The sequence below is a fragment of the Callionymus lyra genome, chromosome 2, assembly GCF_982586985.1.
Source record: "Callionymus lyra chromosome 2, fCalLyr1.hap1.1, whole genome shotgun sequence".
NCBI lineage: Eukaryota > Metazoa > Chordata > Actinopteri > Syngnathiformes > Callionymidae > Callionymus > Callionymus lyra.
In genome coordinates, this window is record NC_141819.1 from 26,699,399 (window position 1) to 26,771,487 (window position 72,089).

Sequence of the window (72,089 nt, forward strand, 5' to 3'; positions counted from 1 at the left end):
GTTATGTTGTCTAAAAAAAAAAGATTATTTTAATGATGACATGAACTAATACGTTCTTAATGACTTCAGTGAAAAATACATTGGCTCGTTCGGCTCGGCTAATGAAAAGGTGATTAGATAAGAAGAGGGAGACGAGTGTTCCCAACGAGTCATTAGAGAGAGAAGGTGGAGACACGCCGAGGACGCCTTCTTCTCAATTACGGAGAGTAGGAGGAGACACCTGCCAGATGATCCCCCTCCCCGTGAGGACCTCCTTCTTTACATGCAGAAAAAAAAACCACAACCATTGCTGGAAACATCCATTTAAAAATAATACAAGGCCAAATCTCCACTGCCACCCCGGGCGGACGCCGCTCAATGAATAATGCAGCAGGGAGGCAACTGGGTGTGAGTGCAGAGGAGGAGAGGAAAAAGAAAAAAGAGGTGCTGTACCTCCTCCCTCACCACCCCCTCTCCTTTCCATTCTCCTCCCCTCCACCCATCTCCCAACCCCCTAAGCTGCCGGCCGCACTGCAGAAGGTCAGAGAGAGAAGAGGAGGCAGAGGGAGAGGCAGGGCTGTGGATGTTCATGGACATGTTGAGAGGACAGCGTGTGAATAAGCGATGACAACCATGCTGAGTCCAAAGATCAGGCAGACCCGGCGAGGTAAGGTTCCTCATCTTCGCATCATCACCGATTCCACGGTTAAAAATAAATGCTTGTTAAACTCCACTTAACAATAACGTCTTCACCAGAGTCTTCTACAAAGTGAAATGTTTCTTTGAATGAAGCGGCTCCAGCTGTGTGTTTCCACGAGCTGCGTCGCTACCATCATCCCAGCAGCACTAACAGCTGCTGGTGTGTGTGTGTGTGTGTGTGTGTGTGTGTGTGTGTGTGTGTGTGTGTGTGTGTGTGTGTGTGTGTGTGTACTCTGCATATCTGAATGGATTTATTAATGTGTGTGCTTCCTGTGTTGGCACTAATCTCTCATTATTCTGCAGGACCTTATTAGTGGAATGAATCAGTTTCGGGAACAGAATGTTGATGTGTAAATCTATCGCCTTTGGGGCATGAAATTGGCATAATAGTGGTTTAAATTAGCATTTATAAATATTGTAATCCAGGATACATTAGCTTTTCACCCACAGCACGATGCTTGATTCGATTTCATCAACCATCAGAAACAAAACTGACAATAATGAGACAAACTTAACTGACAACAAGGATGAATATGATGAATTTTGATGGTGGTTAAAGAAAATAACTGAAAATAGAGCTCTTTAAAAACAACTTCTACTGTTTTTACTGATGAATGTTGTACTTATTGTGGCTCCATTTGTTTGTGTGTCATATTAGTGATCGAATGTCTGTTGCTTCACTTTAAAATTCAAGTCAGGTTTTCTTGTTTTCTCATGTTTCATTTGGTTAAGATGAAAGGACTTTATAGTGAGAAGTGACACTTTTGGCCACACTGTTCCTTGAACTGACAATGGTACAATTATTTTGTTATAGAAATAGTTTACCCCAATTTTATTTTCTATTCCCCCCTCATGTCCAAAAAGAAAAAGCAAAAAAACATCCAAATAAGTCTCAACATGATACATTTTTAAAAATAAGATTTAATAAATATGCACTACAAACTAGCTGAAGATATATAATCATTTCATTAATTTCAGTACAACTGTCGGGGCGTCAATAAAACAGAAGTATGGAGATATTTGGATGTTTTTTAACATTTCTTTTTGAGGTACATTTCTGCCTGTAACTCCAAATAAACACAGATTACTCTGAAGAAGAAGTAGAAAGTTTGTAAAAATTTAATTTTAGGTGAACTATACGTTTAACAACGTTGAGTTATATATTTTAAAGTGAATATCTTGCTACTGTAGGATGTTCAACATTCAACCGGTTGCCTCAGAGAAGGATGATCTTCAGGTCTACCTGACATGTGTTGCGTTCACCTGCAGACCTGTGGCCTTGTACGACAGGTGTAATGAGGCAGGACCTCGGTGACCTCCTTTGACCCCTGCCATATCAAACCCACCGCTGACATTTTGGTGAATGATGAAACAGGAAGGTGGTTATTGATCGCTCGTGGCATTAATCACCCTGCATAGGGCCGCAGCAAGATCTATAGTTGAGGAGGATGTTTCTCTTTTGAGATTCATCTTCGAGTCACCGGATCATGATTCGCTTGAGCTTCACTAGATTCTCGGGGTTGGCATCGGAATCTGGCAGCAGCTTTAATTGCCCACACGTCAGCTGCTTCTCGCGCCTGCTGCATCTTCTTGATCTTGCGTTTCCATGGTGTTACGATCAAAGTCAGGCAGTGCAGCGCAACCACTGAGACGCGTGCATGGACGGATGATGGATTCACTCTGATGTAGAGTGTAGTAAAAACCTGAGCCGCTCACGTGCCCGGCTCTTCTGCTTCACACAGCGCAGGAAGCCACGCCTCCACGCATCCATCATTCATCAGCGGTGGGCTAACTAGCCGTCACGCACCGATGAACCTGTAACTCTCCACCAGCGATAAATCAACTTGGACAACGAAATTAAATCTCAGCACCTGTGTGCATGTTAGGAATATGCTATTAGAATATGTGTCCATCACCCCTAACCTAACACACGTCACAAGCGTGTTCGACTTCATGTCCTTTCTTGTCCAAAAAAAGCTTCTATTGTTTTCTCTCTCTATCCAAAAATGCTGTGTTAGCATATTTCTGAAAACACACACAGACACAAGAGATTGAATTTAACTGGTTCATCATTCCGTTCCAGAAGTTCTTAATATCAGAAGGATCAAATGAAATGTTCCCTTTCTCGAGCGTTCTCATGAGACAAAAACACAGCCACGTTGTTTAAAAAACATCCGCACCAATGTTTCTCTTCCACGGTCGTGTAATTCAAAACATCAGCAGTGGGTTACAACAGATCTAAAGAAAATGATCATTCTAAGTAAGCATTAAGAAAGTAAATCCTAGGAATTACTTTTTAAATGAACTTTCTTTGCCTTGAATATGGAACGTTTTTATCTTGTTGCAGGTACGAACAGTAAATCAGCAGAAGGGGTTTGAAAATGATCCAACATTATTTTCTGTTAACATCCTTCTCACAATCATCATATTATAACAAACATGGAACATACCTGGGAAACATGGAGTAGAATGAGAGAAGGAAGCAAATGACAATCAGTTGTGTTTTTATTTAGTACAAAGAGTTTGATAGAAGGTGCATCATCTTCGAGTGTGCCAGAAGCTTTGCAGGGTGACTGGCTTTGAGAGGTACATCCATGTCGGGGACAGGTGGACGGTCAGCGTTCCAGGAACACAAGTTGAAAATGGTCCAGAAACTCACAGAAAACCGACTCCAGGACAGCAGACGAGGCCGGTTGCCAGGATCAGAGAAGGACGAGGATAGATCTTGGATTCAGTCCCGGGGACGAGAGAGGCAGATAATCCTGTGACACCTACATGTCTGCAATGAACGATGTTTCTCAGTATTAAAAAAAACAAAACTTGTTTCAAATAAACAACACAATCTGGTATACAAAGAGCAGCCAGGGCCAGTATTTTGATCCAATGCAAGAATGAGACCCAGTTTGAAGATATTGAAGAACCGAAAATGTAGGTGCTTAAAGCTTACCTTTAAGAAAAGACGTTATAAACATCTGCTTTGAAACAATATAATCACGATCACTTTGTTTGTATATTTGTCAATCTGGGAGTAGAAAAGTGAGTCAAAAACCAAATAAAACAAAGGATAACTACAACTGTGTTTTAACTGCTCTCTCTTCTTTCTTATCTAAAAGTAATCTTCAGAATCTAAATGAGCCACAATTGCCATCTTGATTTGAGTGAATTGCAGAGAACATTGTACTGGATTTAGACGCGACCACAGAGCAGCTCCACCCAGGCTGGGGAAAGCCTGAATCACCCAGAGCTAAACACTGGGCCACACTGCTTGCCATAGACACACACAGATGCACACACACACACAGAAGTATCAACTATTGTGACTCAAAGTGAATCATCAGTCGCTCCACTCTTTCCATGATGCAGACAGTAGATGTAGTTTGGATCAGTTGAAAAGGCCTGAATGTACTTTTAGATGTGATGGTCGTGGAAAGAGGAAGAAACTTGGAAGTGGATCTTTTTCGGTGATGCTGCTGCTTTTTCTTCCAGCTTATCTTAGCAAAGCTTTTCACAATGGTTCCAGAAAATAGTTTAAAATAATGAAGATGTATTTATGCATTTATAAATTATATTTTTCTTTACTAGTTCCTGGTGCAGGTGGTGGAGCCTTTCGCTTATCCTAGTGTTTGAATCTGTAGTTCCCCAGAAAAAAAGTTCTCCTTAAGGCACCTATACCTATTTATTACTCTGTGTTTGTTGGTCTTTTCTATTTATCACAATTAAAAAGAATACAACAATAAACATAATAGAAACAATGCAGAGAAAGTAAAAAAAAAAACAAGATACCAACTTTCAATAATATTGATAATAGCATCCAATAAACAAAAGCACAAGATTAGATGAAAGATGAATATGAATAATGGTAAATGTACAGCAAAAATGAATATAAAAGAAATAACAAAAAAAAAAGGAAAATAGTGACTCTCTTGGGCAATAAGAAAAATAATAAGAATGAAAAGCATGTGCTTACACAGACAGTTCACTACAAAACAGCAGTTAAATTATCTTTTAAGCATTTTTTTTTAACTTTTGGAAGAAGAAAAAGCTTTTGCTAAACGTAAGAAACTGTTTCATTACTTGGTTCCTCTAGGTCTTTATAAGAATTGACCTCTGGTGGTGAGAAGTTTAGGGGGATGAAGATTTGCAGATCGTTGTGCTGAATAAGAATGAACCATTAGATTCCTTTGAAATTAGTTGTGAGGAGTTTTGTAATTTCCTTCATCATATTCAAGAGTATATTTTAAAGAAAAGTATTCATCTTATAAATACTAAGCACCTGAAGTCTAAATAAAGGATCAGACGAAGTGTGTGAACCTGATCGTGCATCAATCCTGACAAAGCATTTCTGGAGGAACAAATGTTTTTGTTGTTCGAAAGAAAAACCAGAGTTGGTGGCACCAACTCAACTTTAACAAGCTCTCGAAATACTACATTCATTTTTGCATTTCACATTTTTTTATTTTTTTTTTAGAAAAGGGAGGTAGGCTTCTATGTTTTCAAAAATTATAATTTTAAAATATTTCAGAAAATGCTTAAATAAAAAAATCAGAACGATGTTTCTGATGTTGGAAGGTGTTACAGAAAGTATAAAAAGATAAATGCAGGTACTAAAGGAGAAAAGAGGAGGTTCAGAATATCATTGAGAAGCTGTTTCAAGAATCTAGTCTTGTCATTCTATACGCCGTTTTTCTTGTGATAATTAAAAAAGAATGGTAATCAATAGATTAGTTTGGATTGTTTTTTAGTCCCTAAAATGGCTAATTATTGAGAGAAATAATTACATATCTTGATTTTTCCATGTATGTCTGAAGCACTAAAGAGCAAGAATTTCAGATTTTGGCTTTATATTTACACATACTGTCATTATTGATCATCATTTTGTTTCCAATTCATGCTACTTCTGGCGAGAAGTTTGTGATTACATTTGAGAAAGAAGACTTTTTTTTTTCTTCATCGCCTGTTTAATTTTTCATGGTTCCAACAGCGGTGTGGTTTTATGAGCGCTGCACTGCAGATATATTACCGTGTCAGTCGAACAGAAATGATTGTAAAACATACGGCACCTTGAAAACAAGGTCACAGAATGATGGGTGTTTTTTTCAGGACTATCTGAAGAATCAACACTCTAACAGGTACGACAACTAAACAGTCATGGTGTCAGGCGGCGAGTCAGAAACGAAGGGGAGAATGAGGAAACGTAACTGGATAAAGATGGATTATCTTTGCCTCGCGCAGTTTATCCATCCACATCTTCCCTCTGTGCGGCGTTAGCATCGATTTTCTGTGTGTGTGTGTGTGTGTGTGTGTGTGTGTGTGTGTGTGTGTGTGTGTGTGTGTGTGTGTGTGTGTGTGTGTGTGTGTGTGTGTGTGTGTGTGTGTGTGTGTGTGTGTGTGTGTGTGTGTGTGTGTGTGTGTGTGTGTGTGTGTGTGTGTGTAAGCAGGATGTCTGTTCAATTGACGTCTATAAATTATACATGAACATCAAACAGCATTTCCCCTTTTTGTGTTTGACAAAAATACAAGTTTAACATTATGAGGTATTGTCCCTTTGTTATCTTCTTCACCTTCTTATTCTTATTCTTATTATTTTAACTCATTCTAAATTATCCATAGAGATACAGGAAGTATATTTTGTACACTTCAAGTTCTAAAGGACATACTACTTTAATATCCAATCAACTTTCATCTCTTTGTGGTATTTTTTTTTAGAATATACCATAGAATAGCATTAAATTATTGTCTCAGTGCATCATAACTCTCATGAATTATTATTTCATATTATCTTTTAATCTGCTTTGAAACTTGAAGCTACTTTCAAAATGAACTGAAACCACAAAGACCTTCTTGAATACGAACAGATTTTTAAAATAAATTGGGAACAAAACCGTTCACATCTGCACGGATCTGTTTGACACCTCTTACATAGACTAAACCTGAAGCCGGCTCCCTTGCTCCCAAAACCCTGCTTTGATTGTGTCACTGTCGGAGCTCAGGTTACCAACGTTTGCGGGGAGTGACTCAGTCTGCCAGCCTGTCAGTCTGTCCCTGGTGGTCTTATTATCCCAGTCTCTACTATTCTGCTTGGATTTGAACACACATTAAGTCTTCCAGAAGACCTTGAAAAATGGATGCCGAGAAGCCTCTCACCCAAGGCAAAGTGTGCGATTGTGTGTGCCTTCACTTCACTCTCAATTTTATCAGCTGTCTGCCTCCTATTTGGTCTTGCTGCCTCTGTTTCCCAATTCCCTCTACATCTGGAGCCCGGGGCAGAAGGTCTTGTGTTTTCATGGCTGTGGAGATCACGCTCAGCATACACAATGAGAGATAACCACAGGCCTCTATTAGAGTGCAAATGGAAGGGCTGGGCTGAGAGAATTGAGGGAATTTCATCAAGTCTTTTAGATTCCCTGCTTGACCTTTCAATCTGAAGCCTTTCCACTGTGTTCACACATAAATGACTTTTTTTTTTTGCTTTTCTGTATTTCCCTGCAGCCCGGTCTAAAAGCATGGTGATGGGCGAGGTGTCACGGGGTTCAAGCCACCCAGCTTCCCCCAGTCTACAGGAGGGGGCGCTGAAGGCCGGTTGGTTAAAGAAGCAGAGGAGCATCATGAAGAACTGGCAACTACGATGGTTCGTACTGCGCTCGGATCAGCTCGACTTTTACAAAGACGAGGAGGAAACCAAACCACAGGTAGCATCTATGACTAACAGTGACCTCATGGTTGAAATGTTCGTTTCAGAGAAGCCGTGAAAAAATCAATGACCTGATCTAATAAAATCAGGATTTTAACTAGTGATGGTCTGATGAAGCTTCATGAAGCAGTGTCATTATTTTCAGAGTCCACTAGATGGCGGTCTCTGCACTATTTTCCTTTGTTTTGAACAACTGTTCTAATGAAACATCACATTATTTTTAAACTGATGGCGGCACCTACTGACCTCTAAACAACATGACACTGTTTCATGAAGCTTCATCGGCACGTCACTAATTTCAACCAATAAGAATCATCTGTCTCTATAAAGTCCGGTCAGGACTTGATGAATCCGTGGTGAAGTCAAAACTATGATATTTTATTGGTTTGGCTGACAATGGGTGAGCCAAAAACAACAAAGCTCACAGCCTTTTTCTCCAGTCTTACCGACGTCATCTTATTGGTGGTTAGAGGGGGAGTTTTAAATGGCAGAGAACAGGAGTTACATTGTGGCTAGCTTGGTGGCATCGACTTTCACCAGAAAAATAAAAATAATGGGGGGGAGGACAGAAAAAACAAACAGAATATCATATAAAATAATAAGATGTTTTTGGTGATGATGGCTGAGGGTCACTTGAAAAACTATTGAAGGTGAAAATGCTGATCAGACCGACTATGGATTTATTGATTGATAAACCATAAACCAGGTCAATCTTTGATGAACCTGGTTCATCCAAGTTAAATATGTAGGCTGAGGTAAGGATCTAAACAAAATGGCCGTTAAGATATTTAAGATATTACGTGGAGTAAATTGTTTTGAGGATATAATTTTACTAACAAATTCAGCTGCAACGATTTCATCTCTACTGGCCCTGATCGTCCATATAATTACAGGACATTGAAACGTTTTTTTTTGTTAGCACTGCCTATAATAACGTGTGATGTATAGATCGATGAGGATCCGACCTCTCAGCAACATGTGAAATGACACAAAAGAGACCGTTTATGGCTCCAGGGCTCCACAGTGACAGCTGACAAATGAACATGTTCTCGCCAACCCGAAGGAACCTTGGCTTTAACAACCAGGTGTCAGCAACACATGATGCTGTAGATTAACTACAGGTTTCTGTGAAGCCGAATATAAAGTAAATATATATATAGATCACAGTTATTTTGTAAAACTCACAGTCATCTATCATCTTTCGTACGACAGCAGTCATGATTGATTTAGAATGTGATGAGAAGCATTTGTCACCAACCAGTGGAACCTGTTACTAGACCATGATATATTAGTTTCCTAGTCAAAGAAAGGAAAAAGCTGACTGTTCGTTTACTCGAAAAGTAAGTCTGTTAAGTAGCAAAAGTGAATTAAACACAAACTGTTGAGAAAATAAGCTCATGCTGATTCAGCATTATAGTCAGAAGCACTTTTCAAGCACAGGGTTTTTTTTCCCAGTCTTGCTATTTTAATTTTGTCAGTCTTTATTTGACGATGAGTTCCTGGAAATCTTGCCTATATAAAACTGGTCCTTGTAAACAGAAAATGTTGGGACTCGAGCCAAAGCCACAAAAATTCAGCCCTATAGTTGCTTCTTTCACAATAATGTTGCCTTGACTTTTTTAATTGAATGCCTCTTTTAGTGTTTGAAATATCCCTGATAGCAATGATACCAGGTGGCAGTTTGAAAAGCACCAACGTTATCTACATTTTCTAAAATATTTAATTAAAATAAGTTTGTTTTTGACAGTTTTTCTAAGCGAGGGGAAAATAATTATCAACTTAAACCTTGGCAGGTTTAGTAGAAGTAGAAGTAACGAAAGAGATTTCCAAAAACATCCAAGAACATCAGCAGTTTACCTCAGCTGTTTATAAATGGATCAAAGGAGGACCAGGAAGGACCAGTAAAGAACATCTGTTGCCTGTTAACCCCTCGACAAAAACATGAAAATTCTTAAAGCGAGCTTCTCAGCGGCGTCGTAAATCATCTCCTGTACATGTGAAAGAACCTCTGGAGGGAAACTACTAAAAGAATTAACTGGTAAATATGGAGTCGCCGCAGTCGTGTGATCTAAGTGGATTATAAATTGGCCTTTTACGAGAGATGAATTTTACGACTTGCCTTTCATTTAATATTTGCTACTGAAACTCTCATAAGTGCTTGAGTGGATGGATTGACCTCACGCGTGTCGGGAAGGAGCTCTTACAGGAGGAGGTGACGTGATCCAGAAAATACCTTCTTCACATAAAGGTTTTTAAACAATGATGATCGAAGTATAACGCTGTCGGAATCTTGACATCGATCCCTCCGTCCTGTCCTCTTGGGAGGTAGCTGTCTGCCATCTCTTCTTTTCTCTCACCCGAACAGACGAGAGAAGACAAAGACAGACTGTCTTTAATCAGTGTTCGCCATTATTCAAGTATTGATCCAAAGAAAAAAAGCCAAAAGGGAACTAGTCACGCTGAATGAACAAATAGGTCGACCCCCTACTGGACACAGGAAGTGGGAAAAGACGTCATTCTGGCCTACATTCTCCCTCACATCTTCCTATCGATTGGATATTTGAAGAGGTTTGAGAGAAGGAGTGGAAACAAGACACCGAGATAAAAGACAGAAAACACTGACACGCCTTTCATGATTGACGGCGGCAAAGAGCGACCCGAGGGCCACACGCTGCCTTTTAACTGGATCAATGTGGCCCTCATGAAGTCATAGTAAAACAATGAAACTTCTCATGCACAAACTGTATTAAAAAAATGCTTAATAATTCATTCAAATACTAAAATAGTAGAGGTTATGTCTTTAAATCTGTTTTTACTCAATTTATTTGAATCTATTTGAGATTTTTCTACACCTTATAATATATTGAAAGATAACTGTGCTTTTATATCATATTTCCTTGAGATTTATACTTTTGCTGTTTATCCAGCATTGTCAGTTATGTTGGGTACATAGGTTTGCTGTTGTAAGGTAAGAAAGGAAAATATATAATTTACTAAAATAGAAACAAGTACATTTAAAAAAAAAAATGAAGAGAGAGGGAGGGGAAAATAAGTTAATAAGGATTATGGGCCTTTCAATAACAGCAAGAGCTGAAAGTCTGGAAACTCACTTATTTAGTAAGTAATAATCGTAGTTCAAATGTAATTAAAAATGTTTCACTTTTCATGGGGTCATCTGCCCCCCTTCACCCCTTAACCTGATCCTAGCACTTACCCTAGACCCTAATTGTAACTATAACTATAACAATAACTATAACTATAACTATAACTATAACTATAACTCTAACTCTAACCCTTACTCTAACTATAACCTTTACCCTAACCCTAAACCTAACTCTAACCCTTACCCTAACCCTAACCCTAACCCTAACCCTAACCCTAACCGTAACTCTAACCATAAACCATAACCATAACCATAACCATAACCATAACCATGACCATAACCATAACCAAAACCATAACCATAACCATAACCATAACCATAACCAAAACCATAACCATAACCATAACCAAAACCAAAACCCTAAACCTAACCTTTACCCTAACCCTAACCCTTAACCTAACTCTAACCCTAACTCTAACCCTTACGCTTATATTACCGAGTAAATAGGAATAGATAATAGATAGTATATGAAATGGCTCCTTAGGAAATTGAATTGACATCCTCTGTTTAAAGGTCATCTGTCACCAAAGCTCTTTTCTAAGGATATCAGAAGCTCAAGGAATTAAACAATAAACCAGTTTGTGTTGTCTCTACTATCTGGAAAAAAAGGCCAATCCAAAAATAAGTTTTAAAAAAGTGAATATAAGATATTTTTGACTTATAATATGTGAAAAAATCAGCAGAATATTGAAGATATTGAAGATCCACTGAAAACAATTACCTATTTCTCACTAGGTTTTTGTTTTATTTAAAATATGAGCATTTGACAAGAAAATAAAATATACATTTGGGGAGATTTTGTGTTTCTGCAGTATATGCTCGTTCGCCCGCTTCTTTATGAGCACCTCATGTAGAGAGAATTATTGGCATAAGTTTCTTGATTCATTGGTGAGTAACTTTCTTGGCATGTCCACGTCCAGATTTCTTTCATAGAAAATATTGATTCATGTCAGACAATGATCCACCGGGGAAAGATGTTGTCGGCTGCCATGGCAACAACGACCTGCTGACACAGCAGGGGACAGGATCTATTAAGGTGTCACACTGAGGAGACAAAGGCCTCATTAAGGAGCTTCCTTTTTCTGAGTTGTGATCATTGCTACACATGACCTCGAACAAATCCGTTCATCATAAAAAAAGATGTCTGTTTCTAGCTTGTTTTCTTTGAACAACTGCGTGAGATGTTGTGACCGCCCACATCTGGACAGCGTAGGATGTAACAGGGACTGGTGAGGATTAGGAATTTGGTCCAAACCGTGCAGGGAAGGGCGTGTTCACATCTGCTCACGCAAGCGTGGGCTGAAGTTTTCGGCTGCAGCATCCTGACTAAAGCAGCAACTGTGTGTCGTGCGTTATGATTGGTCTTCTCAGGTTACACACAATTCATTCATCCCCCGCCAAGCGAACCCGTGTTATTCCCAGCACACGGCCCTCCTGGGAGTTCTTCCCCCCCTTGGTTCCTGCCCCCCGTGCTCAATCCATCCATGGCTTCCACCCCTTCCATTTGTCGTCATGGCGACTAATGCTGGCGACAGCCCAGCCCTCCAGATCAGACCTCTTGGCAGACGCGTCCGTTTGATGGAGTCTGCCAGCGTGCGGATTTACCGGCCCGACCCAAAACACGACCGGCATCCCGTCACGGTTCACTCGGCCTTCGGTGGATAAATGGTTATCGATCAGGACAATGTATTCCGATCATCTCCGAGGATCCATGTTCAACCAGACGAGTAAAGTGGTGTCGAGGATGAGCTTGAGAAGTCAAGGAGAAGCAAGGATGGAAAATAGTGACTTGATTTAATAAATCATATAATCTAGTTTTTCAAATAGTGATTATTAATTCATTTTGTTTTGTTATTCATATATTCATTGTGTGTTTAATTAAATAATTCTTCTTCTTTTTTGTCTTCAGTTATCTCATGTCACCATAACACCATTAAATCTTTTTTAAAAACACACTTTTACATACTGGCCTTTTAACCCTTAACTGGGTTCATTGATGGGCTTTTACTCTCCTTTATTTTCAGTGTTTTATCATTTTATTTAATAATATTATTGGAACGTGTGTCGTTTTATTACTGTGCTGTTTTAATGGATTGTGTCGTTTTTAACTGTAGTTCTTTGCTTTTATGTAAAGCACTTTGTAACTATGGTTTAAAAAGTGCTTCAAAAATAAAATTGTTATTATTATTATTATAATGTCTTCTACGCTTTAAGTTGATTTATTTGATGATAATTTGACCTTTTTTTCTGGTAAATCAAATGCACGTGTCAAGTCATTTTATATGGCCTTCAAGACAGTTCAATGTTTATTCTAGTTTTTAAATAAGATCATAAAGATATAATCCTATTGATGACATACAGAAACTTCCCACAACAGAAAAATAATTACACCTCAATAAGCCTCCATGAATTCAAATACAACTGATATTGTGAAATAAGTTTTTAAAATAAATGCTCCGCCCATGACTTGATCTATGTTCCAGGATTGTGGCCCCAGTTCTGATGAAGTTTCCACTCCAGCTTTCTATACATTATATATCAATGGTCATCATGAGTTGTGGTGTTGATTCAAACGCTCATGTGTTCCAGGGCTGCATCCCTCTCCAAGGATGCCAGGTGAACGAAATCACAGCAAACCCAGATGAAGCAGGAAGACATCTGTTTGAAATCGTCCCAGGTATGTCTCACCTGTACATGCACTAGTTATAATGATTGATAACATACTTTACATGGTGGGAAAACATAAAAATAAAGAAAAAATATAGATCTGTATCTGTATAGATGAGAACTGTTATTTTAATTTTCAATTGATTGATTTTAAACGTAATTATGTACGAAACTACTAGTAGTATTATATAATAGAATAAAGGGTAAATTAATATCAGTTATGTGTAACATAAATAGGTTGTCATTTTTATACCTCCACATTGACCTCCTTGTATTGCCGTTGACAGATCTAAACAGATCGATATCTCAGGATCATTCTCAACAATCTATGAAATGAAGAAAACCAAATTATTTATTTCAAAATGTCGATTGTTTGCCACATATCACACGATATCACAGCAAATCCAGATGAAATAGTAAAACAGATGTTTTAAATAGTGTTTTTAAAGGTACCATTTACCTGTACATGCACTGACACAGTATAGTTAATGATGTAGAAAATGCTTTTTATGGTGTTAAAATATAAATATGATAATTATGATAGTATATTGATATTCTAATAGCGGAGAAACGTCAAAGGAGAATAAATTAATAGTTACGAATACACATATTATTCAAAATAAACCCAATAATGAGCAAAAAATAAAAAGCTAACACTACGAAACATTACAAATAAAATGTTTCAAATGTTGGAGGCGCTGTCATGGTGTAATTACACACCACCGCCACTGGGGAGCGCTTTAAGCCAGTGTTGTTTTGTGTGTTGACCTTTTCTGACCGAAGTAATGACTCAAGCATCTGTGACGTCAGCAGAACTTTTTGAAAAAGAACTTAGAAATATCTGAGAGAGATGTAATTCATACATACATGCTCATGCACACACACACACACACACACACATATGATTCTTGGTACTGAACATACTAAATATAAATATTCATGCTCAGTTCTACAGTGTGTGTGACGCCTCTGGGCAATACAGAGGCTGAAATAATGCTCTGTAATCACCCCCTGGTCTGAACATGAGGGTTCCAGCTGACTGTTGTATTAGCAGAAAACCCTCCTGAGGCAGTCGGTCTTTCACGCGGTGTTTGCTCGCTGGTCTCTACTTGTGTTTAGAGTGGCGGGCAGGCTTGTGTGTTTTGTTTATGGCCAGTCAACATCACAGAGGGCTGTGAACTCGGAGCTTCTGCTGCCGCTGAAGAAAGTCATCAGCCTGAGAAGTGCAGTCGGGTGTTCAGTCAAGGAGCCTCCTCGAATATGAGGGTTTGGATCTTGAACCAATGATGACTATATATATCTATATATCTATATATCTATATATCTATATATCTATATATCTATACATCTATATATCTATATATCTATATATCTATATATCTATAGATATATCTATAGAAATAGATATAGATATAGATATAGATATAGATATAGATATAGATATAGATATAGATATAGATATATATGATACATGTTTTGTGAACACACAACTGTTTCTCAAGTGAGGATCAGAGGGTGACGAGATATTTTAAGTCTTGCTACTTAGACACGGTTTTAAACTCGAGAAAAACAACTTCAGTAAATCCAAACTCAGCTAAATGAACACAGATGCATATCTGTGTTGGTGTATATTTTAGTATTATTGTTGCTCTTTTTACTTACACAAGATTAAATATTTTATGAGCAAACTGCATGACTTTTCTGGACAAGAAATACATCAGAGCTTCAAGATTCATGGGTTTGTGTCACTGAAATTGTGTCTGGAAAATGTAATATTGCTGAGTTCTTTTGATTAAATAATGAGAAAATAAATAAATAAGTCTGTTAGTAACACATCAACTGACTTGACCAAATGCCGACTTGCAAAGGAGAAACAGTAAAGTTTAGAAGAAGAAGAGAAGTGTAAGTTAAATAGATACTATAATATATACTATAACTATAACTAATATTTGTTTGCATGGATTGACTCCGGGTACTTGAGTTTTATCAAACTCCAAACATACAGAGGTTGATTGAATACTGCAATACTGTCTGTAGGTGTGAGTGTGTGTGTCACTAGTTGTGTGTTTCTGTGAACTCTGCGACAGGGAATCAGTGGTAGATAATAAAGGACTGTAATCAATGAATAGAAATTATAACATAGTTTGACACCCCTTATATTGCTCTCTCTTTTCCTGAATAACGTCTCAACGTTGTAATTACTGAGATAATTGTTAAGGTCAGGAATTAATAAAACAATGATTATTAACTGGAGTAGTAACTCATGCGTGTATCATGTGACTAACAGACAGAATATAAAACATGCCTAAAATAACTGTTTTTGTCAATATAATGTCATAACTATTGATGCGAGTGTTATAATTTAAAAAAAACATGGAAAATGACTAGATATCAGTTCTTAAATTAGGCTATTTAACTTAAACAATTATCTATTGTTATCATTATATTTGTGAAAGCAAATATTCCTTGAAAAATAATTATTTATATCTCTATTTTTTTGAGTTTGAGTTTGATAAACGAGCAAATGTAACGTGTGGTTGTAAAAAGAAAACGAAGGTGCTATCCATCAGGACGCGGGATCAGAGGCGGCCATCCTATGAGCTCAGGAACAAGCATGGATTTTTACTTTCAGTTCTGATGAATGGTCTGCTGACTCTGTCTCACTTTCATCACGGGCCTGTCCACTGTAACAGTATACTTGTCGTCCAGAGCAGCCCGAGGAGGTTTGTGCCTCAGCCTGGTCTCGCCACTGACTGATGGGCTGTTGAGCTAGAGAACAGAGAGAGCAGGAGGAGAAGAAGTGAAGGATGATGGATGCGTTCAGCCCTCTGGCTGTTACAGACAGAAGAAAATCCACCAGTGAATGTGTTTATTTTCATAAAACCGAACTCTATATTATTCTATCATCAGTAAGTCCCTAATGATGACCTTATTTTGAATTTATTACTTTATAAAGTTAAACCCTGTCTGTAATCTCGGCGAATGAGAGGTTCCAAGAGCAGAGCCCATTATGACGTAATAATGGCTTTACTCCTCCTCTAGCCAGCTGTAATCACGGCCCGCTTTGTTTATACAATGAGTCCCTAGGAGGTGGAGACTTCCATGATTGATGACGTGCAGTGACAAACCTTTGATTTCTGACCAATCACAGCAGAGTGGGCGTGTTTATGGAAAAAAGATTTCACCTCCAGAAATATATAGATATAATGATACATTTAGAGCCAATTTAATATAATAATAATAATAAATGTTGTATTTTTGCAGCATAAACAAAGATTATAAAGATATTAAATAAAATACTAGAATAAATCCCCTAGTGTGAATAAGTGAACCATAGAACTGTATTATTAATTTATAATTAAATACAAATTATATCAAGTAAGTGCCTCAAGTATCTTTCATTCCCATGTGAAGTTATTTTTAATTATGTTTTCAATACAGAGACATGAATTTGTGTAGATGTTTAGTCAGTCATACAAACAGTGTGAGCAGGGAACACAAACAAAGCCAGGGTCATGTGCTGCAGTTTAAACCAGAGGGAAACGCTCTGATAATTGGATTTCTGGAATATTCTTTGTGTTTAATGAGTGACTTAGCGCTGTAAGCCCTCTGTTGTGGCGCTGCGAGGCATTTAAGTCAAGTGGGGAAAAGCAGCCAACGTGCCGAACACACTTGTGCTGCAGAGCGGCTTCTTGCAAACTCATTGTTGTGGATGAATTCCTAAACACACAATCCCACGCATGAACACACACACAGGGTTATTAGTGTGAGTGTGTGTGTGTGTGTGTGTGTGACGAAACCCACATTACAGTCCATCATTATGACAGCCAGCATCACAAAGAGGTTAGTGACCCATTAATGCAACTTCTATCCCACGATACACGTTAACCTTTGACCTCAGTCAACAAATTAAAAATAAGTTATGTTGATGGACTTTTTATAAAAGAATTAGCAAACAAATTGGAGCAAAGGTGAGAAGCTCAAATCACACGAGGCGTCAAAATATAAAAGAGGGTCGAAAGTGTGTCAAACCCATGGCCTCTAGTCCGAATCTTAGAGGTGACTTATGCCAGTCTGTCAAACTGAGCCTGAGAAACCTGGGTGTAGTATTTGATAAAGACATGTCTTTTGTTCGACACTGCAGAAAACTGACCAAAAACTGTTTCCTTTAATGAGAAAAATCTCTGAACTGAAAATGATGTCACAACACGATCTGGAGTTTATAATCCATGCCTTTGTTTCTTCTCGCCTGTACTATTGCAACAGTCCGTTTCGTGTCTTAACAAGAAGGATCTGTCTCGCCTGCAGTTAATACAAAACCCTGCAGCGAGAATTCTGACCTGCTCTAGTAGGAGAACTCACATTACTCCGATCCTTAAAACTCTTCACTGGTTGCCAGTTTCTTTCAGGATCAATTTTAAAATTCTGGTTCTTACTTATTCATGGTCAGGCTCCTCCTTACATCAGTGATCTGATCCAGCCTTACACCCCAGCTCGGGCTCTGAGGTCTGTGGATCAGAATCTACTGATGGTTCCTGAACACGGTTCAGGACCAGAGAAGAGAAACCCTTCCAGGCTGTTGCTCCTAAGCTTTGGAACAATCATCCTCTCCCTCTGTGTTTGATGATCTACTGACTCCTTCAAGAAACATCTTAAGACCTTTTTATTTGTGTAGGCTTTTTCTTTACTTTCTTGGGGCTTTTCTGTCTGTCTCTATGTTGTCTTAGCCTTTTAAAGTATATATTTTAACTGTTAATTGTTCAAGCGCTTTGTGACCCTGGTCTGGGAAAGGGTTATGAGCTATAACGACGTCAGGCTTTAAGATAAGATAAAGACATGATCTAAGAGTGAAGCTGGTGTTGAAGGAATGTTTGGTACAGAGACTAGAAACAAGAAGATTACTGAGACGGATCAAGCCTCCAAGATAAAGACAATATAATATGATGTTCATACTTCCTGTTTAGTAAATACATGTTTCAGCATCAGAACTACAGTTTCAACTGGAGCAACCCATGAAAAACCTCAATGTCCTCAACAGTTTTCAGACACTGAATGAGTTTCATTTTCGCTCAATAAGTAACCAAGCGTCGTCTCCTGAAGGTTCACGAGATATAAAACAATAAACGCGTATCACATGATGTCATAAATGTTGGAATAAAAACTCTCTGGAGGTGGAGGAGAAGCCGGGGGTTGACTTCCGAAATATTCCGAAAGCCGTTACACTAAGACAGATTGATTCGCATTGTCTGTTGCTGTTGTGCGTTTTGTGTGTGTCGGTGTGTGTACAAGTTTGTTTGGCAAAGATTTGGAGGACGGCCCATCTCCCAGTTACACACAGACACACACAGAGAAAGAGAAGGAGAGAGAGAGAGCCTTGTTCAGCCCTCCTGAGGGATTTACTTCTCACCAGGGGTCTGAGGGAAAAGACCTGCTGCAGAAAAGGGGACAGACAGGAAGAGAAGGGCTGAATAAAAGGACGGTTTACATGCGTGAAGAGCTAAAAGTGGGACTTGTTTCGCCGGCATTGTCAGGGCTGGCACCGAGCATGCCTCACTGGCAGCTTCTGGATCTCGGTGCTACCTGTGAACTGTGCCGCCGCCGCCGCTTCCAGTCGGAGGCTCACGCCGCAGCAGCTCGAGGTCCCGGGACCGGGTCCCAGCTCCAGCCCGAGTCGCCCCGTCAGACATGGGGCCGGTCTGCTGCAAGCCGGACAGACTGAAGAAACAACATCTCCAAGGTAACGGGAAACAGATGGGGGAGAGTTTTTACTAGTGTAGTAAAAAGTGTCTAGAGTAGCTCGGGATGGAGGCTGAGATTTGCAGGAGTGCCGGGATCAATGAGCGCCGTCTCCCGCTCGGGGTACTGTTGGTGGACACTTTTACAATGGAAGACGGTTCTCACGGTTTTCCCTGAAAAGACTTTTCGCCAAATCAGCGGCTGACGGTTTAAGTCGTTGTCTGACAGACAGATAGTCGAGGAACAGACTTGGACCCGTTGACCTCGTCGTGTTTCTTGAGTTCAGCGCCGACATCGGGAGGGCTTGCTGTGACACAGGAAGTTTTGCGCAGAGGAAAATCTTATACTTATTTATTCAAAATATATAAATCAAAATTATAAACATTTTTTATGTATTTTTGGTGGTTTTTGTTTTTTGTAATTTAATGAAAAAAGTTTTATCAGATAAATGCTATCATGATTTAGGTAAATTCTTGTCGAGACCGGATTTATAAATTAGAAATTGTTGAAGAAAAAGTTTAATTTGACAAAAACCATTCCATTGTTTTCCTTTGTGTTCATCTATGATAAAAAAAAATTGATTGATATATTTTAATTTAATGTGGTGTGTGACATCTTAATCGTCATACTTTTGGAATTATTATTGATGCTTTGATGAGGCTTCATGAAACAGCTGATGAGGTATCATGATACAGCAGATGAAGTGTCATGATACAGTGTCTGAAGGCCACTAGATGGCACTACAAGTTTGAAAATGATGCCAGGTTTCATTGAATTAGTAAATCAGAGCCGAAGATTATATAGCAAAGAGTGACAGCAAGTGATCTTTCAAAATAAAGACACTGTATCATGATACCTCATCAACTGTTTCATGAAGCCTCGTCGACACATTTTATAGTAATTATTGACTTCATCACTTCTGTGATGCTCTGCCATCACTTTTGTTTCAGTTCATGTATAAATTAAACAAAATATATTGTTATTGTACTAGATCTATTTTATCAATACAATCTTTTCATCTTTTGAAAGCTATAATGTTAGTTATAAGGTTATAAGGTTTTGGTACGAGTCTATACAACCCACAGAGTTATTCACAACCCAAAATATATTTTCCTTGTTCCTTGACCAGTGTTGACAAAATTGCAGTGTCAAATTGTTACTTTTTTTTTATTGTGTTCATATACATACTTATTGTCTAATTTAAACGTTTCTGGATCAAAGTTGCCATTTCATGTTATCTCTTTGTTTATATGTGTTAGTCCGCCCCACTCTTAAGTGGACATTGATTGGTCTTTTGAATGAAATAATAGTTTCTGATGAGTTAACATACAGCACTTAATATAGAATGTATGTTGTATTTTTATTTTCTAATGATTTTGACGAATTAACACAGCAATATTCAGCCCTGCTGGTGAAACTAATGGTTGCAGGTAAAACAGTCTCCAATACAGCAACATTTAGATTCATAAAACGGAATCTGATCATTTTAAAACAATACATTATATATTTTTGCATTTAAATGTATCTTTTCATCTGAGACAATAATGATGATGAATGATAGTTTTGAGGACTTTTCTCAATTCTTCTGGCGAGACTTTGTTTTTAAAGCAATACATTTCATTGTTTATATTCCGATCATTAATAATTTATCCATTTCTTTTTAATCTCTAGACAGAACATTCTGAACATTCCATACGTTGAGAATGTTGAGTTATTTCCCAACAGTCCCACAGAAACACACACACACACACTGAGACACTTATGTGATAGCAGACAAATGCAGCAGATGTCCACAGCGTGTGGTCATAAACACATTCATGGCCGGTGTCGTGAAGTTAAAATGATGATATAGTCGAGGAGAAAAACTGAAGGACGTCTCACTGTGGAGGGATCATGGCAACCAGCAAGTATAGGAGAAGAAGTGGAAAGTGTCGTCTGATGCTGGCTTTGGTTTTCATTACGGTTGGCATGATTTAGTGGAGGCAAATGAGGGACACTGTAGCCTGGATACATCCGAGAATGTGTCGGTGACTAAATGTATATGGATGGAACACCCTGCAGTGACTTCAGACAGTCTATTCAAAGTATTAATAAAACATATTTTCATGTCGGTGTCAGAGAAAAATAATGTTGTGTAGCTGTTTGACTTCAGGTAACCCCTAAACCAAGCATTATTAAATACATTAAAGATGAATTTCCCGACTAGTGTAGAGAGGAAATATTGGTTTAATCCTCTGGTCTAAAACTATGAGCTGAAAAGATTCAAAGATAAAAAATGAAGTATACGACTTTCCAGGTGAGTTCATCAGCAGCTCAGTGGACAAATGTATCTTATTAATCACGTCCCAAGAATCTAATAATGTTCCAGAAATAACCTGTGAACGGTGAGTTCATTTTTGTTTCATGCAAAATTAACGCTTCATTACTGGTACGTTGATCCACCAGGAAAAAAAAAGTTTTCTGAGCGGAAAGAACAACCAGAATTAATCAATAGGATCATCAAAAAGTATTTAAAAAAATGTAAAATAATTTTACAATATTTCATACTTGTGTCTAAAATGTCTATCTTATTATAATGTTTAAATTCAAACCCTCTATAAGCCTTAAGAAGTATGTTTTTTACCATGTTAAAAAAAAAAGATTTTGAAAACAGTAAAACAAAAATTCGTATTCCTTTTTTTCTTTTTTCTTCTCTCTTGTTCACATGAAGATCTGTTCTTTTAAGCAATTCTTCTTTGCAATTAAGTTAAAAGAAGAATAAAATTTGAACTAAAACTATCTATTTTGTCGTATTTCTGGTGTTACTTTATATACATATATATATATATATATATATATGACTAGATGTGACGTTGATTTTTATTGATTGATTGATTCATACACCTTTATCTGTCCGAAATTGGAATTCACAAGTCATTCACAAAACAAATATTAAACATACATACACATCATATTAAAACATAAAAACAACAATGAAAACACTTGAAATAATAAAATAAATATAGGAAAACGTGAAAAGTGACCTTAAATCAAATTATAATAAATTCTAATGATAATAAATTAATTTAAACGTGAAAATGGGGGGATTGCTAATTTAAAAAAAATGTAATAATATAATATAATAAATATATTTCTTATCAAATAGTATATTAATATTTCATTTTTAAATGTGTGTATTTCCTGGATGTGTTCGTATATCTCTATTCTCTTTATTCTACTTCATTGATTCATTCAAATTGTCTAAAAGAAACCAGTCTCTCGATCCAAGTCCACATGTTGCACGGCTGCAGTGTGTGTTGTTTGCCACGACAGTGTGAGTTTGCAGAGCTGGGTGACAATGGCTCTCAGCTTTATGGACCCACTGTTTAAATTTGGATTTTCTCCTGACAGTCAAATGACTGTGAGACTAATGGCTCACACAGCAGACACACAACCGAGTGTGGTGTTATTGACACAAACCATTACAGCAATGATGGAGACACAAGGATTGATTTGTGTCACTTTGTTGTCTCTCGAGAAATAAGTGCAAGAATCAAAACCAACACTTATTTTCTTGTTGGGATGAGATTCGTGTGGTTAAAGATTAAATTGTGTTTGACAAAGAGGATGAATTATAATCCAAAACTTGCGTCTTCAACAGAGTAACATCAGTCGATAGAAACGATTTAGGATGAACATGAAGAACTCTGGTGGTGAGGTGAAGAAAAAATTAAAAACTTAAAAGACTTAAAATATACTATTAAATTAAACCTGCAATACAAAAATATGCAAAAATAGATACAACATATATAAATAAAAATAATTACCGTTAAGCTTTAAGAAAGTTTAAATTAAACGCATCAAAACTGTACAATTAGTTATAACGATCTCACTCAAAATTAAATATTTCATACTTCGTAGTCTAGTGTGTATTTATTTACGTTTAGAACGTTCATGTCTCGCTACAGTAGGAGGGTTTGCATCTGGTTCCATCTAGCGGCCACTTTGTTTACTACACAAACAACTGCACTGCACTTATCTATATTCATTTAGAATCAAAATAAGACAGCTTTTACTTTTAAACATTAAAAGCCAGTGTTGTAAACACAACATGTGTAAAAAAAAAAAGAAAAAGAAGATAAAAATCAATTGAATTAAATCCCATTTATGATTCATTCTGAAGTACGCTTTCCTAACCATGTATCCTGGTCCACTTGAAGTGTTGCTCTCATTGGCAAGATGATAACTACCTGTGCCGACCATCTGCCTTCTCCCTCTCAGGTGGAAGCGGTGATAAAGACCGAGCTCCCATCAGCCATGAGTCCTTCCTGCTCATGGCCAACTCCCAGACGGACATGGACGACTGGGTCAAGGCCATACGGCGGGTCATCTGGGCGCCATTTGGTGGAGGTAAACACATAATAAATTACACTTAAATAAAATATGAATAAAAAGAATGCTTTAATACTAAACCTCTTTTTTTAATTCATGATTAAATTGACCATTCATTAAAAATAAGCTTCAAAATAAAACAGTGTCACAAAGAATTATGGGTCTTTCAAAGTATTTTCCTGCTCTGGTGTGAATTCCCACGCTGTCCACTCTTTAGCTGCCGTACTTGACAGGAGTCCAGATTTAGAGCCAGACCGGTGGAGGTGTGAGGGGGAGCAGCTGATCAGGGAGAGGCTTGAGTAACAAACATATGTCTATTATTAGAGGGATAAATGTGGAGCTCCATGCCAGGGACAGTAAGTCACATCGCAGGTCAATGAAATACGTGCAGAAGTTTCTTAAAGAGAGGCTTGAAAATCACTTTTTTAATGGATGTGTGTCTTTAAAATAGATTAGATTCAATGCTGCGGATGTATTTTAATCAGATAGATTGAATTAAAAGTCGCTTATATTTGGAATTTCATTAATAAACAAGCTTCTTTTGGCTAGAAATGTAACAACTCTAAAACATCTCAAAATACTCCTGAGGTAAACACCTGCATTAGTTAACACTTGCACAATATACATCTAAAGGTCATGACCTGGTTTAAAAATGTGTTGTTGTCATTTGTCTAACACAATTTTGTATTATTACATTTTAATATTACAGATGATTTAGACCATATGAAGTTTGAACAATGACCTAGAAAGGCCCCTGAGCCAAAATTGGAAGAAAAAAAATCTGCATCAAAAGGGCACATTCTAACGGGTGTATTGATATAATTATTTTATTAATAAAGGTTGTAGGTTCAACTGTGTTGTTTTTTTCGTATGGATATTTCTGGACACTCTGGTTTCCTCCCACATTCACAAACGTACTGGGGTTCACTGATAATTGTACATTTTTCCAGAGGTGGAATATTGTGAAAGTGGTTTTATTTTTTCATTAGTGTCACTGCAATAGCCTGAGGATTGAAACTGAACAAAGCTGTTTTAGTGGAACATAAAATAGTAGTAGTAGAAGAAGTAGTAGAAGTAGTAGTAGAAGTAAAATAATTAGCAGAAGTAGAATAAGTAGTAGTAGAAGTAATAGTGGGAGTAGAAGAGGTAGTGGTAGAAGAAGTAGTGGGAGTAGAAGAAGTAGTAGAATAAGCAGTAGAAATAGTAGATTTATTAGTAGAAGTAGAAGTAGAATAAGTAGTGTAAGTAGTATGAGAATTACAGTAGTAGTAGAAGTAGAATAAGTAGTAGAAGTAGCAGTGAGAGTAGAAGGAGTAGTAGAATAAGCAGTAGAAATAGTAGTTTAGTTAGTAGAAGTAGAAGTAGAATAAGTAGTGTAAGTAATATAAGAATTACAGTAGTAGTGGCAGTAGAATAAGTAGTAGAAGTGGATTTATTAGTAGTAGAAAAATTATTAGTAGAAGAAGAATGATTAGATGTTGAAGTAGTAGTGGGAGTAGAATAAGTAGTACAATTAGTAGTAGAATTAGTATTAGAAGTAGTAGTAGAATAAGATGTAGAAATAGTACTACCTAGTAGCAGAAGTGGTAGAAGTAGTAGTAGGGTTAGTAGTAGAATTAGTAGTTAACCTATAAGTAGTAGTAGAATTAATAGTAAAAGTATAAGTAGAATTGGTAGTAAAGGTATAAGTAGTAGTAGAATTAGTAGAAGTAGTAGTAGTAGTAAGTAGGCAAAAGTGTTTTTAAAGTTGAGTGAAGTTTCTAGGTGTGAGTAGATGAATGTACCAGAAGGTCAAAGGTAGAAAAAGATAAAACAAAGCTAAATCATAGCCTGCATTTCGGGAAGGTGCCATATTGATAAAAGTTTGAACAATTAAAATTGGACATTTGCCTTCAGCATTCACACAATAATAACAATATCAACATTAAGACAAAACACTACTGACAATGAAAACATAATGATCAAGACTTTTCTTCTGAATGCTTTTATGTGAGCCACTAATGTATATATCTGACAAAATGAGAGCGAAATAAATAGATTTTTGGTTTGATATCTTCTCCTCACTGGGATGTGTTTTCTCGCTGAGAAAGATCCAGCTGTGCTGCAGATGTCAGGTTTTCATCAGGTGTTAATGTGACACATATTGTGAGTCTGTCAGACTGTTGTGACAATCCGGGAGCTGCCGGGTTATTACCTCACGCTGTCTCGCTCACATTTCAGTCTGTTCCCCGGGACTCCGGGGGGGGGTCCGTCTCTGGGTGCCGGCTCCAGAATAGATCTGTCACCAAGTCCTGTCGTTAAACAGCAGCAGGGCCGGTCCCAGATCCACCTCCTCCCCCTCACACGTCTCCCCTGCTCTGCCGGGACACACAGGAGTCTGAGCCGAGCAGCGACACGAGGACCCAAATGCCTGAATCAGGATGGATTAACTTGGTGAAATGTGGGTTTGGGTTGTATGAGAAGCGCTCGCTGCTGTTGTGCAGCCACTGCTCTGTCAACTACCAGGATTACTGGGAGCTGCCAGCCAGCTGTGACTGTTGCAGCCCAGCAACAGGTAAACGGCTCCGGACCACCAGACGACCCATTAATGAACTAAATGTTCAGAAGAAATGATGTTGTATTTTTTTTTTGTTCTTTTTTAAAGACAGCTTTCAACTACAGGATATACAGTAACAGTGAATTTGACTTTAAAATGTATTTATTTTTCAAGTTAATTCAAAATAATACGTTTGTATTAATTCCTTCTACAAATGTTGTAAATTAATATATTAAAAAATATATATATTTCATTGATTTTTAACCATCGTCTTCCATTTGTGTCCAGGTATATTCGGTCAACGTTTGGAGGACACGGTGCAGTATGAGAAGAAGTTTGGACCACGACTGGCGCCCTTGCTGGTGGAGCAATGTGTGGACTTCATCCGAGAGAGGGGCCTGGACGAGGAGGGTCTTTTCCGGATGCCGGGACAGGCCAATTTGGTCAAAGAACTGCAGGAGGCCTTTGACTGCGGGGACAAACCACTGTTCGACTGGTAAGCATCAGCTTGGTTTAAAAATGAATTAAATTAAATATAAATCCCTCTTTTTTTTCTGCTACCTGTAGTAACACAGATGTCCACACGGTGGCGTCCTTGTTAAAACTGTATCTGCGAGAGCTGCCCGAACCGGTTATCCCCTTCTCAAAATACGAAGACTTTCTAACTTGTGCACAACTTCTGGCCAAAGATGAGGAGGAGGTTTGTGTGGCCCGAGTCGATGTCTGTGTTGAAGCTAAAAGATCTAAACGTTTCTGATCTGGTCTTCAGGGGGTTCAAGAGCTCGGGAGGCAGGTGGGCCTGCTGCCTCTTCCGAACTACAACCTCCTCAAGTATATATGCAAGTGAGTTCAAACGGCCGAGACATTGTGTATCTTCTTGTCGAATGTAACGTTTACCATTCGACACGTCAGATTCCTCGACGAGGTCCAGTCCCACTGCTATGAAAACAAGATGAGCGTTCAGAACCTCGCGACGGTATTTGGGCCCAATATCCTGCGACCCAAAATGGAGGACCCAGTTACAATAATGGAAGGTAAATCCTAAACGCTGCCGTACGTCAAAACCTTCCCCAGATCATGATCCTCCTGAATGCCATTTTCTCCAGGTACTTCTCTGGTCCAGCACCTCATGACCATCCTCATTAGGGAACACAACCGGTTGTACTCAGGGAGGGACCAGGAAGGGGAAGACGTACCTCAAACGGAGCTTCAGATTTCAGGGCATCCCCTTCAGAACCGCGGCCTGGGAGCGTGGATCTCCGAAGAGGACCTCCAGAGCTGCCCCAACCCCGACCAAGAGCTGCACAGCAGCGCCTCGTCTCTGGACGCCAAACTGTGCGCGGCGGTGACGCCCACGCCGACCTCCAACGCCAACGCCGGACCAAAGTTTGCGCCAGGAAAGGGAGAAACGATCGTCAGTCCGAGCAAACAGACCAAGGCTTTGCCGTCGTGGAAGTACACCTTCAAGAGCTCCTCGGCGCCTCGAGCTCAACCTCAAACCAAGCAATGCAGCAGCAGCTCGGCGGCCGAGACGACCAGCGTGTCGTCGGCGGGCGGAGGGGGGAACTGGTTGATGAACGGTCTGTCCTCCCTGAGGGGTCACCGGCGCACATCCTCAGGGGAACGCTCCGCCCGTGACCGCGACTCCACGGGCTCCTCGCAGAGACTCTCCACCTACGACAACGTTACCTCGTCCTCCAGCATGGGCAGCGTTCCCAGTGTGGCCAGCACGCCCTGGTCCACCTCCTCCTGCGAGATCTCCATGCCGGAGTCCGGGAGCAGCAGCGACCCCTCGGCCCACCACAACGGCGGGCTCGCGAGCGACGCCTGCGGGAAGGCGGAGTGGGCGGAAAAAGACGGCGGGGCCCTCACGGATCCCAGCTCCGAGCAGGAGAGCTGCGAGGCCATGGAGCTGTGCAGCAGCAGCGCCGCGTTGAGCGAGAACGGAAACATGGCTACGGTGCCCGGTGGGGTGCCGACCATAGTCATGTCGGAGGACGGGGACGGGACCATGACCTCGCTGACCAGCTTGGTGGAGGGTCTGAAGGATGAGTTAAGGAATCAAAAGACTGCCTACGAAGCAAGGATACAAAAGTAAGTGTGTCATTACAAACAGCTTAGTCAGCATTATCGGTTGATAGGGGCTCGGCCTTTGATTCACTTTGTGTCGCGGTTCCTCCCGGAGCAATGTCACCTGGTTACAGTTGTAACTGGGCTTCCAGGAATGCCTGCTCTACCCTCTACAGGCTATGCCCTCAGGGAGTATTCCATATCGACAGCCTGTAGAGGGCAGAGCATGCATGAAGTACAACTTTTTATAGGTTTGTTTGACTGCAAACAAAGCAATATACAATCATCAAATAAGTTTTAATTCTTATTTTTCATATACAGTATGTACCTGCTGTAGTGCCTGGTGTGGCCTGGGCATATTAAAAAAAAATAATAAAAGGCGAAGGGAAGAGAGTACGTTCAGGCAGAAAAGAAGTTTCAATTATGGAAATCATCCTTTTGTGGTAACTTCCCTTGTCTTATATCTCTGGGTCAAGGTGACCCAGAGGCCCAAAAACAAATGTGTATAGCTTGACCCAGAGGCAACACAAGGGATACCACAAACACATTTGTGTCACCTTGATATAACACGAGGGTTAATTCTAAAAATTGAACATAAATTTGACCTGCTTTGGGTGGAGTCTAAAATATAAAAAACAGAAATATTTGAATTTTCTTTGGGGTCTTCTTGCCCTCTTTTTCACCAACTTAGAGGTACCAAAAGGAGCCCAAATTCTGAAAATACGTCTTATGTATTATGTTATATACTGTATATGATTTAAATTTAATTGAAATCTGATTTTTTACAACAAAATATAAGCATAGATTCTGGAAATCTGCCTTACTTTGTGGGTAATACATATTACATTTTTTTTAACTGACTCAAACCTTCACTGATGTTCATTTTCAAGCAATTTTGAGAGTCTAAAGACATTTAGATCAGGCGGACACACACACACACACACACAAGAGTCAGTTGTTATATCACCAATATCAAGGTGAGGTGAAAATTAAGTACATTGTAACAAAGTTAAGCAATTTTCATTAATCAAGAGCAAATTCTGACTCGGATTGAAATTAAATGAACAAATTGAAATTCAATCTATTTAGGAAACTGGCCTTGATAGTACAAACCTAACTGTACCGTTTAACTCGCAGCTTCTCTCTGCAAATGTACATAACAGCTCTTTTCTCCACAGACTGGAGGACTCCAGCGCCGCTCTTTGTGCACAAATGGAGCGTCTGGAACAAGAGATGGAACAGGAAAGAAAGAAGCAACGCATGCTTGAAATCAAACTACGGAACTCTGAGCGGGCGCGCGAGGATGCCGAGAATCGTAACCGGCTCCTGGAGAAGGAGATGGAAGACTTTTTTTCTACGTTGGGAGATCTTGCCTTGGGCGCGAGGACTAGCGATATCTGATGATGAGGATGGAACAAAAAAATGGAGGATGGATTGTTGTGAATGTCTGTATGACCCAAGAAAAAAAAGGAGTCTGGAACCGATTCAATGATGATGAAAATAGTGAGAGGTTCGTCACGTGAAAACAGTATTTGAAGAATACGGTATCTGCACATCAATCTGGGAAATGATGCCACTGAAAAAGGCAAACGGTTGTAACCACTACATCGTCATGATATGAATGCATTTAGTGACCAGGTAACTCGAAATGTTGAATGCCATCAGCTGTACGATAATGTTATTTATGTGTTATTTATACTGGAAAAAGGTCGGTGGACGGATCCGTCACAGGAAGTGAACAAATACATAACAACGTAGCTTAGCATTTAGAGGCAGGTAACACAAGTAGAGCTAACTCAATAGAAGAATAATGTTTACATTTGTTTTAGGCTATATGTGAAATATGGTGCTTTTTTTAAACACATTTTAATTCCAGGTTTTCAGCCGTTTTTAAGGAGCTGATTATGTTAGCATTTAAGAAGAGTAAAAACCAATTTTGTCCATCACTTTACCACGTAAGAGAGATTTTATGGTTTCAAATTGAAGCTATAACGGAAGCTGGGCTGGCAATGAAGGAGGTGGTAAAGGAGGAGGTAAAATAACAAAATGAGGTTCAATCCATTGAACGAAAATATCACTTGGAATGAACTTTCATTTTGTTTTCTACCATCTGGAAGTTTGTAGCAGAAACACTGTAGACTGTGTGTCTAGTCTTAAACCTGTGGTATCTTGCCTGGACATCCCAGGTCTGATCGATGAAACGTAAGCATTTCCATTTTTCTATCAGCTTCTACCAGCTTAGAACCAACAACGCTTGAGTTTTGATGCCAGTTTTCTCGTCACAAAAGTATCGTTCCATCGTTAGAAAGTGTGCTCATGACCTCACGCGATCTGGAGTTAAGAAACTTCCTTAAAAATCAAGGTGACCTTTTGTTAGTCAGGGGAAAAGAGGGGGGACTTAACCTTCTCTACAAGCAGTTTCAGCCAGAAATACTGTATGTGGTTGACATGAAGACACAACACACACAAAATATCCTTCATCATATACCATTAAAAATAGTGTGAAAGGTAGATCTAAGGTGAGTCCTCATCCTAAATCATGCATCGTCTACGACTCACAGGAAGGGATCTTAGCTCCACCAGATTTGGGGTAACGACAGTTCCTAGATGTCTTGTTGTGTGCGCACTGCTATGAAATATCGGCGTCAGGAGCTCGCATCAGCGACAACGGTGTTCAGGTAAAAGCCGCTTCAGATCCTCAGGCTCCTCTAGTGCCTATATCCTCATTTACAGAGTTGCCTCTTTTTGTCTGTGTCGCTGTGATCTCGACCGTCGTGAGAAATCCAGGCGTTTTGAACCGAAACCAAAGCTCGGCCGTCTCTGCTGTTCGTGGTCTGCTTAGGAAGCCATGTTGGTTTTGGCACATGAAGCTGAACACTGCCCCTAAAGAAACAATAGAACTTCCTGGTCGTGCCTTCGGGGAAGTTTTTATAACCGGAAAAAATGGCTCGCTTGTCTGGAAACACAAGATTTGTTTTCACCTGCAGGTACGGTCGCTGTAGAAGGTGCCAACTCTTGTGAAAGTGAAATGTGATTTGAATGAAAGTAGGAATGTATTTTCATCGTGAATGTAATGTGAAAAAGAAAAAAAAACAGCCCGAGTGATTCTTCTGAAAAACAAAAAGTAAATTTGAGCAATACTTTAATTGAATTCCAAAAAAAGAAGAAAAAAACAGTTCTTTCCTCAGAGAATTGCATGTTGACTGTAAATCAAGAAATGATTCTTCAAGGGCCCAATGAAGAGAGATTGATCTTTAATGTGTGTAACTAAATTTTAATATTGTTCTGAACGGTGCTCATTATTTATTATAGATTCACGCTATTGTACTAAATGGATGTGTAAGGAAATAAAGACAGAAACACGAGTGAGATTTCTTATTTCCAAAATAAACAGAGTTGATATACGGTGCAACATATTTATCTCAGTTTTCGGATTAAATTTTGATGAAAATGACAGGAAAGTGAAAACTGAAACTATAATTTAAGAGGCTGAAGAGTGGGTGAAGTTTGTGTCAGGTAAAGGAAGAAGCCCACAACTGTAAGTTAAAGTAAAATCATTTTATTTGCAGTACATCTTTTATTTTGAGGTGGCGTCATCAAATCCCAGTGCTTGGTTTCTATCTAGTAGTGCACTTTTTTTTTTTGTTGTCGATGTTTTTTTTTCCAGACCAGCAAAATCCACATATGGATTCTTGAGCAAACATAACAAACCAGCACCAAACATTTAACGATTCCTTAATTCAATTTTTTTTTTGCGTCGATTAACATTATTGTCCTTAACTCATATGAAAACCTGCCTACCAGGTGTGATTTAAAAAAAAAAAAAGGTTTCCAATTAAACCATGGCGGCCAGTTTGATGGATAAGGACGATTACAGGTCACGGAAATGAAAAAAATTGATCTTGTTCATAAAAAAAGAAAAGAAAAGGAAAGCATGGATTGACAGTACCAAACATTTTCTTTACCTTCAGGAGACAGCTATCTGAGGCTAGGCCCGTCACATACTACTACACACTTTGCTGAAGGTATTGCACATTAAAAGAAAAAAAAAAAAAAGAACAAAAGTATCTCACTTCTAGATGAAGTATACGCGATGTACAAAACTAGACGTTTTGTCAAAACCATGAAACAGTACACGTTCAAATAAATAAATAATGGAATCTGTTATTCACACGATAGCTAATTCTGCAAGCGAATAATAAGAACTGGCAGCAATTCAGAATGAGGTAGTTCATCAAAGCAGGATGACACTCGCTAATAGAAGAAAAAGGACCAAATTCAAACCGGAATAACGAGAAAAGATAAAAAAAAGAACCTGAGTCAACAGATATTTTAGGGAGTAGAATCTGAATGACTTGTTCTCTGTATCTGATTCGATGGTATAACCTGCGTATTGATTCAAACTAACTATTAGATATAGAAAAATGTAGCTCTGAGGCCAACTTTCTACGTTAGTTGAAATCTTACATAAAGATTAGAATTGCACTTTTATCAGTCAGTTCATTAGTCTTTGACTGAAGTTCACTTTAATAGCTTCCCTTAAAAGTTAATGTATCTTGAATTATTAATGGTGAAACATGTTCTGGTTAATGCTATGAAACACATTTAGATCTGACTTCGCTTCGTTTCCATCTCACCAAACAGGCTTCAAATAGTTTATTGGGTGATTTTGTTTTACTATCGTCACATTTATTTATTTTTCTCCTTTTATTTAAGTTCCCCCAAAATGTTCCACTCATTAAAAAGGAAGAGTTTAAGATATCCGGCTATCAATAACCAAATCATTACTTTTTGCATAATAAAACAATAAAATCATTGGGCAAAAATGTTCAAATGTTGTCATTTATTCATTTGTCCCTCAAGTGTAAATCTATTTCAGATGTTTTATGTTGCTCATTAGTTTGTCTCCAATACATGCTCGTAGATACCAGTAGTATAAACCCATGAGTCAAATATATATAATAAAACAAAAATGTGGTATTAATTGAACGTCATTAATTGCAAATATTGATACTTTGATGAACGACCTTTATAGAAACTGCCTGTCACCTTCTTACCCTTCCAAAAAATAACAAAAAACAAAAGTAAAGTCTCCCTCACAAGTCAAAATCCAAAAACAAGTAGAAAAATATACATTTGTGAGAACTACAACCCCATCATACAGTATCTGCTCCATACTGTGACGCCATAAAAACCTACATAATGAACCCCCCCCCCAAACACACACTCCTACACACACACGCACACACACACATAATCAGGAATGAATGACAAACAGGCACTTTTCTTTTCAAAAGAACCGAGAAGAGTGAAAAAAAGGACACTATTATTGCATACAGTAAGACTTGGTTTCCTAGTTGTGCTGCCGGTTCACATGCAAGTTACATCTCATTCACTATTGCAGGCAAGTCTGGTGTGTCGTGTTTGGCCAATTCGACAAAAAAATGACTAATAACTGGATGCAGTAGAAGGACATCATCATCATCATCATCATCGCCTCCTTTTTTCCCCCCCGTTTTCAAAACCTTCCTGGTGCAGGAACTCAAAGCACCGAAACATCATCACGTTCACTTACAATCTTGGAAATACAATTCTAGACTCAACCAAAGCGACATTCAGTGACATCGACGACACCGTCAGCTCGAAACAACCTCTCAAAGCTTGACAAAACATTCTAAAGCCCGCCATCTTACAGTCTTGGCCACGGAGTCTGGACCGCCACATTCAAAGATTTTTTTTCGATTTTCGGTTGATTAAATAATCCGCAGATGGAGATGAAACGCAACAACGGCTACGAACATCTTAATTTAAAGAACTGATCATGTTTAGAGGCAATTTTTTTTAAATCTAAAACAAACCCGTGTGTGTATGTAACCAGACAGATGGAGGGATTGCACCATTAGCATGGCTAGCATTAGCATGTTAACATGGATAGCATTAACATGCCTAGCATCAGCATGGCTAGCATTAACATGTTAACATTAACTAGCATTAACATGGCTAGCATGCGCATGGCTAGCACCAGAATGGCTAGCAATAACATGTTAACATTAACTAGCATTAACATGGCTAGCATCAGCATGGCTGCTGCTGTGACCATGTCCTCTCCCTACTGTGGGATTAATAAAGTAATCTTATCTTAATCCTATAAACATGTTAACATGGCTAGAATTAGCATAGCTAGCATTAGCATGGCTAGCATCAGAGTGGCTAGCATTAACATGTTAACATGGGAATCAGCATGGCTAGCATTAACATGTTAACATGGGCATTAGCATGGTTAGCATTAGCATGGCTTGATACATGTATATTTGACATCAGCTCGGCTAAAGGCTTGAGATGATAACTCAAAGATTGGACAGAACCTTAATTGATAATCCGATTGAGAATTTTGGATCACACAAGTGTCTAATTAAATGACATTTACGTATTTGTACTGAGAATTCCAGACACACCTCCTGCTTGTTTGAATGTGGTGGAACCCCTTCTGGCCAAAACTGTGTTCCAATCTCGCTCCAAAGATCCTCTTTCTTAACCTCCACCATCCCACCAGCTCAGTGTCACAAGCAGACCACAGAGCAACCCCCGCAGCACCGGTATATATATAAAAAACAATAAAACGACCCAACTGTGCCACAACAGCAGTTACACAAAATCATTTGGTGTCAGATCACATCATGACTTTTTTTTCCCCCATAAAATTGCAAGAAGTTGCCGTGACCCACGGGAAAATATATATCAAATCAAGTGATATGTCGAATGCAACTTTTTTCCCCCCCATCTTACGACGTGATTACAAAAGGAGACCAGGAGTACTAAGACGGAACTTTCCTCAATTAAATAATGGCTCACCGCAAACCTGTACAGAGGAGAAAAGTACACCTACCATAAAATCTGTACAATCTACATTGATATGGCAAGTAGTAAAAGCTGAAGCTTACGAGGAAAAACAAATGGCTTTAAAAACAGAAAAATAAATCACATTAAAAACGGTTTGTTTTGAAACAGATATGGTTCGAGTCTCACAGTGAGTGGACACGAACTGCAACATAAAGAAATCATAACATTTGTTTATCTTAGGTTCGTGAAAAATAAAAGAAAAAAAAGAAGTTAAGAAATACCACAATAAATTACAACGAGGACTCGAAAGAAAAAGATACTTAAAAACAACTACAAGTCATATTAAAAAAATAATAAAGTTTCCATCTTTCCAAGATTTCTTAAACAGCAAGCGGGCTGAATGCTACACTACCCAAGACACGCACGGATGGGAGGAGAGGATGGAGGGAGGAAGGAGGGAGGATAGGGGAGGAGGGGGTGTGACCAGCAGCCAGTGAAGGGCTAACGGTATCAGACATGAACAGGAGTCAAACCGGCAACCACACCAGCAGGTGCAGAGGGTGTTCATCTGGTTACCGCAGTAGCAGCAGTGCGAGTACAGGTGGCGCTGCCTGGCTTTGGGGCTGCTGCTGTCCGTGTCAGTCGATGTGGGGTCAGTAGAGGACATGGAGGGTCAGTGCTGCTGCTGCTGCTCCGGGTCAGCGCTCACTGCTGCACCTGTGCTGCAAGAAACACAAGGAAATCAATCAAAATTGAGACACGCAGACTTTCTCTTTATGACCAGGTCAACTTCGTCATCAGATTGAAACTATACTGTATACGGTTACTGATCATGAAGAAATATTTCTAAAAAACTGCTTTTTAACCCAAATTCAGTTCATAAAAAATAGGAATTATCCACTGAACTAAATAAAAGTGTAAAAGTTATTATTTTCATGGTTTATTACTATTTAAGTTACCATTAAATTACATTTTTTTCACAATGTCATTACACTCATTCATACTTTTAATTAATTTCATCAGAACATGTGTTAAGACCCTGAACAATCAAATTCTGTAGTAGGTTATTTGTTCCGTTATTATCATACCACTTGTTTTTGGGTTTTTACAACCAGAGCTAAACAACCACTTTCCTCTGTTGATGCCCTTAAGTTCTACTACTTTACTTTACTTGAACCAATGACTCAACGTACTTTGTTTTAAAAGCTAAAATACGAACATTGTCAGTGTGGAAGTCGTCTTTGCAGCATGAATTTTACACTCATTGGCCAGTTTTTGTTTGTTTTTACTTCAAGATTCGGCTGATCTGTGCATTATAACACCCAAATCCCTCTGACTATTTTATACAGACGACAACAGAAATAGCTTTTGTAAACTTTGGTTGGGACACTGCAGCAAAATGCATCATGGCAGACGGAGGACGGCGAAGAGTTTGATAAAACATATTTAAAAGTGGTGACACATGGATTGACCAATACAGCAAAGAAGTAAAAAGAAAATAACTTGATTTTGGACCAGATAGACACAAACAACCAGTGAAATATTCTAAGTTTGACTGATCTGTGGTATAAAAAAATAGACAGTGTTGGCATTTTATAAAGGAACAAAAACAACATGTTAAAGTGTGATCATCTGTCAAAGTCTTGGAAAACAAAACGCCCGACATCGAGCTTGTTTCGTTGGCCTGGGGTTGCATGTTCAAACACAAACGCAGAGAAATTCCACTGACCTATGGAAGCGGGTGATCCCCGGATGACACCATTCTTTGTCCGTTCTTCCCAGTCCAACACTTCTTTGTATATCAACTCTGCAGCAAAAGATGACATCGATAATGAAGCGACGGCTACAATGACATGCCCAGCTAAGAGTATAGGCCTGGGGTGAGAAGAAAAAAAAAAGCTTTTATTTTCTTCTACCTTTCCATTCCTCCACGGTGTGCTCTCGCTCGTCCAGCTGTTTGTCGGTGATGGCAGGTGGCGGCTGTCATGGGCGACACAAAAAAAACATCACATAAAAAATCTGTCAGACAGATTTAAGAAATATTTCCAAAGTTTTGGGTTAAAATAAAATAATGAAAAAAAAAAAATCAAATCACACAATATAAATAACAACAGCGTCCAATGATATAAAATATATTGTGCATATGCATATATAAAATATGAAAAACTGCCTTAAAATTAAACTTCAAATTGCTTCTAAAGTATAAATACATTATGCCATTAATCTTGGCTATCCAATAGCATAGCCAATACTATAGCCATAATAATATATTTACATCATTAAATAAATCTAAATTAAAAGCCAGGCTAAAAGGCAACAGCATAGTGCAACTTTAGATGCTTACCGCTTCCACTTCAGTGGGGTCGTACCACACGTTGATGTACGAGTGCTGTAGAGCCTCGTCCACAGAGATCCGCTTTGATGCGTCTATAACCAGCATTTTGGACAAGAGGTCTCTGGCTTGACTCGCTGGGAACATGAGGAAAAGAGCAAATTAATTGTGACCAGAAAATGTCATTTAACATCACCAGTCATGTCTAAAGTGTAGTTTGAAAAGACATCCTTTAGCAGGCCAATGATCTTATTACAAATGTATACACTTTACCAGACAAATGTTAAAAACACAACATTTTAATTGTAAAAGTGGATCTGAAAAAATTCTAAAAATGTTTCCCCGTCTGTTCTCAGTTGTGTGTTCAACTGGTTGCAGATATTACACAACTTTATTTTAAACTTTTCCGCTTTGACTGACATCTCCCCTTGAAGAGTAGTGTCTAGCAGTGCTAGAAGTGGATGTAAACAAATATATGATCCTCTAAGAAGAGAAGACGGGTGTCACATTCGCTGTGTTATTTAAAGAAGAAAGAAAGGTGTTGGGGGTGTATTTAGCCTCTGCTGCCTCTTTGATCATCCGCCGGGTTTCACATGAAGACAAGCTTGAGGTAAATTCCTCTCAACAGTAAACAAGCGGGTTCTCAAGTGACATTTTTAGGAGCCGAGGTTTTAATCTGAAGACAGCAACTGAACACCGACGTGTCACAGGAGCTCTAGCCCGAGTTGACGTTTGGGATTCAACTCATTTTCTGTATTTTGCATCAGGAATAACGTTTGAAAAGTGCATAGAAAAACGCATACGAGAAATGAAAGTAACATTCAAATTGCTCACCCTTCAGCTTGTTGTGCTCAGAGTCAGCAGGAAACAGGACATCAGGGAAGAGCTTCTCGAAGGTGTAGCCGGCGTATCGTGGCCGGTTCTCCACATAGGTCCTCACGGACTGGTTGAGTTTCATCAGGAATTCCTGAGACGGTGTTCCCAGCTGCTCGATCACCTTGTTCCACTGGTCGATATCTTGAGGTAACTCCCGTTAAGAAACACACCATGTTGGGCCAAAACCACAAACCACCATTTTCTTTGGAGGCCTAGAATCATAGGCGAGGAAAGGACTCCGACATTCTTAAATCATGTACACAAATATGCAGAAAATTGCCTCTTGCACATTTCCCTAAAACAGACAAGAACTAAATTCTCAGGCACTAGCTTCAGCGAGTGTTAAACCAACATCTGCAAACTTAAAGAACAGCAGCAACTCCCTTTAAATCACCCAACTAATGGAGCAGAACTGAAAGGGTGTTGATTATGCAGCTACGTTATTGTGAAGATTGTAAAACTGTGGATTAACCATTTCCAAGGCAACCGTTTTAACTCGACTGTGGGGAGACCTGTGGTGTAAATTGTACCGCTATAAACCACTACATGCCATCTGAGCCCCACCGAGAGCTTTATTTATTTAATGTCTGCCATTATTTCCTTCCCGTCGCTAGTTGAGATAAATGATGTCAGACACTGAAGACGAACGCTTTACGGCTCAGTCTACACCCGCTGACTTCCCGTCATGGGAATGTCTATGACAGCACAAAATACAAGGTGAATAATGACAACCGTTTGCCCTCATTTCTGTTGTAAAAATGCATTGAAAATGTGTGATAAGACAGAAGAATGATGATGACAGAGGACAACAGTTCGGGGCAGGATGACGGTTCAACTTAAGGATACGATCATGTCCTGGAAATAACACACTACCCCGCACCATTTCGGCCATGATACAGCCAACAGACCAGACATCAACTGAAAAATGAAATGAGAATTAGCATGCAGGGCGAAAATAAAAACACAAAAAAAAAAATCACACAAACATGAGAAAAGAAAACAATGTGACATGCTCGTGTGGTGATCTCGTGATTCATGGCAAAGCATGCAGTCGAGTGAACCCTCAAATCCATGTGACCCGTATAGACGCATAGATCTCACACACTGAGCCCAACAGAACTGCGTTTGGAAAAATGCAGAATAATTGATGTCATTTCAGGTCAGACCAGTTCTGACTCCGTCACAGGGTTCAGGGATGTTTTGTAAAGGCCAAATCCCAATTAGGATGACAACGGCGTCTGCGTCATTCTTACAATTGAATAATTAAAGGCAGCTTATGTCTTACAATTAGTGTTTCTAGGAAGGTAACTTGAGTTGAACCGGTGCTGAAAGATGAAGACAAAAATCATTTCACTTTTGAAATAGCTAAAGAACCAGAAGTAATTTCTGCGTTTGTCCCCTGAAGAGAAGCGGAGATCTTTGAAGGCACCAGAGTGTACTTTGCGTGTTCTGCTTCATCAGAGATGACATTCAGTGCTGCAAGCAGCTCAAGGATACAATCCCTTCCTGGGAAAAGGATTTTGTGGCGAACCATTTCTGCCATAATGCAGCCCACAGCCCAAATATCCACTATATATGCGCAGCGTTAGAGAAGGGAGAAGAGAGTAAGCAAAAGAAACGCAAAAATCAGCAACAAAATGAGGATTCAGGTCACTGGTCAAGGAGAAGAGCAGGAGCGCGAATATTCAGGGACTCGATTGTGTTTCCATCATTAGCTCCTCATCACCGCTACACATTAGGCATTTAAAAAGTCTGGCTCAGGGACCATTTGTGGCCCTTGAATATTTTCACTTGGCCTGCAGTTTCTGATACAAATGTATAGTTAACCGGGGATGTAAAATACAAAATTCTAGTTGTAAAAATACAACTTTCTGAATCTGACAAGATTTTCCTAATTAAAAAGGAAGTGTTAATTTCTAAATGCGATAACTCAACATATATGATTTGTATTTCACTATGTCGACATTGCCGTCAAGTAATACAAATGATGATCAGAAGACATTTAAAATGTTGATTTAAAACCTAATCTTTGCATCACAGTGGGTCCTTCAGTAAAAAGTTATTGAAATAATGTCGGGAAACTCCGAGGACTTCCCATAATATTCCTGATGGTAGCGTAACATATATTTTTCATTGCCTTTTATACAAAAATATCTGGTAATGTTTTAGAAGTTGTTAAATCAAGATGGCAGTAAGAAGGGAACATATTCTCCAGCATCAGAATAGCAGTGTCGTACCTGGAAACAGGCGATTGAATTAGATTAACCACAAATTGTTTAAAGTACACAAAGATTTTTCCGACAGGCTTCTGCTACTGATCCGCACAATCTTTTCTTTACAACACGGCTTAACAATAAATGCAAACACTTGCCAAACTTTGACAGTTCCCGGCCAGACATGCTCCAATAAACATGCACATTTGTCTGTTCTTGTGAAACGAGTAGCATCGACCTTAATAAAACATCCGCCAGCACACAGAGCACCAGACTCCACAGACAGGAAGTTACCCACCAAGCACAGATACCCACCATGCCAACATTCCTCTCCTGAGTTTGACCTTTCAAAAGCGCATAGAGAGGGTGCATGTGTGGTTCTGTGAGCGTCCTGCAACCTCCCAGTGGAGGAGACCATGCAGCATGTTAGCTCTTAGCACTTACCGTTCGCCTGGTAACCCATACCCAGGATGACCTCCGGGGCTCGATAGTAGCGTGTCACAACATAAGGGGTCATGAGCAAGCCAGTGGCTGCGGTCCTGGCCAGGCCGAAGTCCAAGATCTTCAACGTGCAGTCGGATTTTACCACTATGTTACTCGGCTTCAGGTCCTGCGTGGAAAGAAAAATTCAATGAGCAAAATAGTGAGGCGTTGACAGAATTGAAACCTTTATTCACTACCAAAAGAAATCTTTGAAAAGAACCAGTTGATTGGACCAGCCAATGCTTTAAAATACTTTGTTGGATCCACCAGGTGTCATTAAAAGAGTTAAATTGGTGTTTTGAGCGTGAGGTCATCATCTCGGAGGGATGCGTTAGTTCTTTATTCAGTAAATTCACAGCACATGATTTACTTTCATCACCCATTACTAGTCTGCTCTTCGTGCAAGTCATCTTTTGGATTTAAATTATTTATATTTTTCAGCAGCAAAAGCAATTCTTTTTTGACCGTTTTTGGTGTGAGTCCAGGGTAAAATGTAATTAAAAATATGTTATATAGTCAAAACAGAGTCCGTTGAGGCTCCTTGACAAAAGAGGGAATTACAAGATGGATCGCTCACAGTAACTTCAAATACAAGAGATTCAGAGGACGAGAAATGACCCGTGAGCATCCCAACATAAATGTATGTCTAAGAATACACAGTGAGAATCATTTGTACGCCGTACAAAACTACATTTGTTCGTTATGTGGCTGCTTCTTGTGGATGCCAGTGTGGCCAGTTCTGTCTCGCTGCCTCTGGCTCCATTACTTCTGGCTGGCAGAATAAAATCTCTCCAAGTCCGCCGAGACTCGTCGAGAGTGATCGACGGTGACGTACATTGAATTCATGAGTGTACGATCATGTCAGACCAATACTCTTACCATTACTACTGAGCCGTTATGTTGTGTCTAATGGTCCATTTAAAACAAAAAATGGACATAAATGTTCAGATATTAAATATTATATCACTTTACATAAAAACTGATCAATTAATCATCAACCCATAAGGATGTAAAGCTTAACTGGTCCACAACTTGACCAGTTAGTTTTTAATGACCTTGAGTTTTAATGGCGACAACACAAAAAAAGAAACAATCTTGTCACACGTGTGTTGGAATGTCAATGGTCACTGACCCTGTGTATGATGCCAGCAGCATGTAAATGTTTGATTCCACACAGCATCTGGTAGAGCAGGTATGACAGCCTCTCGTGGTCCAGCTCCATCTGGATCACCTGGCAGAGGTTGGCGTCCATCAGCTCCATCACCAGATATCTGGAAGGACGGTACAGAAATGTGCATGAAAAGCTGACCGAAGCAATAGGATAAGGATCCTCTACTGCACTGCAAAATGGAAAGAAGCGGAGGGGACAGATATTATCACAGAATTAGACACGAGTTCCCGCCATTTAAAAAATATACTATTATCCTGCACACCATTTTTTTCTCTTTTCTGGACTTCAGGTTATTGCCAATATTGTTGACACAATTTAACACAAGTCAAGGTGCTCCATTTGTCTGCTTTTTAAAATCGCAATAATTTACGAGTGCACAATGAGTGAAACACTAGAACGTTATCAGGTAGAGAAAAAACCTGCAGAAAGTTGATAGATCATGATCATCTGCTTTCTGTCTTTGCCCCCAATATTCAGGCAGGTAAAAAAATTGAATTACCATTTTTCACTTCCTCATCAGTATCTGAAATTTACATTAATTCAGTCAAGAAGCTCGACAGTCATTTCAGATTTAATGTCATTATCAAACAATGTCAGACATATGTCAGAAAAAATATAGGAGAACTCTAACGCTCTGCTAGTTTGTTTGTGGACAAATGTAATTTATTTAATAATATATTGTGACAAAACTGTTTAATAATACAATATGTATTATGCATTTACTTTTTTTTATGTGGTACGTTAATAGTTATTATGAAACTTCTGAAAAGAAAAAGAAAATCAAAAATAGATCAATAACAATGACTTTCAATCATTGTTGTATAGAATTATATTCCAAAAATTAATTAACAAAAATGTGAATAACAGCAGTATAAGAAAAGCTCTATGTGAAATCAAAACGCCTTAAAATTCACAATTATGATTAATTCCAAATCTGGTCAATCAAAATAAACTTTGTTAGCCGTGGCATTTCAGAGCAGACAGTTGAGATAATCGGTTTCATGAATGCCGATTTAAATTAGATTCATTTCCACATGAGGCCCCAAAACATAATGTTCGCCAGAACTTACACATCTTGGAACTCTTCCAACGTCTTCTGTGGTGTGAACACGTTTAATAGGCCGATAATCTGCGAAAAGACGACAATGATTTCACGTATGTTGCATATTTCACCACATTTTAAAAACAGGTCAGCAGCAACACTCTTTAATCTGGAAAGATTAAAAAATATCTAATTGTCCAGTACATCGTTGGCAGTGACTTCTATATTAAAACCCTCTTTTTATGTTCTGAACAATACACCCTTTTGTTATAATTGAGACAACTTTATTAATCAACTTCTATTTCAGTGAAACATTTTTGAAACATGTAATCAAGAATGTGAAATAACTTACTTTGAGCGCGTTTCCCAGAGCAAGTCACTTTTTCCAGAGATATTTTCTGTCCGAATTATTTTGAGGCTTTATTTTGTCAATTAAAACCAACTTAATTTCTGTTCAGTCAGTATTATTTTTGGGGCTAAATGCATATACGCGAGATGTCTTTCACAAGAGTCATGACTGTATTTCTAAATAAACCTTTTTTTTTATTGAACCAAAACTGATATAAAGCATTGAAATCCAAGTTGCTTTATTAATCTGGATAACCCCATTTTTTCCTCCATTGTATTGAATTTTATTTCAATTTAAAGGGACTTAAAATTAAATAAAACCATATAGAAAAAAGATGACTAAGGAGCTGAGGATGATCTTTAATTTGAACTAAAACCATCCATGTTAAAAAGGAAATCTAGATAACACAAACTATATATAAATGTACTTGGACTTAAAATTTCAACTCACATTCTTGTGGTTGACACATTTCATTAGCACCAACTCTCTGTAGGCTCTTTTAGCGTGAGTTTGATTCTGGAAGGGTCGGCTGAGTTTCTTGATGGCGACGTTCCTCTCCAAGTTGTGGTCATAAGCCGAACTATAGAGAAGAGAAGATTTGTCAGGCCTCAGCAGAATCAGCGCGACTGACGACGTATCCTCCTCTTGACGCACCAGACAATTCCCTGCGCTCCAGATCCGATGGGCCGCAGGTTCTGGTAGCGCTTTAAAACCATGAAAGTCGAATCGCCCACATCGACGCTGTAGTACTCCTTCTCACGCTTGTTGCGGTTCATGATGAAAGTCGGGGTGAACTGTGTTGGTGCATCCAAGTGCTTCGTGTCCAGGCAACACCTGAAGAAGAAAAGAAGGCAATATGGTTACCCAGATGTTGGATGTCAAATTATTATTTGAGCTTAAAAAGCTTTAGAGTCGAGATGACTGTTGAACACTTGACAAAGAAACTACTTCAGTTGCCCTTGAAACTTATTTTTCTTCCTCTAGTATTGCGTAAAACATCCAAACAAAGGCCAGTGCGACAGAGCGATGTGCGTGGACAGGAGAAATGCATTGGGCTACGTGTGGACTCTGAAGCAATCATTAGAAGAATTTGGAACATAGTTCTGAGGAGGTCAGTATCAAAATGATGGCTGGACACTCAACAGACCACAACTGATAACAGTCAAGCGCTTCTCTTTTGTCGTCCAAATGTCTCTCCTACATGCTATAGGTTATTCCTCAGTGTTAAGGTTGAATTCAGTGAAATGGATTTTCATGCGTCACAAATATTTCTAATAGTTGCAAGAGGAAGATCAGTGCTTATCAAAAGGGATGATGCAGCAGCCAAGTTTATCGTTTCTGGAGTCGTTGTGTTGGTTAAATCAGCATCTATGGTTACATTGTTGTGCTTGTTGTGGTTGTCGCTCCAGATGTTACAGCATAATATTCTCTTGACATTCTGGTGTAAAAAAAAAACAAGCTGATTTACTGAATATAACACAATTGCACATTCCCCCTTGAAACGTGCTTTGATAAGTCAAGCGTACACATCCCTGGGGTGTTTTCATACCGGAACCATCCATTAAAAATTTCCAAGTACTTAAAAGCTAAATTAAACACAGATTTTCAGCCTCAGTGTGCAGACTGACACCATTTCTATGAGAAGACGGATCAGCAAAATGTCAGTTTTCCTGCAGGACTGGAAGGATCAGCGGCAGAATGAGAGGATGTGAGGGAGTGTTTCGAACGGTCGACCCAGTTCTTAAATTGGAAAGCAAGAAATTGTGCATATTTGGCACAGCTACACTCTGCATAACCCCAGTAAACACACAAAGTAGTTCTTACATTTGCATAAATCAGAACATTTGATTGTATTGCTTTATTTCAAATGTTGTTTTTTTCCTTTCTTGATAACTTTGACTTATCTAAGATAGAGTTGGACGCGAGAAAAACATTTATCCAGAGTTTTGTGAACTTGAAAGAGATATTTCAAATGACAGACATGTTCAAATTGTATGTCTTGATCATAGAGTGTTAAAGCAGTACCCATGAGTCCCCCTCATATTCAATCCCTGTTATGGTTTTTACAGTCATTTACAGTATATGAATTAATAAAGCACTAAAAGGGCGACGTGTTCAATATTAATCTTAATATAAATATTTTCTGCCACCCAGAGTGGAATTCAACACAATATATATATGATACACAAGTATTTCAAATGTTTATTTCAAACCATCAAAAAAATAATTTGACACAAAATTGAGAACATTTTTAAGATTCTAAAACAGAAATTAAAGTATTTATATACAGTTGATTGCGCTTTGGATAAATATTTAATAAGTTGTCCATAAAGACTTCATAGTAGTTTTCCAACATAATGTTATTTTCATTAAAACTTCAGGTGATCAAACACATTAACAAATATTTGAATGAATTAAAAGAACTAAAACAAAAGAATGTACAAATAAAAGTAACACGTGCTTTAACATGTTTTAACAGCGATTTTCTTCACTTTTCAAATCCAAATGATATGACCATAGATTGAAAACATCAAAACAGATAATACATATAATGCACATTTGATGACTGTTGAAATAATCCAATTTAAACTAAATAGAACAAATAATGTGCTGAATTTATCAAGTGGCTTTATGTTTTCCTCGTGACTGATGCAGCGATGTAGCAAGTGTTAAGATATAGGTCAGAGAGACGCCGGGGGGCAAAAATATGAACTGTGTGAAGTGAGACTGTGAGAAAATGTGAAAGAATAGATTATTCCATGGAACTTTTTTATTTATTCACCGATGATGACGATAGAAGTGAGTCAGATTTTATTTAAACATGGTGATCCAAAACAAGTTTATTAAAAATGTACACAATGACCATACAGACGTTATCAATAGAAAAAAAGCTACGTTAAGAGATTAAATCTTACTCTAGTAGTTGAACATTTGGGAAATTTAGTAGTTCACTACAATAAGATTAAACAAAATAAAGAAAATAGAAGGAATAAAAAATAAATAAATAATGGTACACAAAATCATGTTGACGCACAAATGTTTAACATTACATTTGCAATTTATTGTAATAGTCTTCCTTGTTATTCCTTTGGGATTTGTATAAGCTTGAATCTAAAATATAACACCCAGCAAAACATATGTTTTCATCCATCGTTTTATATATAATCGTTTTATTTATGCATTTATTTTACCACGAAATATTGAATGTGCACGAGGGGAAAAATGTGTATTAAAAAAACATCATATTTAAAAATAAAGCCGATCTAAAGAATACATAAGAGTTTTAAATAAACATTATAAAAGTATATCGAGCACCAGTAGTTGTATCAGGCTGGAACGCCTGGGTGTTGATATTGGATTTGGGGACGTAAACGCACCATCACGCTGTTTACATAGCAGCACAGTTAGCCACATTCACGGCTAACGGCAGATAATATATAAAATAAATACTAGAAATTAAATAAGAGCAACCATTTCTTATTAATTTTCTCTTGTATTCGTCCTTGTATATTTCTTCATAGGCTCATAGTTTAAATGCGGTCAAAAAAAGAACCGGTTATTAGTTCGCTATGCTAGCAATGCTAGCCCCCAGCGGTTAGGCCAGAACGATCCCATCTACTACTGTTGTTGACGAGTACTTTATTCACCTTACAGTGTTCTACAGTCTCCACCAGTGACCCACATTTGCCCCGCGACCATCTCCCCCCTCCTTCGACCTCCAACAACATGCCCACCATTCCCCGGACCAAACGAACACTCACCCCCGCTGCTGCTGCTCGTCTGGACCGTCCGCTGTCCGAACCGCCGCCGATCACGTTTTTTTTTTTTTTTCAAGGAGGCGTTTAAATCCGTGTATATTTCCGCGACACGCTCACACTAACATCTCCTGAGAAGATTCAAACGCACACGGAGCCTGACTGTCGTACTGTCGTGACACCAGCGCTTTCTGCCATTTCATAGCGACGTCGTCCCGGGAGGCGCTGCGAGCTGTTCCTCCGCCGCACAATGAGAGCAGAGCAGGGAGGCGTTCAGGAGCCTGCGCGCTCCTGGTACTCGCTCCGGAAGACGGAAGCGTCACTTTCGCAACGTTTTGTAATGACGTTGCATAATAACACTGACGGTCCTGGCCTTAGGATGAATCTAAATGGTACTTTTTTATGTAATCTTTATGCATTTCAAACTCCATGTCTTCGTTCCGATGAATGTAATGATAAATAGTGCATCAAGGTATGTCACCGATCCCGGAAATCCCACCTCAAAGGGACTCGTTTTATAAACAAGGCAGGCTGCGATTACAGCTGGCTGGAGGAGGAGTGAAGACCATTGTCATAATGGACTCTGCTCTCGTAACCTCTCATTCGCTGAGATTTCAGATGAGGGAGAACTTTATAAAGTAATAACTTGAAAACATGGTCATGATGCGTGACTTACTGGATCTTGGAGAGGAGGACTTCAACATTTGAAACATGGGAGTGAGTCAGGAGAGTTGGGGTTTTCACATTAGTTGCCCTTTAACAAATCTGTATATGCAGTTCGTATATATGACGCATAGGACCTTGAAAATAATATTTTTCAGGCGTAACTACCTTAAATATTATTATTCTTATTGTAACGCACAGTTTATTATACACAAAATAATTAATCTTTCACCAGCTGTAACTGAGAAGATAAACATTATTCCACCATGATGTATACATTTATTAACAATTATTCAACAGTGTCTTTGTAATAACCAAAATAGATATATAATGATGTGCTACAGAGTGGGGTGCAAAACTGTATGAAACACGATTTTAGGAAAGAAAAATATATAGTACAGATTTTTTTTTAAAAAAAAGTAAAATATATAGTACAAAGTTCACAATTTCTATAATAAAATAAATGTAAGTTTGGTTGAAAATTGCATTTTGAATTGCGACTTTCTGTACATGAGGAACATGTCCAGGTGATTAATAGGATTTATATTTACAATGACAGCTCGTTTGTACCATTTTACAAAATTGCTTAGTTTGTTCTTAAATTTAATTTAACGTTCTTTCATTTGTACTGCCTTGTCTGGCATGAATCTATAGGATATAAATGTCTAAATGGCATTTACAAACCTGAATCAATCACCTTTACTAGGAGACGTATAATCCCCCTTCGCCAAATATCCAGCAATAGGTCTTGAGAAACTTATTTCAGGCATTTCAATCTTTGGTCCTCTTTCCATGCGGTCACTTCAATGGAACAGGACACAGACCTGATATCAGATAACACATGCAAGTGTGTTTTTTTCACGCCAAATCATTTTGAAATCACATTTCAAACAACATATGAAAGAGGTCCAGTAAGGCGGTTGTTTGTGACAACCAAAGAGATTGTGGCTCTAACAGCAAACACTAGATTTATCAAAGTTATATGGGATCCATGACAGTGCAGCTCCTGTCATGCTTAAGCTATGATGTAGCTTAAGTGTGTGGTTCTTAACAGGGAAACACATTGATTCAAGGAGAAACAAATCAATTAAAATAATAACAGTTTTTATTAAAAGAATAATAAGTTAAACATAGGCATCATCTATTTTATTTAGCATCACGGCATGCATTCCTGTTAGTAGACTGAGTGACAAGTACAGTAAGACCTCAGCACTTACATTTAAAATGAAACAACATGAACTGATAGTAGTTGCAACTGAGCAGTAAAGAGAATGTTTGTCCCTTTGTGCTTGACAGGACTGAAGTCTAAATCTAGACTAAGTCAATTATGCTGTGAGACCCTGGAGGCTGGTCATGTGATCTTATGACACAAAGATATTTGAAAACAGACCTCCTCCAAGCAGCTTGTTTCCACTTGTGCAGCTTGTGATTTTCATCATTTTTGCGATTATTGTCATCCTGAGCTCATTATTGAAAGGTTGTTGTGGTGTTGAAAAGCTGAGTAGGCAATATTAATCCTCAAGTTGTTCTCTGTAGCAACCCTAAAACAACCTTTGAATAAACAATGTATTTTTTTACCGCAATCACCTTAAAGTTGTTTATTAATTTAATAATTTGCTATTTAATATGAAGTTTTATGTATCTGGACATTTTCCTGAACACAAGCAGGGAAATAAAGCCTTCTATTAATCATCCTTAAAAAAAGATTGTTTCAGATGATGGTAAACTTCAGTCAAATTAATAGATTATAGTTTATTAAAATTAGAAGTCATACAGAAACTTTTCTAATTTCCAACTTTTTCCAGATTGTGTTTCCAAATAGAAGTTGACTGCTTGTTGAATCATTTTGTAATAAGATAAAGATACATTTGGGTTGACCTCTCAAAAAATATTTTTTACTAATGTCATCTATGCTGTATGTTTTGATACATATATATATATATATATTGTATATTTGACAATAAAAGGACTTGAACTTGAACTGTATATAACCTTGAGATCTATCAAAGGCAAAAATAATTATCATTATTAGGATTGAAAGAGTCAGAGACAGTCCAGCAAAAACATACATTTCTACAGAGCTAATAACTCTAAAACACAAACACAATTGCTGTAATTAATACAATGAAGACTTTAATCCGACTACAGTTGTCCTTAAGTATATAAGTGGCTCTATGTACTAAGGTGACCTATTTAAAGTACACAAAGAAAGTAATTGCAATTACTTTCAGATAAAACATCACATAATAACATTACAATAGTTCCGGATCTTTGCTGCCCCATCTGTCTTCAGCCCGTCCTGCAAATCCAATTATGTTCTTATGTCTAAATATAGTTTAAAATGACGAAAAACGCAGATAATACGCGTCATTAGCGGCGAGCAACACAGAGAAATCGATGCTACTGAGATGATGTTCTTTCTTCTGAGCCATTGAAGTGACGTGTCAGTGAGGATATGATGGTGCCATGATGGCAGAAGAACTGGCACAAGAGAGAGGAGGATGGAATGTCAGCTTAAAAGGAAGGATTAAAAACAGAGCAGCGGATGTCTGAAGAAACCTAAGAGAAATCTCTCGCAGGGACCAAATGCGTTAAGGTAGGCCTATTTAAATGTAAAAATTGTTTAAGAATAGACATTTTTTAAATGACAGCTATGGTTTAAATCATTTGCTATTCACCTTTAATTTCTATCTTTCTATTTGTCAAATGATTGATAACGCCAGTTACACAACTGTGGATGTATAAACAAGATGTATTTACTTTGTTTAAAACCATCAGACTTTGTTCGTTGTTTAAATGTATTATTGTTTCACAATGCTTGCATGCAAAGATCTTCAGGGTCATCTCGTGTAGACAGGTTACAATGGTCGAGTCTGATCATCTCAGATTTTTGGTGTCCAAAATCTACATATGTTTGCAAACAGTGCTGTCAAAAAAAGAAAAGTAATTAACAAAAAATCTAACAAAACTTACACATCTAAGATGTTTATATCACATTGATTCTATGTTATAGGTTTCAGCTTTGGGTGCAGGTGAAAATTCTTGTTTTAGGTGTTGTACTGGTTGTATACAATTACAGTAAGAAACACAGGAATACGTGATATTCCTGATCTTGGGATGGTCCCGCCTCTTGCTACCTTACATCTAATACACCTGACGACGTTAGCAATAACGTGGCCGTTCCTTAAAGAGAACCTTTTTATTATTATATTCGTTCATTTAATTCTAACACCAAAATACATGCAGGCTGAAATAAAGAAATGTAAAAATAATTGTACCAGCATATTTTTTATTTAAATGTCTGGTACAAGTAGAGTTACTTTTGTACATTTATAAGAAGTGATATCTAGATGTTTTCCATGTTTTATTGATAATAACCACTATCCAGTTCTAACATGAATATGAATGAATGAATTTCTATCTGTTTTCTTTCTGTTCATACAATAGTTGCTACTCGATTGATAACCATTGTTTAAAGAAAACAAGGCTCTGTATAGGAGATTGGCTTAACCCACACATCTATAAATGGGTATTTGACGACAACAACAAGTGATCATCAATCAAATAAAAAGCTTTGCAAAATGATTAAAATATTTTTTAACATACAGTTTCAGTTATAGGTACCATGTCAATGTTTAAAATTATATTGTCTTTTGTGTGTTAAGAAGCATTGACTATTTCCAGTTATTGCTGGCAAGCAAACTAGTTTTAATGTGCAAGACTCCAACATTTCATGAATTTAATTTTAAGTCAATAAATTGATAATATTATTAGAGTTTTTTAAATAAGCTGCAACCTCAATGCAAAAGTCTACATCGCACAGGCTTGGAGGGACTGGTAAATGGGGATCATGAAATCATTTCTTAATGTACGATGAAATATGGTGGCAAGGGCAACTAGTGTAAAAAGCCAACTCTCCTTACTCACTCGCATGTTTCAAATGTTGAAGTCTTCCTCTCCAAGATGCAGTAAGTCTTTCATCATGACCATGTTTATTACTTTATAAAGTTCTCCCCCGTCTGAAATCTCAGCGAACAAGAGGCTATGAGAGTGGTGTCCATTATGACATAATAATGGCTTCACACCTCGTCCAGCCAGATGTAATCTTGCACCGCTTTGTTTATAAAATGAGTCCCTTGGAGGTGGAGACTTCTGTATTTGATGATGCGGGGTGACAAACCCAAATGCTTGACCAATCACAGCACAGTAGGTGTGGTTATCTCCAGAAATAAATGTTAAATGCAGAATGAGGGTCCTTAAACTGTTTATTAAAGTGTCTTCTAATGTGTTGTCAGCTTTCTATAGTTTCACTGTGTAATTGAGGTAGAAGATAAAACAATGCACATGCTTGCACTTGAGTAATGTTAAATCTCATGCAGAGATTCTCATCACAAAACTAGTCGTCTACAAATATATGCAGATGGTAATTGTTGTCTAATTAGATCTATGGCTGCTGAACTCTAAGCTAGTCTGTCTGACTCTCTGACCCATGACCTCTAAGTGTTCTCTGTGTCAGTCTAAGTAGGTGGTAATATTACTGGCTATATGTAGCCACAATAGACGAGGATCTGCAGTTTATTTTAGTGTTAATTGTTGTACTTGTTGTACCAATCCAGTCCAAGCTAATCCAGGAATAATGACCTTTGTACTTCCGTCCTAGAAGAATGGGGACTTTTGTGACCCTGGCAGAAGTGCTGGAGTCGCGGGGTTTCCCACTGGATGAAGACGAAGTCTGGTGTCTGCTGCTCGCTCTATCTGAGGCCATACTAGTTAATAAAAAAGGTAAAAATAAGTTTCAGTTTAATTTGCCTTTAACACATTGCAGAGTATGAATAACAATGTTTATATTGCTCATATGCTCAAAGTAATTTGTTGGTTGATTTGCAAAACAAAAATTTAAATTCAAGGCTGTGTTTTATTCAGTTAACAAGATACTCTGTTTTTCTTACAAAGGTGGTTCAATGTGCAGCGTGCTGAGTCCTGCATCTGTGCTGCTGTCGGCCAATGGAAGTATTGCCTTCAAGAGCTGTACACGTTATGAGGATGTGAGCTCCTTCACTGCCCCGGAGGTCCATCAGAGCCTCCCTTCCCCGAGCAGGAATTTGTCTGAAAAGGTTGGAAACAAGGTTTTTAAGCTCATGACTATATGACAGACGTCGACCTTATTGTGTAAATACATATACAAACTCAAAACCAACCTGTTCGGCACTGCATACCCCACATGACCCCTTTCATCTGTTATTACCACCTTGTTTTATAGTATTGTTTTTATGCTCCGGCCTTCTGGTTTGATTGTATTCAGTGATTTAAAATGATTATGTGATTTTATTGTTAATATCTGTGGAGTGACCTAGATTTTTCTTAAAGGCGCTTTTAAACAAAATGTATTTATAGCGGTTTGTTTTGCCGTAATGATTATTGACTGGTTATTAATGTACAGATATTAAACTCCTAGTTAACGCAAACATTCTCCTTAAGTCTCCGACCTAAAGTCCCTCACAAAACTCACCAACCATTCCTCATAATGGACTGTTGTCTAATGGCGTCCTAATTGACTCCTCACTGTTATATTATATATAATAATATACAAATATTATAAATGAGCTCATTATGATTGTAGATCTCAAGACCATTTTTTCGTTTTCTATTCAGAGATAGCCTTGACTGGATAGTGTTTATATTCTATAGTACCCTGCCTGGACTACTGTTACTCTTTTATCCCAAACAACAATACATCTCTATGATGCCTCCAACTGGTCCAGAACTTGAGGTTCCAATAGATATTTGGTAATATCCACTAACTCGGGGATATGACTCTAAATATTGTGCAACTGAAGACATGATTGAATATTTAACATTGCTCTTGTTTTGACTCTAGAGTCTGGTGTATTCACTTGGGACGACTTTATACTGGTGTGTTGACTACCAGCTACCTCAAAACCAGGTATCTTTCATTCTTTCCTTAAGTATTGAATTTTCTAAATCTAGTACTAACCGTCCCTGCATTTCTGACATCAGCCAGTTCAACTGAGCCCAGAGTTGGAAGGTTTGCTACTGAGCATGTGTGAAGACATAGTTGTTCGTCGGACAGACCTGCTGACGGTGCTGGACACCTGTGAGCTCCACCACAAGTCCTCAATGCTGCCTCCTGCTGAGCAGCTAGTCAGGCAACTAGTGGACGACGTCTACAGGAACTCTGTGAGTGGACAGGAAACTGAACTTGATCAGCATCTCCATGTCTTACAACTTCCTAAGATAGGAAGTGATGTCTTTACAGGAGGATCATGTTGGCTTGGGCGAAAACGGATCCCATCTCACAGATCGTAGTCAGATGGTCAGAGACAGATTACACAGTAAGTAACTAAAAGTCAGATTAAGAGTTCACCAAGAAACTCAAATCAATTTGTCTTCCAGGAGACTCTTTTAGTAACTCTACGTGGGCGTTAAAGAAGAAGCTCTCCAGAACATTTTCTGAGCACACAGGGTATGTTTCTTAAACAGCACTATAGTGTCCAAAATGTATGCTTTTAATTAAAGTTGTTGTGCTCAACTGTTTACGATTCAGAGTTCTATCAAAGAGTTAAAACAATGTTCAAGAAATGTATCGCAACAAAATGCTTGAGAGATCTCGCCCAATTCTTAAACCTCCTTCCTATTTAGGATTCCCTCCGAGGGACGCCAAAGGGAGAGGTTTGACAGTTGGCACCAATCCAACCGCAGTTCTTGTAGTCAATATGTAGACGGAATCCGTCCTAGTCCCTCCAGATCAATGGCACAATTTGATTCCACAACAAGCTTGAATGAAAAGAAGCCAAAGGTGAATTTGGATTCTACCAGACAAATTTGTCAAACTGTTGAAAGGATTTTTATTTTAATTTTTTTTGTCATAGGACATGACTCCAGAGTTCATTAGGATGGTGGACGAGCCACCGATTGTTCTGGAACTACCCGGATCCATTGTGGTGAGTTTGAAAATAGGTTGCGATCGCTATGATACATGCCGTCGCGATCTGTTCAGGGCAGGTGATCACCGACTAACCATTTGGATACACAAGGGATACAACAAACACATTTGCTTTCGGGCCTTCGGGTCAACTTGACCATGAGATAATACAATGGTTAAGTGGCTAGACTGATTGCTTAACATTGAGCTAAACCTTCAAATAAGCAATGTACTGTTCTCAGTGCTTGAAATAACCGGATAAGTACACACTTCCTGAGAGTGACTCCTTTTTTGTGTGTGTTGCAGTCGAAAAAGGGGAAAACAACAATATCCCAGAGAGAAGTCAGTGTTGTTATGCCAAACAGTCACAATATCTTGGTCAAATGTGAGGTGAAATCCAGAGGAGGCGACATCTTGGACATGATTGTCGCTCACTCCAACCTGATTGAACACTTTTATTTTGGCCTCGCCTACCTCGACGGTAATTCTAAGATCGATTTGTTTTGGTTTTGGTATCATTCCATGCACCACACACTAATTTACCTCCCCTCTGTTTTATAGACAATGAGTTTTTCTTTATTGACAACGATACAAAAATTTCCAAATATGCTCCAGATAGTTGGAAAAAAGTGCCTTCAACCAACTTCATCCTTTTCTTCAGGGTCAAATTCTTTGTCAATGATATTTCCCTGCTATTGTGAGTATTCTGATTTATGCTTCAAATGGACTATGTTACACACATCTTGTTTTATTCACTGTCTATTTTTTCAACAGGCACAAACAAACCCGACACCAGTATTACCTTCAACTCCGGAAAGACCTCTTGGATGACAGACTGTCCTGCCATGAAGAGACTGCCCTTTTCCTTGGAGCTTTAGCCCTGCAGACAGAACGAGGCGACTGCATGCCTGAGGTAGGTTTGACTCTCAACTCCCAACATTTTAAAAATGTTTATCACGGTAAACATGTAGACTCATGTCAATGTTGTAGATGATCAAGTTTCTGATGATTCAATCAATGTGTCTACACATTATTCACACTAATGTTATGATGTTTTTCTTTTTTCTTCTAGGTGTACGGTCGGAATTACTGTCGGCCGGACCACTATGTTTCCAAGAGTGTTATGGAAAAACGTGCCTTACCTTACATTCAGGTGGAGCTACAACGACTTCACACCAACAATGCCCAGATGCTTACAGATGAATCAGAGCTTGAATTTCTTAAGGTACCAATTATTGTAACCGCGAGACTCGATGTTTACAATTCAATTTGATTTATCTCATATTGACACAACAACCCGAACATATTGTCGCACAACTTTCTTTAGAGGTTAATGTATATATTTATGTTTTCATATTTTCTCGGGATTTCCTTCTTTTAAATCTTTGTTATCAATAAACACTCATCCATCGTTTGACTTGGAGGGTTTTACCTGTTATCTATCTAGATATTAGACAAACTCAATGTCTTTTTCTAGAATATTTAAATTAAATTGTCCGGAAAATATATGCATCTCCACTCTCATGAAGGCCTTCATTAAGATCAAGAAAGACCTGAAGATAGGAAATGGTCATTTAGCTCTAGGTCATATTGCTGTGTCTAATTGGAAAAAAACAATTTCCCGAAGGAGACCTCCTGAGGGATCAATTAAGTTCTACCTAATTTAGCTGTTTGAAGAATTCCACAGCTTGACTACAAAGGAATCAGAAAAGCTTCAGAATCCAACTCAAAGACGATGCAAGAAATAATGAACATGGACAGAATGACTATTTTCAGAAGGACTAGGGCAACATTCAATATGGTAGTACCATGTTTTCTATCTCAGATCTTAATGTCAGGCTTCGAAAAGATGACCGTGTGTTTCTAATTAAAGAAAAGATCCACTTTGACTTCCAATCAGTGAATTATGTTGCGTCTCTAAGTAGCACTCCAGTCCTGGAAGGGGTTTATGCATTTCCATATAGGAAGTCTGGTTTGTGATGATAGCTCCTGCAGGGTTTGGTGATTAATTCAATTTTTATAGTTGAGGTCAAAGGTAGGCAGTGCAGTTTTGAGCCGTGGGAATTACATCATCGCTGTACACTGATGTCACCGCTGTAACTATTAATCCAATAGAAACGGTGTCAGTCTCATTAAGATCTTTAAAGCCCTGGTCTAGTCTTCAGAAAGGTGTCAAGGCGTGTGTCAACAAGTTCTGTTGCTTCTCCATCAGGTATGCCAGCAATTGCCTGAATATGGAGTGTTGTTTCATCGAGTGACTCGAGAGAAGAAGACGTCAGATGGAGAGATTGTCCTCGGGATCAGTGCCAAAGGAGTTATTGTCTATGAAGTGAAAGATGGCAGTCGATCTACCAGTCAGACCTTTGTCTGGAGGGAAACTTCAACCATCTCCTCGAGCGTGAGCATCACCATTAGCCTTCAGCGGCAAAGATACCGTGACACCATTGATATTCAGAAATACCTTCCTGTTCTTGCAGAAACGTAAGTTCATTATCGAGATGCGGGGCAGCAAGAAGAAGTACGCCTTCGTGACGGAGAGGTCCAAAATAGCCAAATACTTGTGCAACATGTGTTCTTCCCAGCACAAGTTCAACACCGAGATGAACTCTCGTCAGCTCACCCACAGCCTGGCGTCAGGTTCGCCGCGATCAACCGTCGCCCGGTTCTCAGTGTATCGCTTTGAAATCGTCTGTGCTTTCCAGAGGAGAACATCATGCAGTACTCCCCGGGGTGCCGAGCCCAGGGCAGCCGGCTCAAATCCTTCTTGGGCTCCGAGACGCCACAGGATGACAGCGGTCTGACGACACCTCAGGAGGAGCCCATAAGCAAACTGTGCCAAGATGTCACAGCCAGGATAGAAGCCCGACTCAAACAGCAGCAACAAAGCCTTAACGAACGGAGGTGCGAGAATATAACCTCTCATCGATGATTCTCACAAACAGACATTATAAGGTTTAAAATCAGAATATCAGTCAGTCAAGTCTGTAGTTTCCCTTCATGCTGTCATTAGAATAAGATGTGTGAAAATTAAACGTGTTCTTTTGTGTTTTCTGTGTACAACGACACCTCCTTTCAGCCCTGCACTCAAAACCAAATGACGTCAATCTTTTGCAGCACCTGCTCCAGCAGCCTCCGCAGCAGCACAGGGATGCGTTCGCCAGCCTGCTCTCAGCGAAGCGGATCTGAAGCCCCATCAGGTTCCCCCGCGGCAAGAGGTATGACATCACCTTTCTAGTCAGGCAGTGCGAAGCGGAAGAGACCGGAGAGCACATTAAATAACAATCAACATCACTGCGCACGTCCCTGTAAGCAGTGTTACTTTATTAATGTTCCTCTTTTCTTGATCTCTCTCTTCTTTAGAAACACCATCCAAACTGGGGGGCACCTTAGAGCGAGAGGTCATCTGTGTGACCTTGAAGAAAGATCCTCAACTTGGCCTCGGTAAGATTATGAGAGCGGGTGAACGATAACATGACTAGGACGATTTATAATTTGAGGATAAATAAGACATCTTTGATAACATTGTGTTTATATTCAAAGGTCAACTAATGTGTTAATTTAAGTGTGTCTTAAATAGATGTTGGACTCTATTGAATCATCTGTATGTGTCTGTTTGTACAAAACTATCTTTTCATTTAAATATTTACGTTAGAAAATCTCCTTACCCACTGAAAACACTTTTCTGGAGATGTAATCTTCTTTACCATAACCACACCCACTCTGCTGTGATTGATCAATCATCAATGTTTGTCATCACGTGACACCAATCCCGGATGTCTTCGCCTCCAAGGGACTTGTTGTACAAACAAAGCGGACGTGTTTACAGCTTACTGGAGGAGGAGCCATTATTACATCATAATGGACTCCGATCTTGAAACCTCTCATTTGCCAAGATTTCATACGCAGTAGAACTTTTGAAACATGTCAACAAGTCAGGAATATTTGGTATCAGTTGTTCTTTACAAACCTCCTATAATGCTCTTCACTTCATCTAAATTTTAGTCCAGTAAAATAACTTTTTAAAGTTTTGTTTGTCGTCTGTGAAATGAATCGATTAATATCATACATTTCATTTTTTTTTAAAAACAAGAAAAAAAACAACCTTTATATTCAAGCAATATCGCCCAGTTTTAGGCCATCTAAAATTGAGCTTAGGTTGTGTGTCACTGTTCACAGGTTTAAGTTAATCATGTCTTTCAGGTATAATAATTGTTGGCGAGGATACAGTGGGTCGATATGACTTGGGGGTCTTTGTAGCCTCCATAGTTCCTGGCGGACCTGCTGATAAGGACGGACGCATACGACCTGGTAAAATAAATTAAAGTGATTGTTACATTTGCTATATTTTTATATATATCTTTTTTTAAACTTTGAAACAGTAATAGTGGCAATTTCTTGTTTTCTTGAATGAAAAACATTTGTTCGTAAAATAATTAATAATGAATTTAACAGCTGATATCTAAAAACTACAGTTTTTTCTTGATAATAACCACTTACCTTAACAACTATGACATTGTAATGACAATAACAGGGCTTTCAGGAATTCCATGTTTTATTTTCTGTTAAACACAGGAGTTAATACTTAATTCATTACTGATATTTGAAGAAAACAAGGCTTCTATATTCAGTTTTTCATGACTTTACATATGTTTAAAAAACCTTTCTTGAACTTTTAAAATCACAAAATGAAACTGCTAGTACTTCCACAGTCTAGTGTTGAATGTCTTGTGTCTGCTGTGTGGTTCCAACAATAGGTACAAGTTAAAGATCAGAGGGGTCCGCCGAGGGGCATTTGGGCTCAGGAGGGGTTTAGTCGTAGGTCACCTGCTGACACAGCAGTTACCGGACACTGTTTGACTGTGACCTTTGTCTCCAGGCGGTCGCCTGATCTCTCTGAACCACGTCAGCCTGGAGGGCGTCACCTTCACGGAGGCGGCGGAGGTCATGCAGAACAGCCCAGAGGAGGTCCAGCTCATTGTGTCGCAGGCGAAAGGTGCTTTGAGAGTTTTGTGCTTTCTGTATCGCCCGTCATCTCCTCTCCCAAACCAACTCTGATCTTTCCCGCCCCAGGTTACCAAAGTCCAAACAGCATGTGTTCACCTCTGCTTGTGGCGATGGGGAGGTCCAGAGAAGACAGCCTTGATGATGACATTGTTTCTGTCATGATGTCTCCCAAGCTCGGCAACAGACTCCACGTACCTCGCGGGGGTCACTCTCCTAGTGTGCAGGTACGACTCCGAGGTCACACATGATGTTCTCACGTGGCTATATCACGGAGCGGCTATTGTGTTTGTGTCAGGACGGCTGCTCCGTTACTTCCTCCCTCAACTGTGAGAGGCTGGAGGAGACCGTGGAGCTCAGGAAACTCTCAGGAAGTTTGGGCATCAGCATCACAGTGAGTTTCAATGACCTTTCTCTGTGGGAATAAAGTGGCGACAGGATTAAGGTGCTGAGAATGAATGGAGTGGGTAGTTTGTGGGTCACAGAGTCTACTTGAGTCAATCTGATTAACATGTGACAGGATTAGAGAACCAAGTGCTTCCAACATCACATTAAAATAAGCTTCTTTTAAATTGAATCGGTCAAATTTAACAGCACACATGAACATGAAGTAGGGTAAAGGTTATCTTTTCTCAAGAACTATGAATCTTTAGTAAAAAAAAATAGACACATTGACGAAGAGATAACGTCTCTGGGTGTTTTCCCAGAGAAGCTAAAAGAGGTGTGAGTGGAGCGGGATCTTCTGTCTTGTTTAGTGAGGTCAAGAGATTTAAAGACTACTTGAACTATGATCCGAAATGGATCTTGTAAATTTGTTTTCAGTTTCCCCTAAAATAGCAAAGAAAAAAAGTCCTTGAACGATTGATGTGTAAGAAAAAAAGGGTCTTAATAAAATAATATATTTGTATATATTTGTATAATTTGTATAATTTGTATATTACTTTTACGTTATGTTGTGTGGTTCTTGCAAACTTTTTGGCCCAGAAAGGCTGAATATTTCTGTGTTGTTTTGTCTTAATCAGGGGTCTCAAACACAACTGGCTGGGGGGCTACCAGGGGTCAATTGGATTGGCCCGGCTGGCTGGGGTGTCTTTCAGCAGTTTTTTATTTACGTTTCGTGAATTTTTTTGATTAGACTCATGTTTTGTTTTTTAATGTTTTATGTTTTTTGTGTGTTTTTACTGTGAATTTGGGCAATTTCTGTCTATTTTGTCATGTCATTTTATTATAAAAAATCTTGTCCACCTTAACTATATAATCAAATCTATATAAATTATTACATTTCTTTATCTCTTAATCCTCTTTCCTTCAACAAATATAAAGTCCCTTGCTCTGCCTGCACTCGTAAAAACTCAGACGATAAGTAGCAAGTAACAAGTTTGAGACCCCGGGTCTAAATCATTAGAAAATTAAAACAAAACATCAGGTCTATATAAAGTGATGTGAGTTAACTCATCAAGACAAATCAATGTCCACTTCATGGCGTAACTGACCATTGTTTTTAAACCAACAACTCAAGTACAAGAAGAAACATTTAGAAAAATAAATGTTCACAAAAAGGAAACACGAAAACACAGTAAGTAAATTACAACATTAAATGGTTATAACATCAAAATAATTCACATAATTTGACACATTTGGAATTGTTTTATAGCCAGAAAGGCTTCAATTAGCTTATTTGACTCCTCTTATTGTATAAGAGATTTTCTATCAGAAATGTAGTATTTTGATGGAGAAGAAAAAAAGGAAATAAATGTGACGCCAGAAAGATAAAATCAATCACTGGGGCACACATAACTCACATTTGTGTGTCCTGTTGTTTCACTCTCTCTATTCTTGGGAAAATTCGTCAAACCCCCCTCATTTTCAAGGGCCAACAGACCCTCTCTCTTACCCCTCCATCTCATGGGCCCGTGCACAACATAGGGGTGAGGGATAAGAACGAGGGCAAGGGGGAGTTTTGGGACGCAGCCAAAGGCTTCAAAGTGATGCTCAAGAAATGCAAGCTGAAGGGAAAAGTGGTTCATTCTTTGTTGTTTTCTCTCAGGGTGGTGTCAAGAAGAACATGCCCAACAGAGGAATCTACATCAAACACCTGGTTGCAGGAGGAGCTGCAGAGAAAGACGGGCGCATTCATTCAGGTACAACTTCATTTCCTGGCTGCATATCCACTAGTTGGCGCCAAAGGTTTGATGTATACTTGTAACTTGTATTTCAAAAGGGAATCTGAACAAAAGCTAATGAATAGATAAATAGTAGAAAATAAAAATTCGAACAATAATATGGAATAAATGAATATACAGTATATTTAAATGTTAGATGCTAAAATTGACTTGAAAGAATAGTTCTTTTCAAACGATCTTCAAACTAACAACTTGCTTTCCCTCCATACAGGTGATCGAATCTTGGTGGTAAACGGTGACAATTTCCAGGGGTTTACGTATGAGCAGGCCGTGGAGTGTCTCAGCAAAACTGGACAAGTAAAGACCATCAGCAGAGGAAGAAAGGCCGAACCTCCTTGTGACACTCTTGTACTGCTCTGGTCAAGGTGGTGTCGTTGGTGGTGGAGCGAGAGTCGATGAGCCTCCCGAGGGTTTCCTTCAGCACCGAGACCGACAGCGTCGTGTCGACTCACAGTGGCGAACGACCCGCGAGAAAGCACAGGAACAGCAGCTTCTCGTCGGTCTGCACTCTCCCAGAGGGCGTCTGCAACTGGCCGAAGGACTACAGCTTTGTGACCAAAGGTAGGAAACTACACATGATAATAATAAACATAATTTGCACATCATTTAGAGCTATTTATTTAAGAACCCAACATTAATTGTCCACTTAATATAAAAATAATAAATTTAACCTTTTCTATGATTATTAAATATGTATTTATTATCTTCATCTAATAGGATTTCATGCAGCTGTAATCTATCCCAGCTACCTAGAGCAAGAGGAGAGGACAGATACACAACGTCATCTGTTTGTTTCTGTGTGTTTAATTCTATCGTCCGAGTAAGACTAACACTTGAACATTACTTTTGTAATTTGTCGCTGCCGACAGAAAACACCAAGGCTGTTACACTGACCAAGAGCGACAACGGCCTGGGCTTCAGCTTCCTCATGTTCGAACTGGACCCACCGGTGTCTGCCTTTGGCAGTGTGATACGAATCAAGGAGCTTTTCCCCGGCGAGCCAGCACAACTGAGCGGGAAGATCCAAGAGGGCGACGTCCTGCTGTCCATCAACGGACGGTCTTTGAAGGAGTTGTCTTATCCAGTGAGTTGATTCTTAACATATAAACTTGTTTCTCTTTCACATCTGTGTCTCTATGAAGGTGTATTACTGACTTCATTCTTGTTTTAAAACTCTCCCCAAGCTTAAATATTTGATCTTATTATTCTTTTTCATATTTATTAGGTTAGAGACTGAGCTGATGTACACACAGTCAAATTAAAGCAAGGATTGGGGATATTGCAGTTACAGTATTTTGACGACAGGGGGAGCCAGAAACACTCTTGTAAATCTTACAGATTGGGTCTTTAAAAGGCATAGAGTGAATAAAACAACAAAACTGCGTTTAAAAAAAGCATACAAAGCTACTCATTAAAAAAAAACCCTGGACAACAGGCAGTAGAACAACAGCTAGGTCAAGACAGAAAGCAAGGGGGTGGCAGGAGGTTGTGTCCAGTGGTCTACAGTCCTGAATGCACCACCAGAACCAACCAGAGAATTAAAGAACAGTGGACCTTCTCTGTAGAACCATTTTCTAGTGTCTATGTGTTGTTACTGTTATTATTGTCGTCTTGACTGTCTTTTTTGTGTGTTTTCATTTCCGCAGAAAGTGTTGAAGTTGTTCAAGACTTCCCCGGCCAAAGTGCGACTGACTCTCTGTCGACCTGCGCCAGGTAAAACCGAACACTATGCACTATGTAGCACATCTCGTCAATCATGGATTTTGTCCCTCGCAGGGATCCTTCCATCTATTGAAGACTTCACAGAGACATGAGTGACTCGCAGCATCTCAGACATTCAGCAGCATCGTATTTGCTGAGCGATCAGGAGGATTCAGACGATTCAGGGTCTTAAATTTAAGAACGTGAGTCATTACAGACCAATGTCATGGTTACATCTTACCTCAAACCCCAAAATTAGAGATTCTCACAACTGGTCTTTTTTAAGTGTCATGTCTGACCACAGGCGACTCCAACAAACCAGGACGAGACTAACCTCAAGATTGTTGTTTGTTGTCGAAGTAAACAAGGTGAGAAGTCGTTTTTTTGCAGCATTTAGAGGGAGGGTGTTAGTTGTAGTTATTATCAATCATATATTTACTAATATCAGAATTTAAGATGTATTTAGATAATATAATAGATAATTTAGAGTCTTAAGTCTTGTAAAGCCAACTAGCTAAAATAGTGTTGCATGAGACATTATGTGGAAGGTGAGATACTTAAAAACCATTATATATATTTGTTTTATTTATTTATCATGTATTATATGGTTTAAGTTCTGTGTAATTATCGTATTCAATGCATCATATTGTTTTTTAAATATTATTATTAATATTATTCCAAAAGCTTTTTAGCAGCAGTTCTTCTTTTAGCCACTAAGCGGCAGCCTTCTGCCAAAAGTAAAGAAACCTGCCCTGATGTCATAATTTTGACTTAAATAACAAATGACGTTTCTTTCGCAGTGCATGAAGTTGTGAAGAATGAAGACGAATTGATTTCATTGATTATGCTGAATTGATCTACGAGTGAACAATCAGTCTGTATTAAAGATGATTTGAAAACCAACAAAAGTTTATTTTTCTCATTATTTGAAAGATTATTATTATTTAAAGAAGTCAAAGCATCCATTAAATTAATAAGTGCATTACGATTTGAGTGAGTGCATATTTCTTTGTGTTTTTTATGATACAGTTTGAACCCAGAAAGTCAGAGCTGTGGTGAACAAAGTCAGATAAGCATCATGACACTAGTTGTAAAGGTCATTCCTGGTGAAACGTTATCCTTGTCCTGGGTCGGTTTAAGGAGCTTCACTGTGTTCTCTCCAGTGGATGGTCAGCAGCGTTCCATCGCTGACGTCAACCCTGGAACACACACAGCGTAACAAAGCAATTTTCCTGCTCAAGAACGTGGTTAGCCACAGAACTACTATTTCTATTTAACACGTCCCCACCTTGTGGTTTCAAAATGAAATGGGAATTACATTTAATTAAAAGGGCATTTTCTTTTAGGACCATAAAAAAATGTTACCATTATAATTCAAAGTCTTTTATTTTATGATCTTTAATGTCTCAAATGCTATGCAAGGTATACCTGGTTAACACCCTCACACACACCTCCATGGGTGGAAAGCTAGTAATGGCCCCTCGTAAAAAAAAAAAAAAAAGGTTCCTGTATATCGGAGAAACCTAACAGTGCATCTGGATCCCATCAGGCCTCGTGTTCCCTTTGCAAATGATCCCAAATGTTTCTAATTATGCCAGGAGAGTCGGCACGAGGCTGTGTGAGAGCCTTGTGTGCGCATCGTCACACACACAGCGGCCTCTGTTTATTCATGAATGGAAGGGATGGAGATGGACAGCACCGGCCTTGACCTTTGACACCTTCGGCACAGGTCACAGCGCCACGCGGTGACGTGCGGATGAAAGATGGACAAGAACGTCACCGACCGTCGACTTTGTCAAGTGATTCCGAGAAACTAAGAAAAGCAAATCATCAGCTACGATGATTGACAAATTGAACTTTCATCCTTGAAAACGTTGTTCAAATTGAAGTTCACTGGAGCTGCCAAGGGAACATTCATCGGAGTGTTCAGTGTATGAATGGGAATTCTTCAATCACGCATGACTGCACCCATCTGGGAATATTTCATTTACTGTTAACGTAGCTCACCGTGATATTAGTCGGGAGTGACTAGACCAGCTAAAAGCGCCAAGTCTTGCGTTAGCGTGGAACTTCTGGCAGTAAAACGCATGACTTTGTTTTAAAAGCACGAGAACGCTGACAGAGAAAAAACAGTCGATTGTTGGCAAATGAGCATTTTTTGTATTAAAATGTTTATCAAACAGAACATATATTCCAGTTAAAAAAAAGTGGTTCATGATTCTTAATATTCATGCATCAACCATCACTATTCATTCTTTTAAAAATAATAAAATAATTCAGTAACTGTGCAGCAACAAGAGCTTCAGCGTAACACAGATGCTCCTCATATCCTAAAACTACAACTGAGTGGATTCTAAAGCAACAGGATGAGACAATATACCATCTAAACACTGTGTAATTTGATCGTGTGTAATTGTTTGGATTCATAGTAATAAGATAACAAGACGTTTCTGGTTTGAATTTGGTCAAAACTCTGATGTTATTAAACTGTGACAAGTAAAAAATCTGTTTTTTTTCTAAAGTTGACCCGCCAGAGAAGAACAGGCAAGCAAATGGTCCTGCCCAGATGTAGTTTGACAAGGATCTAAATATTTCTCTCTGCTGCTGGTAACATTTTCCAATGATCATCATAATAATAATATTAATAATTAACACCATCATCACAATAATGTTATTAATAATCATCGTCAACAAAATCGTCATCATAATAATGATATTAATCATCATCATCAAAAAGTGATTAATCATCATCAAAATCATCAACATAATAATAATATTAATTATCATCATCATCATAACATTATTATTAATCATCATCATCAAAATAATCATCATCATCATCCTGGTCTGGAAAAGCGCTATACAAATAAAAATTACTTACTTACTTACTTACTTACTAAAAGTCATTATCATAATAATAATATTATTAATCAACATCATCATCATCATCATCATCATCAAAATCATCATCATAATAATAACAATAATCAAAAATAATTATCATAATACAAAGTATCATAATAATCACCATCATCATCAACTTAACCATCATCTTCAAAATAATTATCATAATAATAATATTATAAATCAACATCATAATAATCATATTCATCGTCAAAATAACCATCATCATCATCATCAAAATGAATATGATAATAATAACTATCATAATAATATTTTTTATCATCAAAATAATCATCATCATCAAAATCATTATCATAATAATAATTTTAATACCATCATCTTCATCATCATAATAATCATTCTTATCATCATCATCATTTTCATTATCATAACTATAATCATAATAATAATGATCATCATAATTACCATTGTCATCATCATCATTGATTGAATAACCTGAAAAGTAAATTGAGTGAGTTTTTTTAGCTTTGAATCCATGATTACCGAGCATCATGGGACATTTTTAAACGTGTGAAAGGAGTAAGTGTGAGCCTGCAATCATCGTTGCACTTCCTGCAGGGGAGATCTTTCACCATAACTGACGCAGACATTAGCGAGGCGGCGAGGGGGAAGCAAAGTTCAACATGTCCACTAGATAAATGTTCGCTGACGCATGCGAACACATTCGAAGGCAAAATAGAAGCAAATACTCATAACATGTCAACATTAGTCAGTGTGGGAGGTCGCCCCCATGAGGACGCCCCCCAACACACCGGGGAGAAATCCAACCCGTCTTTCAGCGGAAATCCTCGTCATACATCTCCGTCGCTTTAGCGAAGCAAAACAAGCTAGCCAGGCGTCCGCGCGGCCCGCGGTGACACATTCGTCCGCGGCCGCAGCGGCACATGAGGCGAAACCCTGCGTGAAAGATTTATTCATGTTGGCGTCACGAGTCAAAGCCAAGAGGGAAGTTTTAAATGGTTTGCTTGACATTTGCTCCCTTCCTCATCACATAAAATCACCGAAAACATCAGCGGTTCAGGGCGATAATGTTGAGGGATTTGACTTCCATATACAGTACGTATCACCAGTGAGTTCAGAGCCAGAGTTCTTAACTCAAAGTGATAGTTCATCTAAAATACTAATTTCACTCATTTTTCACTCACCCTCATGTCGTCTAAATGTTGGGATTATTTTCAGAGTAATCTTCTCTTTTTTGAGTTATAGGTAAAAATGTAAGTCCATGCTAATGTAGCGGCTAGCGCTCAATTGTCGCCGTCTTACACACTTAAAAACATTCTTGTATTGAAGCTTCCAAAAAAGAAGTTGTTTTGAAAAAAATTCAACAACGTGGATTTTTTTTCAAGTTTTTAGTGGAAGATCCTAGGGCCTCAAATCATTAACCTTGCAGGAGCTATCTTAAGATATAGACCTGTTTCATTTTTGTTGAAAATGTCGAGGCTTCAATACAATACGAGCAGTAAGGAGGTATTTATTTTTAAGTTTGTCTTTTTGGAGGAAAATGAAGATGAAGACAACATAGCTCCAGTCGCTACATTAAAATGGATATAGATTTTATGCCTATAACTCTAAAAAAAGGTTTTTGGGGAACTAAAATTCAGTAAAATCACTATGGACTACAGACACTTTCTGTCGTGAGCGCTAACGGGTTAGCAGACATGCATGTAAGTCCTTGCTAATGTAGCGGCTAGCGCTCAATTGTCACCGACTTCATCTTCGTCCAAAAATACACACTTAAAAACATCCAAATACCTCCATGTCTGTAGCAATAATACTTGAGTTGCTCAGCAGGTTACGTTAAATATGAAATAATAAACCTAAATAATTTGATTATTTATTTAAATCAAGGCCCTCCCTCATTTATTGTATATATATATATATATATATATATATATATATATATATATATATATATATATATATATATATATATATATATAATCAAAGCGTCCCATTTCATGGGGCTAATTTAGTTTTAAGATAATGCTATACTGTTCTTTTTTTAAAAATAAGTCAAATTGTCGCCAACGTAACAGACCTACAACCTAACCTTGACAAGATCCAAAAGAAAATAAGACCTCCACTGCGTTTCTTTAAAAAGCTCAATGTCACCAGTCAGTGGACCTCTGTTTACAAGTCCCATAATTCCACTAAATATGACTGTAATGTTCCTCATAAAAGGAATACGTCTTTGGAAAAAAAAAAAAAAACTAAAAACGTTTTGACACTTCTGTGAACATGTGGTCGCCACATTCAGCCACATGTGGTTAAAACCAAACCACCTCTAGGGGGAACAGACAACCTGATAACGGAGTTCATTTGGGGTCTTCAAAACATCTTGTTCTGCTGTAGTCGTCTCCGGCGCTTCCTGTCGGGACGCTTTGGTCTTCCATTGCTTTTTAATGAAACATGCCAGCACCAAATTTTATCAAAGGTTTGTGACACCGAGAGTGAGCATGATAAGTGAGTGCTAATAAGGAGCAGCCAAGTACAACATGATGGATTTAGAGGTGTTTTAATTCGCAACAGCTCCGACAAGGCCAGTAACATCAGGTGTTTGGATTTCCTAAGAAAAAATATATTTGAAAATTGTGATCAACAATTTAGAATCGGGCCCTGGATGATACTTTTGTTCACCTTTAAAATAAAACAGGAATACATTAAAAGTGAAACTATATCCAAAATTGTTTTTTTAATGCAATACTAAGCTATCTTAGCATAATAGCATTTTAAACTATTTCAATTATGGAAACTCTTGAACAGGAAATAATCAAAAACGCCACTTAAAACCCTTTTCATTTTTTCGGCTAAAGAGCCAAGCAGTGAAGTTCTTTTGATATTTCCTCGACCTTCGGCTCTCACCGATCACCCGGTCGCGAAGAGAAAACCATCTGTGCCGACCATCAGACTCCATCTCCCCGCCGTGAAGGTGAGCTGACGTTCTGAGGACTCCACGGCCAAGAATTCTGCTCATGACGCGGGAATATTACAGTTATGGGACTTTAATTTCCCTTAACAGTGATGATAAGAGCAGACAGACCAAGTATCGAGTGACAAATTAACTCATTTCCCCCCGAAAGATTTAATATGGTTTGCAAAAAGAAGGAAAGAGCAGAAGAAGACTTGAAGACTATCGACTTCCAGTGGAGAAGTGTTTTAGTGGGTTCTCGGTTTTACAACAGATTTATTATCTAGAAATACATATGTCATCGTTAGCCAAATTACAACCGTTTTACTACAAGTATATAAGAAAAAATCTCATAAACTTTTACAATTGAGTCGTAAAACTTAGATATTAAAATCAATAAATAACCCTAAATAATTTAAGTCAAACTGAAAAATTGGGGGACATTAAATAAATAAATGAAAGTTACTTATACTTCGGAGCAAAACCTTTTTTTAACCATTTCTTATTCATAAATATACTGTACATATTTCTGAAACTGTATATTTTATTGAATTGACTTTCTTTAGCTTTTTGAGCCATCACTTCATAGATATTGATAAAGTAAGAAACCCAAATACCAGTATTTCTACAAATCACCAAAGCGGGCCCCTAAAAAAACATGTGCTGCTTCCCAGTTAAGCGAGTATGTCAAACTCAAGAGTGGAGGGCCAAATTCAGCCCATCGAGTGTATTTTTTTTGTCACCGATTCAAATTTAATGTATATTTAAAAATCTTATACATCATACAGAATTCAAGCCCTTGTCTAAACAAGAAGGAGCTGTCTCGCCTGCAGTTAATACAAATCTCTGCAGCGAGAATTCTGACCCGCTCTAGTAGAAGAACTCACATTTCCCCGATCCTTAAAACTCTTCACTGGCTGCCAGTTTCTTTCAGGATCAATTTTGCTGGTTCTTACTTTCAGATCTATTCATGGTCAGACTCCTCCTTACATCAGTGATCTTATCCAGCCTAACACCCCAGCTCGGGCTCTGAGGTCTGTGGATCAGAATCTACTGATGGTTCCTGAAGAGCTTCCGGACCAGAGGAGAGAAATCCTTCCAGGCTGTTGCTCCTAAGCTTTGGAACGATCTTCCTCTCCCTCTGTGTTTGATGATCTACTGACTCCTTCAAGAAACATCTTAAGACATTTTTATTTGTGCAGGCTTTTCCCTGATTTTCTGGAACTCCTGTGTTTGTCTAATGTGTCTTGGCCTTTTAGAGTTTTTAAATTTGTAGGTATTTTTAACTGTGTACTGTTTTAAATTGTTAAAGCGCTTTGTGCTATTACTTATTTAATTACTTACTAACCTATTCAAGCATATTTCTTTAGCAGAGATCATACATTCTATTTAATAATCTTAAAAAAAAAAAAACTAAAAAAAAACTCAATAGATCCTGGTGTTGAATTTCTATTAAATCTTCTAATGCTTCTAATGTATGAGCTAATATATAGACGGATACTTCAAAATCACTATTAAAATAGTCGCTTAAGACTATTTTCCATTGCTAAAGAAGCCAAATAATAGCCTCTATGTAGTTTGGCCCGCGACTTAGACTGTGTTTAACATTTTGGCCCTAGTGTGATCGAGTTTGACCCTAAAGCGACTGCTGGGATGGCGAACAATCCAGACATTTTTACTGGTTGCATCAGAGGGATTGGAAAAGCAACGTCCCGCTCCAAAGTTATGGTAACTAACCAGAACCTCCAAGCATTAAATGATAAACCCAAACCAAGATTATCGAAACATTGTCAGTTTATGGATGGGGAAACAAAAATATTCAACTCATAGTTCAGGTCAAGTTTAAGTTTGATCCACACAAGAGACACAACAGATGTCATTGTGGTAAAACGTTGTGGTCAACGTGTGTTTTGAATCCACATAAAACTTCCTCTAAAGCCGACCGTACCTATTTCTGATCCGACACATGTGGCCGTGGGTGAGTTTCATCTCCACAGGATGTGGGGAGTGAAGAGGACTTCATGTGTTCAGGAGCCAGTCGCGCTGTGTTGGACATGCTCTGCTGAGAGTTCATGTTCTGAATCGAAGATGCTGGATCTCAGATAAATCACATGGTGGTTGTTGTTGCAGGAGGATCATGACTCTGCGGTGAAGAGTTGATCCATAGAATGGCAGAACAGAGTTTACAGAGCACTTAAGAGAAATACCAGTGGAGATAAAAACAAAATGTACAAACTCAAGGTCAGCACTTTGCTTTTATTGAAACAACATTTTAAAAACTTGTTTTTTTTAATAAAAGCAACCATAAGTAATATTTTTACATTTTTATTTTTTGTTTTCCGTAAAGATTGGTTTAATCTGAGCAGCCATGACTCACAGTTGAACTATTTTGCTGTTATTCTTATGCTCCTACCTCCACAACTCCATATGTATTTAAGGATGCTAGGGTGGTCGTTCATCTTTGTTTTTGAGGCTTTGGGTCACCTTGACCCTGAGACAACACATGGGTTAATGATGCGTTTTGATGTTACCAGGAAAAAAAAAAGCAGAACAAAAGCCTTAATCTTGTTTTCTGAACAAATTTACACACAGACATCGGTTACACTATTCCGACACTAGGCGGAGCCAGAAACACCATTTTATATTCCACTGATTGATCCTTTAAAAGGCAACTAATGTGTTGATATAAGTGTGTCTTAAATAGATGTTGGACTCTATTGTATCATCAGTATGTGTCTGTTTGTACAAAACTCAATTTTCATTTAAATATTTACATAAGAAAATGATCTTAA

The 72,089-nt window shown here is 38.5% G+C and overlaps 3 protein-coding genes across 5 annotated transcripts; 2 read left to right on the plus strand and 1 right to left on the minus strand.

The window, feature by feature from the left end:
• The first annotated feature begins 488 nt into the window (after positions 1–488).
• Positions 489–29,391, plus strand: arhgap22b (Rho GTPase activating protein 22b). The gene is made up of 10 exons (XM_087784355.1): positions 489–646; positions 7,168–7,367; positions 13,122–13,209; positions 23,196–23,324; positions 26,131–26,338; positions 26,410–26,542; positions 26,612–26,685; positions 26,755–26,876; positions 26,949–27,936; positions 29,091–29,391. Exons 1-10 carry the CDS (start codon positions 604–606, stop codon positions 29,311–29,313), a joined length of 2,208 nt encoding a protein of 735 aa, XP_087640481.1. The 5' UTR covers positions 489–603; the 3' UTR covers positions 29,314–29,391.
• A 2,064-nt stretch (positions 29,392–31,455) lies between these two features.
• On the minus strand, positions 31,456–47,246 carry mapk8b (mitogen-activated protein kinase 8b). Of its 3 annotated transcripts, none has more exons than XM_087784356.1 (12): positions 46,980–47,246; positions 43,873–44,052; positions 43,669–43,798; positions 42,898–42,956; positions 41,789–41,927; positions 40,618–40,783; positions 38,807–38,878; positions 37,919–38,101; positions 37,097–37,221; positions 36,669–36,732; positions 36,482–36,559; positions 31,456–35,469 (listed from the first exon to the last, which is right to left on the minus strand). In XM_087784356.1, exons 2-12 carry the CDS (start codon positions 43,992–43,994, stop codon positions 35,426–35,428), a joined length of 1,182 nt encoding a protein of 393 aa, XP_087640482.1. In that variant the 5' UTR covers positions 43,995–44,052; positions 46,980–47,246; the 3' UTR covers positions 31,456–35,425. The 3 variants fall into 3 exon arrangements, with proteins under 3 accessions (XP_087640482.1, XP_087640483.1, XP_087640484.1); XM_087784357.1 differs by lacking the exon at positions 38,807–38,878 and adding an exon at positions 39,458–39,529; XM_087784358.1 differs by having other exon boundaries at positions 31,456–35,474; positions 46,980–47,245.
• Positions 47,247–50,138: 2,892 nt separating this feature from the next.
• On the plus strand, positions 50,139–63,577 carry frmpd2 (FERM and PDZ domain containing 2). Its single transcript, XM_087782885.1, has 28 exons — positions 50,139–50,232; positions 52,300–52,418; positions 52,590–52,750; positions 53,515–53,580; positions 53,655–53,834; positions 53,914–53,989; positions 54,051–54,120; positions 54,297–54,453; positions 54,527–54,598; positions 54,886–55,060; positions 55,141–55,276; positions 55,354–55,492; positions 55,652–55,804; positions 56,792–56,977; positions 57,057–57,216; positions 57,282–57,480; positions 57,694–57,794; positions 57,940–58,020; positions 58,780–58,887; positions 59,456–59,572; positions 59,650–59,807; positions 59,879–59,974; positions 61,628–61,721; positions 61,975–62,060; positions 62,129–62,324; positions 62,633–62,847; positions 63,410–63,476; positions 63,540–63,577. The coding sequence occupies exons 2-28, from the start codon at positions 52,301–52,303 to the stop codon at positions 63,575–63,577; spliced, it is 3,405 nt and encodes a 1,134-aa protein (XP_087639011.1). The 5' UTR covers positions 50,139–50,232; position 52,300.
• Positions 63,578–72,089: the final 8,512 nt, after the last annotated feature.

Coding starts and splice junctions, on each gene's coding strand:
- arhgap22b (XM_087784355.1), top strand. CDS start 604: ATGACAACCATGCTGAGTCCAAAGATCAGGCAGACCCGGCGAG. Junction 26,339..26,409: donor GACAAACCACTGTTCGACTG/GTAAGCATCAGC, acceptor TGCTACCTGTAG/TAACACAGATGTCCACACGG. Junction 26,877..26,948: donor CCCAGTTACAATAATGGAAG/GTAAATCCTAAA, acceptor CATTTTCTCCAG/GTACTTCTCTGGTCCAGCAC.
- mapk8b (XM_087784356.1), bottom strand. CDS start 43,994: ATGAACCGCAACAAGCGTGAGAAGGAGTACTACAGCGTCGATGTGGGC. Junction 42,957..43,668: donor AATGTGTCAACCACAAGAAT/GTGAGTTGAAAT, acceptor GTCTTTTCGCAG/ATTATCGGCCTATTAAACGT. Junction 36,560..36,668: donor CACCGTGGAGGAATGGAAAG/GTAGAAGAAAAT, acceptor CTTTTGCTGCAG/AGTTGATATACAAAGAAGTG.
- frmpd2 (XM_087782885.1), top strand. CDS start 52,301: ATGGGGACTTTTGTGACCCTGGCAGAAGTGCTGGAGTCGCGGGGTTTC. Junction 54,121..54,296: donor ACATTTTCTGAGCACACAGG/GTATGTTTCTTA, acceptor CTTCCTATTTAG/GATTCCCTCCGAGGGACGCC. Junction 57,481..57,693: donor CAAAGCCTTAACGAACGGAG/GTGCGAGAATAT, acceptor AATCTTTTGCAG/CACCTGCTCCAGCAGCCTCC.